This window comes from Carcharodon carcharias, chromosome 17 (genome assembly GCF_017639515.1).
Source record: "Carcharodon carcharias isolate sCarCar2 chromosome 17, sCarCar2.pri, whole genome shotgun sequence".
Taxonomy (NCBI): domain Eukaryota; kingdom Metazoa; phylum Chordata; class Chondrichthyes; order Lamniformes; family Lamnidae; genus Carcharodon; species Carcharodon carcharias.
In genome coordinates, this window is record NC_054483.1 from 78,197,119 (window position 1) to 78,269,207 (window position 72,089).

The 72,089-nt window shown below is 39.8% G+C and overlaps 2 protein-coding genes across 3 annotated transcripts; both read left to right on the forward strand.

Moving 5' to 3' along the window:
• Positions 1–9,458: 9,458 nt before the first annotated feature.
• On the forward strand, positions 9,459–11,581 carry LOC121290041 (homeobox protein HMX2-like). The gene is made up of 2 exons (XM_041210187.1): positions 9,459–9,818; positions 10,948–11,581. The coding sequence occupies exons 1-2, from the start codon at positions 9,554–9,556 to the stop codon at positions 11,487–11,489; spliced, it is 807 nt and encodes a 268-aa protein (XP_041066121.1). The 5' UTR covers positions 9,459–9,553; the 3' UTR covers positions 11,490–11,581.
• Positions 11,582–14,755: 3,174 nt separating this feature from the next.
• On the forward strand, positions 14,756–50,814 carry bub3 (BUB3 mitotic checkpoint protein). 2 transcript variants are annotated; one of them, XM_041210557.1, is made up of 7 exons: positions 14,756–14,967; positions 18,702–18,896; positions 21,441–21,510; positions 23,193–23,344; positions 36,945–37,103; positions 39,211–39,388; positions 49,870–50,814. In XM_041210557.1, the coding sequence occupies exons 2-7, from the start codon at positions 18,702–18,704 to the stop codon at positions 50,088–50,090; spliced, it is 975 nt and encodes a 324-aa protein (XP_041066491.1). In that variant the 5' UTR covers positions 14,756–14,967; the 3' UTR covers positions 50,091–50,814. The 2 variants fall into 2 exon arrangements, with proteins under 2 accessions (XP_041066491.1, XP_041066490.1); XM_041210556.1 differs by lacking the exon at positions 14,756–14,967 and adding an exon at positions 15,456–15,744.
• The last annotated feature ends 21,275 nt before the right edge of the window (positions 50,815–72,089 follow it).

Consider the following 72,089-nt stretch of genomic DNA (forward strand, 5'->3'; position numbering starts at 1 on the left):
GGCCAAAAACGACACGTAATTTGCTGATACCGAACCACCATCAGTTGAGAGGCCTAAAATTTCATGGTGTCCATGCTTGAAGGCATAATCATTTCACGGGAAACTAGCTGGATTGGTATTTTATACAATGCATCCGTGTATCTAATCTGGAGGAATACGTTATTCTACTTAGCAAAGAAAATGTCACTTCAGCTTTTCCATAATTATTCTGAAGCATTCTTAGCCAACTATTATCTGCTACATGGTGTATTATGTTTCATGTTCCTTGTAGTGAGGTTAGTGTTTATTTTGTGAGTCACATTTTGCAATACGATCATATCTGATGTCTCCCTTCACGTTAGCTTTGAAACCTCAGACAGTGGTTAATTAAACTAACTAATACAAGTTAGGAAACAGTTATGAAACCAATGGTTGATCTGCATATTGATTCTTTTTCAATCAAAGCTTTATTTTTCAAAAGTCCTTTCAATTTATAGTGAAGGATATTGGGAGGACTGACTGATTCTCCAAGGGAATTGAAACTACTTACAGTTAAAGGTATAACCTGTAGACGTATTTCGCAATGGCTGGAGGGCTCAGTTACAGTGCACAGCACCATGCAAATGGTTGTACACACAGGGTAGGAACATATTTAATTACGAATTAAATAATTACCTTTATGTTAAGTGACAGTTCTTCTTATTTTAAAATAGAGCTCCAGCAAGTTTCTATTCTGAGAGCAGTGTGATATTTAAATAGTGGCCGCAAACCAGTCAGATGCCGTTGCTGGATCAAGTACAGACCAACCGAGTTTAGTAAGCCCTTGAACGCACAGATATGTGCCAGTGCTTGTATACTGAAAATATATTTTAATCATTCCTATTTTTGCAGAAGGTCACGGTTAAAGTCCTTTACAGGTGAACAAATCTAGGTTATTCAGTATGTATTTTTATGGTTGACATCCTAGAAACCAGCAGCGCCGTGTTCTGATTTTCAGATAGCATTGCTGTTAGTTTATCGCGTGAAAGCTGTCAAAGTGTTGTCAGATGATTCACAAGTGACAAGGCGCTAACTAGGTGGCTCTGTGCCTTTGATTGTGTTTTAATTTGTTATGCGTCATTGCTGAAAATAAACACAACACAGAAGCCAAAACATGTTGCCCCTTGTGTGAAGTAACAACAAAATTGTGCCTTGTATTGTTGGCGGTACTAACTTTATGACAACAGTGTCAGCATGAACTTTTAAGACGTTTATATAGTAAACACACAACAGTTTAACCAACAGAAAACAACGACTACAAATATGTAAAAATACTTTTATTTTGTATTGAGTGCCCTAAAAGTACCTTGCCTGACCTAATCTACACTATCAAGAGCTGACCGATAAAAACAAGGTTATGCTTAATATTTTGCACTTTGATTGCATTTTAAAATTGATCAAGTTGTAAAGCGTCGTCTAACCATAAGATACTCTTGTACGAAGAAGGCGTGGTGCTCTACTACTGACACAGCTTCGCTGATACAGTAATTGTGTTGTATCTGATTCATTAGCAGCCTGTAGAAATTTACCTCACCTCAATAATCAATTCAACTTTGCATCAATTTTTTTTTTAACATTGCTTCCTGTCAGTTTTTGGATCTTTTGGCTTTGTGTGACCCACATGATTCTACATTTGCAAATCAAATGTATATTCATTAAAATTATAAGATTCAGAATTACAATTAGTTTGTTAACTCCGAAAATATGATGAAATATAGTCACGCCTTTGAACATGGGAGTCATTCCAAATATATGTAAACGATTTAAGTATAATTCCACTTTGAAGACTTAAGATTGCAGTAATCCTCCCACTTCAAAAGTGTTTTTTTTTGTCAATTTGCAGGCTTCACTGTTACTTAGTTTTTCCATTCGATTGCATCACAGTTTTCCAGGTTTTATTCACAACAACAGACTGGTGTTTCTTTAAACTTTCTACACAACTTAAGTAACAACAATTTGTTTACACCCGATGTCCTTATGCCAATGGTACTAGAATGGTTACTGACGCAATTAAAATACTTGACAAAAATGGAGGCTGATCTCTTGTTCCCGACTTTGGCTTCACGTTATTTTTCCTCCTCAACCTAGCTATCTCAACCACCAATTTTACTGTCACTCTTTTCCTCACGTAAATAATTTTCTCGCTCGGTGTCTGAATTAATGGTCAGACAACACGAACTGCTGAGGGAAAATTGCAATGTAAAATAGTTTCTCAAAGTCACTTTCACAATCCTGCATAAATGAAATGATTCCTGCTCAGGACATGTGGCTAAGCCTTTACACCATTACCACCATATTCACCAATTTTGTATGAACTGTTTCTCTCTTCCGTTATTCGGCAAACAATTATTGTGTAAAATATAATTTAACGATGCTTGTTTCAATTCTATTAAGCATGTGAATAATTACTTTATCATCCATGGTCTAATTGAATGGCGGAGCAGGCTCGACGGGCTGAATGGCCTACTCCTGTTCCTCTATTCCTATGTTCATCTGTATTTACACGATCGTCATTATAATGGGAAAGTATACATACAATTACATACATTTCTTTTTATAGACTAACAACATTTACGTTAATTGCAAAGCACTGGTTTGCGTCTAGAGAAAGGATTGCCTTTGTTACACAGAGTGGCGTCTCAGAAATAAGAGGCGCTATATGTACAAAATGTGAACAGCTCCAGCTTAGCACTTAAAGCGTTCCGGTTTCCAAAGCCCTGCTATTGTTTGATACATCGTCATTTCTGTAAATATGGCTGCACATACACCACTGGCATGTTTGCACCTCACACACACATGTATTTCTTTTATTTGATGCAAAACACAGGGAACTTTTGTATAGCAAACATTACAATAATTCCAAACAGATATAACCTTTCCATCACTCTCCGGAACAGTCTTCAGAACCACCATGCAGATCATTTGTAGTGAGCTCAGTTCAGCTTCAGCGGCCTGCGGGTATTTTGCAGTTTAACAACTGCACTAATTTGCGTCGAACTCTCCAAAATATCTGTTTAACTCTGGCGTTAATCTCTGCCTATCTCTCAGAAACACTTAGCGACTTTCCGGGGGGAAACGGTGGCATTTGATAGGTCAGTATGTTTGTTTACAAACTTTATTTCTGCATAAAATGTGTTTACTGTATTAAAAGAGACGAGATACAAAGCATCTTCGAGGTAATCACGTTCCTGTATCGACTTGTGCGATGCAAACTCTGCGAGGGGCCATTAAAGAGCATTAATAGATTGGCATAGCATTATGCTTTAGTTGGTATTGATCGCAAAATGTCTGTAAAATATTGTTTCAATGAGTTGCACTGCTCATCGTACGCTCTTGGAACGTTGTGACCTTGATTTGTTGGCACAGAGGGGAAAAGGGGGAGTCAAAATGAGCACAGGATACACAGGGTGTCTTCAAACTTAATCTCCAAACTTTAAATATATTGTGATGCTCGTCATATGTGGTAAAAAGGAAAATCCGAACGCATTTTAACTGCTACTGCTGCTAACATGTCTTCATTCGCTGTATGCATTTCGAACCTTGCCTCTTGTAAAGGCACCTCTCAAATAGGTTTACTTAGTAATTAACCGTGATTCGAGCATCGTGGCCGTGCCCGGTTTATTATTCTGCAGAACAACATCATCAGAGATACAAAGATAAACAGCAGGTTTGAAGTATCTACTGTTCGGTTGGGAACTAGCACCTTGCTCTACCAGGTGTTAAGTGTGAGCCCTACCGAGCATCACCCAGGTCCATTATTATTTTTTTTAGATCCGCAGTTTAAAGAATCCTTTGCACCTCCGAGTCCCATTCGCCTCAGTGATGGAGTGTAACCATCAGATTTTCATCAAAGTTCTATTAAGTGAAACATAGGTTGCAGGGCACCTCTGATTGAAACAGTTTAAATTTTAATTGTGTTTTTAATTTGACATATAGTTGCTGAAAAGAATGACACTACACGCTACGGGGCGGTCGATTTTCTTAATTCATCCCCGAGGAATTGATGAGTCTATCAGTCCAGTAGATTGGAAACCCATTAACGCTCTATGGTTTACGCGTCTTAGGTTGTTAATTGGAACTTGATGGATTGTAGCCCTTTGATAGGCTATGCTGATCTAATCTCGACGACTTCTGTTTTCCAATAAATTACACAATTCATTTTCCAGCCCCGATTACATAAATTGTACACCTCCAGGCTCCCGTGGAATAGGGAGCCTTTTTGCAGCCCGTTGTGAGATGTCATTTGTACCAGGAACAGCAAGCTTTTGAATGAAAATCGAAACATAATCAACGTTTATACTTAGAAAATTTATTGATATCATTTTCTTCGGTAATTTCCTTATTTTAAAGTTCGACGCGCCATACATCATAATACACACGTGTAAAGGACTGTGTTTAATATTTATCGAAGCTTGATTCGCAGATCAAACTTGTTTATGACTTCATCTGTCACTGCAGGTGGAACCTTTGCAATATTATAGGCGGTCAGGAGGCTATTTCCAGCAGCATAAACCTACTAAAGATCAATTTTCATTAGTGACAATGCGTGCCTGACATCCTCTATACTTTTTTGGGGATGGGGAGGGAGGAGGGAGGATTCCATTTTCTGTGCTTTTGCAATCTGTGCTTAAAGCTTAACAGGCGTGATACAGTAGCAGTGATTACAGAGCAGATTTATTCTAGGTCCGCTTCCTCCAGCATACAAAAGAAAACACCGGGAAAGAAAAACACCTCACAAAGCTACAGACACAAGCTATACAGCTAAGGACAGCAGAGACGAACCCTTTTTTCAAAATAAAATAAGTGATTTTGAGCGCTCTCTTTAAGCAGATGTGCGCATTTAACGGGATTTTAAATAGCAAAGGTTCACAAAATGTGCCTATTTAATATGTCAATGCAGATTTCACGCCTTTTCTTTATTACCGCCAAACTCCATTCAAACACGGCTCCCTGCTTTGCTGTAGGCAATATATCACATGGTAAAATGTTTGCTCATGAGCGCATATGGCTACCGAATTTGGATTTTAGTTGAGTAACTTAAAGAGAAACTTAATTATTAAGAGTTATACACGGTGTACGTACATTTTTAAAAATATAATTTAATACAGTACTATGGCAACTCAATTATGAGTAATGGTAACTTTGCTCCCAAAATAACGTTTGCAGTAAATGAAGCTTTGTTATGCTCTGGAAAATATGGAAACCTTTTTTTTGGCGGTGTGTTTTGTATTACAAATCACACTGTTCGAAATTTCCAGATGAATTCAGATCAATTGCAGTGGCGCGTGTGATGTCCCAACGAGTTGTATGATATTCATGTTTAGTGTCTACATAAGGAACCCGGTGGATAAGTAGGCTCGGTTTGTAACTTTCTGGAGCTGCTACAGTTTCTATTTGTAGTTTAAATACCGGCTGCAGCCCCAAAGCCTGACTGAGAGCGGAATGAAGACTGATCATCCAGCGCTGTTTGCAAGGGCGCGCCACGTTAACGAGCTGACACAATGATTAAAGCTGACCATTTGTAATGTGTCGCGACCCCGTGAAAGCATGAAAAGGTTAATGTGGTAGAACGGTGCAGGGCTCTCACACCTGCCGCCCAGAGCAGGGCAAGAGCGCAGCCCCTGTCAATCAATCAATGAACCAAGCCCTTTCCGCAGTCAGCTTTCAGGAGCCAGCGCAATAATCAAGTAAACAAAGTCGAACTCCAATAAGATCGATTCAGATTTGTCACAGAAAGCTTCAATTTTAGAAACGAAGTATCAGCAGTGCTGATGTTTAACTGGTGATATGCAAAGAAGAGATGGCCTCAAATAGCACTGCAGTGGAACTAATATAATGTAAAACACTCGCTTTTGGAACAAGGCTCTTTCTTTATATATGTCGATCGAACTGTATTTATTAATCGAGAGGCTTTTTTGCAACTACTAAGATACAGGACAATCAACTAAAGTAGAGTCGCAGAGATCTGTTATTTATGAGGGAAGTGAATGTAAATAGGATGGAAGCCTTAGTGGCAAAGTTCTGCTTATCATTAAAATAAATCAGTGAAATTTTAAGTATTTAATCATTACCACCCTCTCAAAAGTTAGTTTCAATTAATCTTATGCTTACAATGCTCAACTATGTAATGAGATAATCAATAGGAGATCATGCCAATCTTTCGACAATCTACTAACTTTATGGGGAAGCTAGAACCGTCAGTCAAATCAGTACTGCAATACTTTGAGGAGTTAATGTACCTAGAAAGCGATTTAAATCTAATCAGCAAATTTCTAGCTTTGTGTTTATTAACCGGCCATCACCATCATTTATCAAAATCACGTCATCCTACAAACTCTGCCTGGTCAACACGGTTAGTGCGTTATTTTAATGGTTCACATATCTGTGCATCATGAAATACTCAGATTATGGGATAGGAGTATCTTATTCGATCAACCGGCTAACCAGCTAGTTGCTTAATTAAACCTAGGATTCAATTAGAGAGTCATAAATTAATGCATTTCTTAATGGTACATCTACCTCAGCTAATTTAGCTGCGGTGTTAGAAATTTTGTCATCGATCAAGGAACTGATTAATTTATTCACTAATCAACGGACTGTCCATTTAGCACTAAATACATCGTGTGTTACTCACACTTGCACATCTGTTGCTGATAGTAAATAAATTGTGGAGGTTTTCCATGTCCTGACAACTGCCCATGTTGCGTGACTTCGCTGTTCCATCAGATCCATACAACATTTATAGCGCGGTGTGAATGAACATAAACAGAAAATGCTGGAAAAACTCAGCAGGTCTAGCAGCATCTGTGAAGACAGAAACAGAGTTAACGTTTCGAGTCCATATGACCCTTCTTCGGCCCCTTTTTGTTCCAGATTTCCAGTATCCGCAGTATTTAGCTTTTATCTTAGTGATTGAACATACATTTTGTTTAAGACTGTTATTCTATGTGGATAATTAACAATTGTATTTTCTATGCTTGATACACTTTGTCTTGAATACTTCATTCCATATTCCTTAATAAATTGTTAAATACACATTGGATGCAACACCAGAAATATTTAGCTTCACCCCTCCATTTATTTGGTTCAAAGTCTTGAATTTTATTTCTACAACTAGACATATCTTCAAATGCTTTTATGGAACTCAAGTTCCGGAAACTTAATTCCAACCAGTTTACTTCTATCCCTGATCTCAAGAATAGAACGATGAAGTGGCCAAAACACTATGAAGTCCGTGGCGAATTAATGATCGATCCATGCATAAAAGAGGGTTCATTTAACATAAATTATTCAATATTGTCCATTCCAATAGGAAAGTCAAGTAACTGTATCTGGATATTGGTAATCTCAGTCCAATTGAATACTAGTTTTAAAATACTGACATCAATTCCGTTTACCAAGTTGTTTATCTTATTTTCCCTCCTGTCATATCAATAATTTGTTGAATGTCTGTTGCGATCTCCTATTGCATCTTCCCAGCGTCGCCATGATGCCTGACGCCAAGAAATGTGCATCCAATGTAATTGCTGATACTGGTACATGACCCTTTCACCGCACTTAACCTTAGTTTTTAGTCAGTTTACAAGTACAAAATCAAAAGCTCATAAATCAGTCGTGTGCTAACACAATTGTACTGCCAAACCCACCCAAAAGAAAGAGGAGCACCCTTTAATTGCTCAAATTAATATCAGTTGCGTCTTGTGACCAGCTCCAATCATAGCACAGATTGGTGACCAAGTTTTTACACCAACTCACAGCACCCACCCTTCTTCCCGTCAACAGTCAAATTTTGGTAAAGATTAAATAATCCAACCTCAACCAGATTCGCTCACCGTGTTGAGTTTCCAATCAATATGGCACCCAACATTTTCTCTAGTTATGTACTAAACTTGATCGTAGTTAACTAACCAAATTTATTCAGTCTTTGGTTAAGAAAACAAGCACCATCTAAGGTGTAAGTATTTATTGGCGCCATTAGCAGCCAAATGTAACTCTTTTGAGTACAAACCAGTTTCTATCTGTTTCAGATGAAGTTACATTGTTTCATAGTTTGCCATTGTGAGATTTGAACTCTTGATACTCTTTTGAGTAAACCTGTTTCCCTCTGTTTCAGATGAAGTTACATTGTTTCATAGTTTGCCATTGTGAGATTTGAACTCTTGATCTCAGGGTTACAAACCCAGTACCATAACCACTTGGCTATTTAGGCCAAGTTAGCAGCCAAATGTAGCTTCAGCAACCAGAAACCATCATTATCAAAATTCATTCAAGGTTTGTTACTAGGTTAAGCCTGTTCGCAACCCAAATTTAACCGTTTAATCTCCCACAAACAAGTAACCGGATTTAATCCAAAATCCCAATCAGTGTCGAAGTCGATATGCAGCCACTGTACATTAGGGGCTTCAGACACCAAACCCAAACTAATTCCAAATCTCGAATGCCTTTTGTTATCTGCTGAATCTATTACCAGCTTCCACTACGGTGTTACAAGGCTCCGGGCGAGATCATGATTCCCACCCCCCGCCAATCCCATCTAAACAAAATAAAAAAACTCAACTGCAGTGCCATTTGCATTTTGCAGAAATGAATGTTTCATGAATCAGTTCCACTACTGAAAGAGAATCCAACATTTTGCTGGTATCACTGTATCGCTAGCTGCTCCAGTCACAGCCCAGTGACTGCTCACGCCACCAATCTTCACAACTACATTGTAACAACAGAGAAAACCTTGCACCAAATTGGATCAAATTAATCAGAATGGACTGAAGAATTATTCTCCATTTTCAACATCTCCCAACAAGGCGAACAAAAAGAATTTTGCTATTTAATTTTCAATTCGATTTGTGTTCTTTCAAATTCTCGCATAACATTTTATAATAGTGAACATTCAGATTCAGGGCTATTCCACCCCCTCCCCATACTCCGCCCGAGAAAAGCAACATCGCGACAGAACCCAAGTACAAAGCCGTTACCAATTTAATCTATTTTTATAAGCCTGTCACTACGAGGAGCCCCGTTCTTGATTTTCGATGAGCAACATCCAGCCTCCTCTGAGCCCTATATCTAGTCAGACGGTCACACTGTCAAGTGACCTGTACCACAGCCTATCGTTCATTAAAACTTAACACAACCAAACAAGCCAGAGTCACCACGTGCGCGAATTGGGGCAGCATCTATTGTCACACAGTATTGCACCATCTTCCTCCAAAACGAGAATATGTTTTAACATCACAAACATCAACAATCAATCAAATTCTTGGGTTAACCTAATCATCCTTCAGCTTGTGTAAAGTTCAAAATTTCCGGGACTGAAAGCTGTTTTTGATTGGCTGCAGCAACTCAAACCTACATGCAAATCAGCCAACGCCACTGACTAGGCAGCAGATCAATACAGGTTTACGGGACGCAGAGAATGCATTCAGCCCGTGCATGCTCAGGGAAAGCGACTGCAGAACAAAGCCACAACAATATACGGCGTCTAACACTTCTGCAAACGATTGTAAGTAAGTTCATTTTCTTTTTTTATGAACACAGAATGAGTAACAAAGACGACATCACAAAGTGTTCTCCAGCTCCGATCTCCAGCTTTACGATACAGTCCATACTTGGGACCTCGTCGGAGGAAGAACGCACAGGTTGCAAAGATAATGCAAAAGTAAATGCCAGGAAGCGCTGTTTATCCGACTCCTCGGACGAAGAGTTAACCGAGGAAGGATACAAAGACCTAGCCTGCTTCTGTTCTGACTCTGGCCCCACACAGCCCTGTCGCAGACACCAGACTATCAGCTACACTTGTGTGAGTAAGTAAAGAAAAATCCTTTCTATTTATCGTGCACCATTATCCTCAACTCCTTCTTTGTGTATAGTTTGGAGAAACGATTTTATTTGAGAAACACAATGCGCTTGCCCTTAATAACACGTTTAACTTTAAATTAAATTTAAATGTTTTTATCTATATAGCTCTCTATACATTGTTCGGTACTATCGTATAGAAATGTCTCTCACTCGATTGTCGCTAACACCCAAATGCCAACATTTATAATCCATTTTAAGTCAACAATGACTCTTATATGAAAACCGAAACTGCTAAAAACTCTCGGCAGATCAGATAACATCTGTGGACTCTAATACTTTGGGTGGGTTTAGTCGGTGAAGCTGCTTTGTACAAACATAAAGGAATTCCGTATTTTACTGCGGACAGAAAGCACTCGCACTATTTTCCTTTGACACCAGCAGCTTGGCATTTCATAAAATAACACAGCCATTTAGTAAATAGAATTCGAGGAATTAAGTTTAACAGTTACGTTATGACTAGAACCCCAGGTAAGAGACTACGACAGCTATCCTGCTCCTGCCATCATTCGCAGCACATTGCTTCTGGATTATAATCCACTCACATGACTACTTATTTTGATCAAATTTAATATCGCGAATTATGATACAAATTAGGCAATGCGCTTCCTGCTCATCTTTAACTCGGCGTTTACAAAGCCTGAATAATCGAGGCAAACAGCGGCATTTAGCAAAATTATGACAGTAAATGCAGAAAATACAGGTGAGGCGTATTAAAGGTTGTTTGCTAATTCGTATAGATGCTGCAGAGTTGGAAATACGTTTCCTTATCACCCAACCTTAAATATCTTAATTTTTCCTGCTGCCCATTGACACTTTATAATATAGTTTTCATTATATTTAAAAGTAGTTTCTCACATCAAGTTTTCATGCAATGATGCATGTTATGCACTCCAGACGGAATAAAAAATACCAAAATAAATGTGCACTATATGTGTCAGTCCCTTATTCTTGCCGTATAGATATCGCAAGTGAGGTTTTGTTTAATATATAAAGGGAGAGGGATAGTGAAAAGATGAGGACTACAAAGAATAGCAAAAATATATCTGAGAAATGCCTTATTTTTCTGATTTTTAGGTAATACTAAAGGAGTTGGCACCGCTGGGGAGGAAAGTACGGAGAGAAGGCAGCAGCAATACCTCTCGCAAGATGGTCAGGTTTACAAAGAGGAAAAAGAAAAAAACTGCATGCAGACATCAACAGATAGACAGAGAGAGGGAGACAGACAAGGGAATCCGACCAAGAAGAAGACTCGTACAGTTTTCTCTCGCAGCCAAGTCTACCAGCTAGAATCCACCTTCGACATGAAACGTTACCTGAGCAGCTCGGAAAGAGCCTGCCTCGCCACCAGCCTCCAGCTCACAGAGACCCAGGTCAAAACCTGGTTCCAGAACCGCAGGAACAAGTGGAAGCGACAGCTCTCAGCAGAACTCGAGGCGGCCAACATGGCCCACGCGTCAGCGCAGACTCTAGTAGGAATGCCTGTAGTTTTCAGAGACAATTCTCTTTTGAGGGTTCCAGTCCCCAGATCAATTGCGTTCCCTGCTCCTTTGTACTACCCAGGCAACAACCTTACAGCTCTTCCCTTCTACAATCTCTACAACAAAATCGAATACTGACATTTTCTGCTCCACGTTTCTTTATAATTGTTTAACAATTAAATTGTATATTTATATAATATCCGTATCTGTTTAAAATATATCTTTCTTATATGCAGCCACTTGCATAATTATAAAGACAATGTGCTTCTCTATAAATTGTATTAAATCTACAGTGTATATATGGATTATTTTGCAGTTTCTTATTTGATAATAAGGCTTATTTAATTCCTAGAATTGAAGATGGGTGCATTATGCTAAAAATGTTCACATCAAAATAGATATTTCAGAATATGCAAAACACACATGAAGAAAATTAAGTACTGTACTGATTTAAAGAATATTTCTTAATGGCCAACAAGGAACCACGAGGTATACATCTGATCTGCGGATGTTGCTCGACTTGTGATAGGAATTCATTGTTGATATGGCAGCAAATTTTTGACAAGGGAAATGAATAGTCAACAATGACTATTCATTGGAATAATACACAGGCTTACTATGCACACGGTTCATTTTTTTTTACATCGAGAGTTATTTCACTCGCCATCGAAAGCAACATTGACATAATGACATTTGTAGCAGGAAATGCAGACAGATGTGTATTATATGTCAAACATAATTTAAGGATACCTTGTTCATATGATAAATTAAATTGAAAATCTGAAACTGAAAAAAACAGTATAAGTAGAACGTTGTGAGTAATGTTGCCCGAAGGTTGTACGTCCAAAGCAATTTGAATGGGTTGCTATTAGCTAAACCTGAAATTTCCTTTGCAAAAGATTATAGTTCGCAATTCTGATAAGTAGTACTTCCGAGTCTTACAAGTTGTCACAAAGAATTGACACACAAACCTTAACGAAAAGTTAATAATGTAATTACAAGGTACAATAATGGATACTTCAAATATTTTGCTTATTCTTAAATTTAGTGCCTTTGATATGAGGAATAAATTTAGGTTGGCATTTTCAGGGTAATGCATTGGGCAAAGGTAAGGTTAATTCAGAGTATTTAATTAAAATCTTGGGAGACAGTATTTTTAATTTAAATAATCTGTAAAGGCACCCTTTCGAGCTATTCAACACAGTTGCAAAAATGTTAAAACGCATGTCATTATTCACTCCTACAGAATGACAATCTTAAATAATAGAAAAGGGCAAAGTCTGCATTTTTGAACTATGTAGACTGAAACCAGTAGTCGAAACTTACATTTATCAGAGACAAAATAGCGTAGTATGTCTCTTAAAATTTAACTTCAAGGGTATACGTTATAACAAGTATAGGTGCATTAATAAATTTTTGATGTAAAATAATAAAGAATAGGAAAAGTTGGAAGAGTAACACACATGGTTTGGTTGTTTTTATTTTTATTACGGCCATGCAGCACTTTACAAAGCGTACATTGCCATTTCTCCCAAGTTAACAGACATATTACTTTACCTAAACGTATATAAAATGAACGACCAATACCTTCAACTGTTGTTGAAATTAACTGACGATCAACATACACGATTGTTTAATCGTGTGATGCTTAGCCCATATTTCCAGTTTGAAACTCCACATTTTCTGCACGCCCTTCAGTTGAACATAGAAATATGTGTTATCTGTCAGCATAAACCAAATTACGATAACAGCTATTGCCTAAAATAAATGTAACATAGTCTAATCAGTAGTTCAGAAGAATGAACTGCAACGCAGGGGTTTGTTGTGATATGAATATTTGTATTTCTATAACCTTTTATCAAAGTGCGGAGAGTAACATATTTCTTCTAAATTCTTACCTTTATTATGAAATACTGCATCTACGTTCTATTTCTACTCCATTGAACGTTAACTGATGTAACAAGAGAAATAGGTCTTGTATTTGAAAGATGCATGTGGATTTTTTAATGACACTGCTATAAATATGGACTGTGAACATCTATCCACATGTTGCATAACGACGCAGTTCAAAGCAACAAGACCTAACTTGATCTGATTTGAATTTAAACTTTTTGGTAGAATTTTAGAGCGTATTTGCGAACTTTACTCACGGTTTCTAAAAACATTGGGTAAAAAGGCATTCACTAGATCTGTCACAAAAAGGTTAAAAGCGGTAATACGTGAAATCTGTTATTTTTGTTAAATAAATTGTTTAAACATGGTAACATTTACGCAATATGATGCATGAGAGAAGGAATATTATGATATTTTCATTTTCCGTTATATACTATTGGTCAAATATAACGTACTTTCTACCTGCATATATGCGAATTACTAAACACCGAAAGTGGGCTCCGCATTAGAATCAAACTCCAATTGAATGCAATTTATTAAGATATCTTTATATAACATTTTATTGCATTTAAACAAGAATGTTCATCAGAACTGATGCTATCCTGAAAGGTGGCTTACGTAAATAATGCTTTGAAATTATGGGACGGGTATTTTGGAACAAGCAAACCATTATTACGAACTGAGAACAATTCGAACATCTACATTAGCATTAATTCATTGGAACATTTTGGAGAAATACACATTTTTAAACAAAAATAACAGAAGGTCCTACAGGTACATTGGTTTCTTCAATATAAAATAAAAATCACAAATTGAATTACAGAAAAAATGATGTAGATTAAATGTCAACAGCAGCAATGCAAACATATATGTCTATTTATGAATAGCGTCAATCGTATTAATAATAGTAACAGTTTGAATAACATGCATGGTTAGTAACATTAACTCATGGTATTGAATGTCCGGAAAGCACTAGATAACAACCCACCAAAGTAACATTCATCCATTATGTATACATGTTATATTTTAATTACTTTAACAGTACTGATACCCTCAATATATTCTCCACGCATACACGTTCCTGTATTGCATTGTCATTAAAACTGTAAGAGTTACTTCTTCCGTGGTCGAAAATCGAAACCATAGTGGTTCAGTTTAATGTAGCGGTTCACAATATTTTATCATTTACTTTAATATTATGTCTACAAAGTAGTTGAACTGTGTAGGTCTCCAAAGTTGCAAAACATTACACAGTAGCATTCTCGCCCTACAGGCAAACCTCCAATATAAATTGTTAATTAATCTTCAATTTACAGGGTTTTCCTTTTGTTAAAAAAATAAACTTGGGTTTCATTGCAATCATTCTCCTAATTTGCAGTTTCCCATTTAAAAGGGGCCCACGTTCATTCAAGTTGAAGTTTTCCAGCTTTAAGGAATGAACCTGGGCAAAGCGGAGCGTCACGTGACTTATTCCAGCCAGCAAACCCCCCCCCCCCCCCCCCCCCCCCCCCCGGGGGGCCGCAGTGATGTCACATCGTCAACCCAAACAGGCGCGAAAGCTGCCCGGGTTCAAACTGACCAATCAGGAGAAAGGATTGTGAACAGGGACGGCGGCAGCAGCGCGAGTGAAGCAGCGGCGCCTTCTGGAACAATCGGAGCGGAATCAGTGTCGGTTTGAATTCGGTTATTGGTTCAAAGTAGAGAGAAAACAGCGGAGGAGGAGGTAGGCAATGGAGAGGGCTGGTATCTCATTCAGTGCGGGTGTGGGAGTATAGGCCGCATGGCCAACGGTTACCCTCTTGGTTAGCACTGGTATTGTCTCTCTCACCCAGCCCAGTGTGTTTGTGCTGGAGGCCGGGGCGATGCCGCTATACAGGCCGGCAAGTGAATCGCACCACCCCCTCCGCCACCCCCCACCGAACCTCCGGCTGTGGGCAGGCCACAGGCCTGAGCTGGCGCATGCGGCTCAGTTCCAGTGCGCGTCCGCTCGGACTCTCCGGCTTGATGGGGAGAGTATGCGGTGATTTACCGCGATGAGATTCCCTTTTAACGCTTCCGTCAAATAAATGGCCGAAGAAATGAAAGGATGTGCTTCGGGTTTGGGGATTCAGTCCGGAATTCAGCGCCAACGTGCAAATCAATTTGGCATGGCGGCCATTTTATTTGTCAGGCGCTGTTCAAATTCAATTTCCAGATATTGATGCCTTTCTTCAAGCAGCAATCCCTTCTATAGTTTTATACTATAATATTTAAAGTTGCCATATCAATCAGCAGCTTTTACTGGTGATCATATGGCTAATTCGGTCATCGATAATCTGGCAATCATTCCATAAATCTAATAAAAGGGAAGCGTACAACTTAGTGTAATAATATTTCTTTTTTTCCACTGACACCATTTTGTTTATGGGCAGACAGCATCCCTGCCTGTTCCCCAGGCAGAGTGGAACACTGGGACATTTTAACCTGACTAATATCCCTGCCCTATTTGACCTGGAGTGAGGTGAGCCCAGATAACTAAGCAAATAGCTTCGACAGCTCGCATTAGTTTAACGTAGAAAATAATTCTCAGCTGCTTCAAAAGGATGCAAGGACATCAAGTTAAAGGGGAGTGATATTTGAAGAGGTGACCAGAAATTAGCAAAAGAAGTGGGTTTTAAAGGTGGAGAAGAAGCTGAAGAGTTGCAAGAATGATTTGAGCAGCTGAAAAGGTGGCTGCCAACGGATGGAGTGTAAGATAAGGGGTCAAAGTCATAGGTGAATTTAAAGCAGTTTATTTAAAACAGTTTAGAGATATGAGGCATAAGCTAGATAGGTAGAAACAGCATGTAACAGGTGAGAATTTTTGCTGGTCTCTGATCAGATGAATCAAGGGGGGAAGCAGGGGAATAATGACCTCTGTGGTTGGTGGTAGCATCTCTTCGGCTTTGTCTCTTCTCTGGGTTTCTTCCATCTGAAGAAGACTGTTGACTTCCTTTCTGAGCACATTTTCATATACCATATTTCGGAAGGCTGTTGGATATGCTGTTTCAATCATTTTTTCGATCCCATTTATCCAATCACTGAGCGATGGATACTTGGAAACCCCACTCTGCCCGAAGCCATCTTGTGGCATGGTTTATCACTTGCTAGGATACTGTTTAACCTTTACTCATTTGGTTTGCATATGGGTCATGAAATCCAACCTTATCAGGTTTAGGAATGCCTTGTTCTGGAATCATGTCCTTTCCAAATATAACAGGCCTACTCTGTCCTAGGTTTGTCAACCTGGCTGCCTGCTATAGAATATTTCTTAGTAAGAGGGAGAACCATCTTTAATGTTTTTAAAAAATTATAAGGTTATTGGAAAGCTGTGAAGTGAAATAGAGACTGGAGGGGTTATAGATCTGGAGAAAGTTGGAGATATGGAGGGATGAGGCCATGGAATGATCTGAACGGAGGTATGAGGATTTTAAATTGGGCTTTGGGAGAAGGGGCGTTTGAAGATTATGTAAGGATGGGGATGGTGGGCAAGTGGGTTCGATGAGGGATTTGATACAAGAGCCAAATTTTGGATGAGCTGTGGCTTGTGGTTGGGGGGTAGGGGAAAGCGGATCGAGAGTGCATTGGTAAAAGTTATGAATTAGTGTTTCAACAGCAGATTGTCTGTCTGATGTTGGGATGGAGGTTGGTGATATTACAGTGTGTGGTCCTTATGATAGGTTATGGGGTTTAGATGCTTGGCTCAGTGTTGTATAGGATATTGTGGTTATTAAACATCCCCGGTACTGCTCCGGCTCGTACTTGAATAGTAGACTATGGGATATGACAAGCTCAATAATGTAACTGTGATTTATGGGTAGGGGATCTCATATAGAGGGAGTGCTCTGCTGCCATTAACATCCCAAAAATGGATGTGATTGCTTTCCAGTGAACAGCTTTTAAGCAAAATTTGTCTGAAACCAGGCTGGAAATTATATCCAGGGAAAAATCTGTGATAGGGTGAGGGACAGTAGTAATTAAATGACAAAAGGGTCCCAGGCAAAGGGGGATAATAATGGGACAAATATAGAAACAAAAGATGAATCCAGAATAGGTATAAATTATAACAATAGAGGGGCAGAGAAACCTGGGAAGTCTGTCAATGTGGAGAGATGCTTGCTTGGCCGAGGAAAGGCAGGGTAGGCCTCAGAAGTGCACACCACCGCACTGCTGTGTACCAATAGGAGGGCCCCACTCCACGCACTAACCTACTCTTAGACCTTTGGTGCAATCCTTTATTAGTAACATCTGTGTGAGAGAAAATGGGAACGGTGGTTAAAATCTAATATTAAGGCATTGTAAAGTGCCTAGTAGAAAGATGAGGTGATGTTCCTTGTTTGTGTTGAACTTCATTGAAATAGCTCAGGAAACCGAGCATGGAGAGCTGAGTGAGATGGAGACTTAAATGGCAAGCAAATGGAAGTTCAGGGTCACGTTTGCTAATGTAACACAGCCTTTCGTTTTTTAAATAAGTATATAGTTCTTGAAAACAATTTGTGCATTTAGTCAGGAAAATGGTTTCATGTTTCTGGAGCTACACATAGTTACTACTATTTGGCACCTACATGCTTGATTTATGAACTGTTGCTTTTATTGTCAGTCATGATACCAGGTTAAATGTTGTGGATGTGTGACAAAGCACAGGACATGAGCATTATTGTACCCATCTTTGATGAGAAAGCTTCCAGTTATTTTAGATGAGATTTTTTGAATTACATAGTTTGAAGAACAAAATGAGTTGCATTTTATTCACTTCTATATGTTTAAGCAAATTGCCTTAATTTGCCTGTATAGCTTGTTACAGACAGGATTAATTATAAAGTATTTACAGTACAGAAATAGTCCAACAGGTCCATACTGGTGTTGATGCTCCATGCAAGCCAATTGATGTTGCTGTACCTTGCGCGACTCAGGTCTAAAGTTAAAGGTATTTGATCGTAAGACTTTGCTACTAACAATGTAACTGCATTGACAGGTATGGGTGGTGTCCCTATGGTTGTGCATTTTCACAACATATTGGTAATTTCACCTTTCATTGGAATTGACATTTATTAAGTATGATTCAGCTTTAATTTCACTTGTGCTCTGGCAGTTGGCTGGTTGTATGTGAGGGAGCCATTTTCAGTAGGTCATCACTGGATTTTATTATTTTTGGAAGAAAGAAGGCCAATAGACTCTTCATGTTTAAGGGAAACATATAGTGGTAATTGTAGTTGATACTGCAACTGGAGAAAACACAAAGCTGGTGTGCTTGGCTGAACTTATTGCACACCGTGTCCTTGCTCTCCCCCCCGCCCCCCCAGTCTATTTACATTAGACCAGTAGGAATTGTTATTGATGGGCATAACAAATCAATCCTGTTTCCTAGTTCTCTGATCAATGTTTTAAGTTTGTTAATGATTAGAACAGATTTTACTGAAATATATTGCTTATTTTCAGATGACTGGCTCAAACGAATTCAAACTAAACCAGTGCCCTGAAGATGGGATCTCTGCCATTAAGTTCAGTCCAAACACCTCTCAGTTCCTGTTGGTGTCATCCTGGGACTGTACCGTCCGTTTATATGACATCACATCAAATAACATGCGCCTTAAGTACCAGCATTCAGCAGCTGTCCTGGACTGCGCTTTTCATGTAAGTAGGAATTTATTTTGTTGCTCATTTATGATTTCCAGAGTCTGAAAACGTTTTACCTAGTAGCGACATGAACATTTGTTTTAAGTAGCTGAATAATATTGCCATTTAGACTTCACTCCCAAACATCTCCGAAATCAGCCCTACCCTAAGTCGTATCTGTTTGTATACAGTATCACATATAGGAATTTATGCCTATAGATTTGCAATACTTTGTGCATGTATATAAATTAAACTGATAAGAAATTTAGTTTGAGGATCCTATTTTCATTCTGCTTTTTAATTTATTCTTATTTTCCTCATTCCTTCTGTTTTCCTTTCTAATTTGTGCGCTTTCCCTTCTCCTGCCACATTCATTTAGCTTCTCCCCAGAGCACTGGTTACTCTTCCAGTATGAGCAATTGGTCTCAGCTTTGTGTTTCTCCAGTCTAGGCTGTCGCAATGTCAATGTCCTAGGAACCTAAATCCTTTCTTCCTCCAATTTGTCTAGCCAAAAATGTAACTTTTTTTCTTATTTTTCCTATATAGATAATCATGTGCATCAGGAATAATCGAGATTTATTCCCCTTGAGATCTTACTCTTTAATGTATCTCATCAAAGATTTGAGCACAAAAATCTGGCTGACACTTCAGTGCAGTACTGAGGGAATATGCTGTCTTTTTGGATGAGACTTTAATTCGAGGCTCTGTATGCTCTTTCAGGTGGGCATAAAATGTCCCATGACATGGTGTTCTTATCAATATTTATTCCTTAATCACTAAAAGCAAATCATTTGGTTATTATCACACTGCTGTATTTGGGGGCAGCAGTGACTACACTTCTTTAAAAAAGTTACTTTATTGGCTGAAAAGTACTTTGGGTTCTGAGGTTATGAAAAGCATTATATAAATGCAATTCTTCCTTTTGTAGTTACAGAAGTTTCCTCTCCGGGGTCTCGGTTCTATTTCTTTTGTGTTATGGGTTCCAATATGAATCAAAACTTGCTCCATTACCTTCTCAAATCTTTTGCACTCCATTCTATTTTTTTAACCCTTGAACCCGAATGACAATGTACCATTCATGACTCTTGAGTGCAGCTACAAAACATGTGTTTGCTCACCTAACAGGAATCTGCACAATCTCCAATACATGTACGTGTTCATGAAGTTGCTAGGATAGCATACGATATATTTATGGGGTCTGACTAATGCACCGAAAAGTCATAGTATAAATTAGGGATTTGTTTTGTACTGTTCTTGTGTCCTGCTAATATTAAAGTGCTTAGATGCATTGCCTGAACATTGTAAGTAGTCAGCTATTATCCTGTTTAACACACAGCCATCATGCTAATACATTTTCATTCAGTACACATTTATGGTGTGTAACTTAACTGCTGTGCAAAAGATTTACATTTATCAATATTGAATGTGATTTGCTGTTTATTTCCCAGTTGAAAAGCTACTGCAATTCTTTTACTACATCGCCTGTCTCGTGATCTCCCCATTTTCATTAACAAATTGACAAACATATGTTGGTTTTGGTGGTCATATGGGTTATGCATGTAGTTATTATAAGGTAGAATACAAACATGGCCAATTTAAGAGAACATAAGAAATAGGAGCCTGTTCTGCTCTTCAATAAGACCATGGCCAATCTTCTATCTCAACTCTACCTTCCTGCACTGTGCCCATATCCCTTGGTTTCCTTACCACCCAAAAATCTATCAACCTGTCTTGAATATACTTAACAGCTGAGCTTCCACCACTCTCTGGGGTACAGAATTCCAAAGATTCATAGCACTTTGAGTAAAAAAAAATACTCCTCATTCCCTTATTCTGAGACTGTGACCTTGTATCCTAGATCTTAGCATCTATCTTAGGCATGGAATAGGTTAGTTAAACTCCTGTAGGCACAGAGATACCATGGGTTCATTCCTAATTTTCTTTTTCCCTCGCCCCATTGTGTATCAGATCTTTTTCTGCTGTGCTGCAAAGTCTATTTTGGAACATTTATTTTCATTAGGAATTAAATTAATCTCTGGGCTGCTCCAGTACACCTCCAGCTGACTACGTTGTGACCCTAAAATGGTCTTGTAACAAGTCATACAGCTTTTAGTAATATATGAAGCAAACTGAAACACCATTGTACTTGACATCTGATTTCAAGAAGTTATAGAGGCCGTTGTATTTCTTGGTCAGTTATTTTTCAACATTTGGAGCAGTAATTTGATATTGTTAATTTTTTTTGGATCCTTAAATTCATGAGTTAGGAATGAGCTACGCAAAGTTTTCATTTTGAAGGATAAAGTGCGGAGTTTAAATGAATTCTTTACAGAATATGATAGTTTATAGTTATTCTGCAATATTGTACTTTTTTGGTAGAGTCAAGAAGGATTTTTTCTTTTGAGATAGACTTTTAAAAGTGCAGGAGAGCTACAAGGGTATAGAAGCCCAGATGTTGCTACTTCACTGTAAATATTGGACCAATATTTGTTTTTATCAAAGTACCAAAGTAAGCTATATAGTAACCGTGTTTAATTCTCCTCCACCTGACCCCCAAAATAGGATCCAACACATTCATGGAGTGGCGGATTGGACCTTTCTCTGAAAATGCGTGATTTAAACACAGACCAGGGTGAGGAAATGCTTGTATTAAACATGCTGTGTAAGGAGTTGCATGATGTTCTTGAAAATATTTTTATATAAATTATGCTCCTAAGCTTGTGAAGGTGTCTTTAGCTCAAAGAAAGTATTTCATCTGTTGTTTGAACTCTGACTGTTTTAGTGATCTAGCGAGCCTGACAGCAGAATATATATAACTAGCATAAATAAAGCCTATCTCCTGTTGTTTCTTTTTAACATATCTTAATATTGTGCTCTAATTTCTATTTGTCTCAAACAGTCTGTGCTGTTGTTTATCCTGTGTGTGTGAATCCTAATCTCGTGCCCATTCAGTTCCAGTATCCCTTTATTTCTCTTTCATTCAATCAGTGTTGCCATTGTCTCTGCTTTAATAACTAACTTTGATTGTGCTGCATAGCCTCACAACTCTCTATGTAAAAGTTTTATGTTCTCTTTGTCTTCAATAACTTGCATTTACTCATCCATGTCCCATTGATGTAGACTTCTTAAACATCGTGAACAGTCTGTTTCTATCTACTCGTTGCAATTCCTTCATAATTTTAAACACCTCTGACGTTTCCTCTTGTCTTTTGATTTAGAATTTGATTGGTAGCCCCTGCTTCCAGTTGCAGTTTAGAAGTGCATCTCATTTGTCTAGGAATCTTTGATGAGCTTGTAATGGAAGATTTTTGTATTGAAAGATCAAGGAGTAATGATGGCACACAAATATACCTAATTTCACTCATTAAAAATTATCTTGTGTATTATTTAAAGTTAGGATTAAAAGCCCTATGTTTTCTTAATCTAATGGGAAAATTTCCTGATTGAAGAATTGCTGAGGAGTGATTAAGTGGGGTCATATTCAGTTTATGCTGGAGGAGAAGTAAGTTGAAGGGTGAACCAATCAAGCCTGAACCACTTTAAAGAGAAAACCCTGGTATGTTGAAGATAGGTTGCATTGCAAATACTTGGGGGTGAGGGGGTGGTGGGGTGACATGTCATGACTTAATTCTGGCCTGAGAGTTTTGCTTTGGAGGAGGTAATCCTAGAGTTTGAACCTCATTCCAACTCCTGCCCCTGGTTTACCCTTGACGCTTCCTATTATTGATGCTACTGAAATGGCCTAGGGCAACAAAGTTCATTGTTTTTAAATAAGTTCAGTAATTAAAAATCACATCACATTATTCTCTAAGTTAAATAAAAAGGGAGGAGTCTTTAATCAAGAAGCATTTAGACTAGAGGGGTTTTTATTTACAACATGGGCCACTTGGTAACTTCGAAGCCTAAGTGATTTCATTCTATTTACCATGGTAATTCTTACCTGCTGCTTTGTTCTATTTGATGATGTGAGCTTTGAGCCTTGGGAAGGGTTTTTGTTAGCTCAGTTAAGTTGCTGCATAAATTATGAATGAGCATTTGAACATTTTGATATCCAGCAAGACAGATGAAAATATATAACAATTTAGACCTTTTCTGACATTTGAGACTCCATGGTATGCGTCTGTGTGGCCTAAGGGTTGGAAAACATGGGCACCCCACCTTAGACTCACCCATACTTTGAAGAATGTATCCCAAGAAGCTTCCCACTGATAGTTATACTACAATAAAGAAGCCGCACTTTATTTCTATAAGGAGCAAACAATCAGCTTTTTCTAGATGTAAGGCACAATTCAGTTAATTTTATCTTTTTTATAGAATCTATTGTGGGTTCGCACGATGCTTCAATTCGTTGTGTTGAATACTGTCCGGAAGTGAATGTAATGGTCACAGGAAGTTGGGATCAAACAGTCAAGCTATGGGACCCTAGAACACCTTGCAATGCTGGAACATTCGCGCAGCCAGAAAGGGTACGCATTACCACTGTTTATAAAACAATGCTCAAATTAACTAAATAAATTTACAGAAATATATTGTAACTGTACAAGCTACTGGCATTGTTCACAATGTTAGCTGTTATCTCACAAGGCCTACCTTTCAAAGTGTAAGGTAGGATTGGATAATTATTAACTATTTTATATGAACTATGTTGTGATCGCTAGTAATTGGGAGATGAAGGGTGATCTAATTGAGATGTTTAGTTGATTAAATGATGCCAGGAAGCACTTCTTCACACAAAGGATGGTAGAAATCCTGGAACTCATTTTCCCCCAGAAATTTGTTGAGGCTGGGTCAATGGAAAATTTCAAAACCAAGATTAATACATAAGGCAAGGGTGTGAGGGTTATGGAGCCAAGGCAGGTAGATGCAGTTACGAACTAGGAGTAGGAGGAGGCTATTTGACCTCTCAAGCCTACTCTGCCATTTGATAAGATATATCAGCTTATCTGATTGTGGCCTCCACTACTTTCCCATCTGTCTCCTATAACCTTTGTCTCCTTTGCAAAACAAATCATCCATAATCTAATTGAATGGTGAAACTGGCTAGAGAGACAGATTTGTCCATCTCTTGTTCCTACGTAAAGTGATGTTGACATTCGTTTTGTTTTGCTACGTTGGCAAGCATCCATATGCCTATATCAAATAAAGAACACTAGTTTAATTAAATGTACTCACATATAAGTCTAGATAAAGACAAACTTTTTCCAGAGCTACTTACCTAATTCCATTTCGGAATAAGAAAGTCCTGTCTCCTTGGGCTGAATAATTTTGTAAATGAGGGAAAATGCTAGGTATTTGAAATACAGACAGCCCCTGGCTTTATGACATTCGAGTTACGACAAATGGCACTTAACGACTTTTATGAATTTTGACTTTCCCATGTCGGTTTTGACTCTACGATGCCAGGCCTGTGAACCTCGACGTTCTATGCCGCCTATCTCCATGACCCAAGACCCTCAGTTGTCATTCTGACACCATTTTTACTTGGTGAATCTTTGTTTCCAAACATTTTCTTAACATTAAGCGTTTCTTTGCCATAATAATGGCAGAAAGTGTAAATCTCATGCAAGTGGCATTGCTTCTTCTAAGAAACGTAGAACAATTACTATGGAAATAGAAACTGAAATAAGTAAGAGGTCCGAGAAAGGTGAGATGCACACTGAAATTGGTAGAACTTTGGATAATCCGAATGATTATCGTGACCATCCTGAAAGACCAGCTAAGAATTCAAGAATATGTTAAGGGCTAGGCTCTTGTGATAACTCAGTGTGTTGGACTTATTGCTCCGGCTGAGAAACTTAATCATTTGTCTGGGGGACCAAATTCAGTGCTGTGCTCCTGTGAGTTTAGGTGTAAGTCAAGAAAATGCTAAGAGTCTTTATGATGATCTAAAGAAATAATGGGAAGAGTTCTAATGCGAGTAGGGAGTGCTTTCTGCATCTTAAAGTCAGGGCCAGTTTGCATAACATCAGGATCTCCGATGAAGCTGCCAATGCTGATGAAGCTTTTCCTGAGACATTGGCTGAATTAATTGAAGAGAGTGAGTATTGTGCTCAGCTTATTTTTAATGTTGGTGAAACTGAGCTCTGGTGGGGATGGGGGGGGGAAAGAAGGGGAAGAAATGCTGCCAAGAACCTATATTGCTAAAGAGGAGAAATCCATGCCAGGGCACAAAGCTGAATAAAGATTGGCACTGAGCAAAATTGTGAAATTATGCTGCAGATGACATTAAACTTAAAACTTTGCTTGTGTACGATTTGGAAAACCCCAGGGTATTCGAAGGATATTCCAAGTGATATGGAGATCCAATCATAAGGCGTAGGCCAATAGAATCATTTTTGAGAGTTGATTTAATCATCGTTTTGTGTCACGTGTCAAGGATTATTGCAGCAAAAACAATTTTACAGCTAAAGCATTGTTAACCCTCGACAATGCTCCTGGTCATCCACCTACCCTTGATGAAATGGATCCTGAAATCAAAGTGGTGTTTCTGCCCCCCAACACCACCTCATAGTTGCAACCCATGGACCATTCTTCAAGGCCTTCTATCTTAGGTGCACGTTTGTCCAGGCCATCAGGGCAACTGAGAAGGAAGGTGGACCAACTCTGAAGGAATTCAGGAAGGGCTTCAACATTTACCCTGCAGAACATTGGCAAGGCATGAAATAAAGTCAAACAATCAAATTTGAAAGGCGTTTGGAGAAAATTGTGTCCTAAGTTTGTGTCTGACTTCCAGAGTTTTACAGACACTGTTGAAGAGGTGACCAAAAATGTTGTTGAAATGAGCAAAGAACTCAACTTGGCTGTTGCACCAGAGGATGTTGATGAGTTGCTGGCATCACATCCTGAAGATGTGACCTCATTGAATTGGAACAGCAAAAAGTGGCAGAGGAAGAAGATGCACCCACTATTGATGAGGCTCCTCCTCCTCATAAAGTCTTGACAATACAAGCATTGACTGAGGCATTTCAATATTTGGAAGCTGCCATGTCCCTGTTTGAGGAACATGACCCCAACATTGAATGCAGTGCATCAGTGAATCGCAGCATATACAACATGTACAGCTGCCACTGAGAAATTTACAAGGAAAAGAGGAGAACATCTGGTCCAAGCATCCATGGATACTTTCTTTAAGAAAGCAGACAAGACTCCAGAAAAGCCTGTGGCTAAAAACCCTGAAGACTCCAGCCAAGAACCTTTTCAAAATGTTCAACCAAGAGCCCTTCAAAAAGTCCAGCAAAGCCACCTCAAAGAAGTCCTTCCAAAACACCTCAAAAACCCCTGGAAACCTCACCTAGTCAGACCCACCAATGCTGAAGACAAGCTATGTTTTAAAAAAAATTAAGGCTTTAAAATTTGTCCATGCATTTTAGATCATTTGTAGGTAGGGATAATGTATAGTACTGTACTATATTGCTTTATGTATTCAGCTTATTTTTATATCAATATGATTGTTATTTTACGTAAATACATTAATGTTGCTATATTACTTGTCCGTAATTGATCTGAATACAAAATTGTATTATTTTGGTGAAAATAGGGTTTTGGGCCTTGGTTCAAGGACCAATCCCCCCATTTATAACATCGCTCTTAAGGGAAAAACAGTTCTGAGTTATGATGTTTCGACTTAAGGCATGGTTTTTAGGAATCAATTGTGTCATAAGTCCAAGGACTACCTGTAAAAACAGAAAATACATAGTCATTCAGCATCTTAAGAGTGAATGCTTTTGGTGTAAGACACAATGCTGAAGAAGGCGATTGTATCTAAAAGATTAAAGTGTTTTTCTCTATGCATTTTTGCTTTAATAGCCATTTTAACGAGTTGAGGAAAATCTATGTCTTTGCTTTGGAGGGTAAGGGGGATGCTCAACTTCATCTCTCTTGTCATTTTAAGTAGATTATGTACTTCTAGGCAGCTGAGCATGCAGGTATGTTGCTACATTATTTTCCAAGCCTGGATAGGAACTTTTTAAACGGGGTCTGATATTGTGAAAAATAGAAAGGCATTTTCACTGTGGAACAAAAAACATTACCAACATAGAGTTGCATTTTCATGGTCTTTGATTTTGACCAAGTAATTTTAACATTTGATTTGCCAAGTTGTATATAGGTGAGGTTCAAATCTTGTAGATATAAGGCTTATATGGTAATGTAGGTATATCTTGGATAATTCTCACCTTAAGCACCCTATTATTACTGTATTATCTACTGCATTATCTACTAAGTGGCCGTGAAGCCACCCCATCACTCTTGCTTAATTTTTAGTAAGATCTTAGTTTAAAGAAAATAGGTTGTGGTGAATGAGAGTATGATTTATAGCATGTTAGCAGGCAAGAGCTAGTGATGAATCTGTGACAGAATGGAGTGGAACAGACAGGCATTGTCGATGGAGCTGTTTATTGGTTCACTGGGGTTCATTATGGCATCAGGTTTTTTATCTGAGTGAGTAATACTTCTCCTGATGAATGTGTGCACAAGAGTAGACTGGCAGAATCTGCATGACCCATCAGCTCTGCTGTTTGATTTATGAGTGCTTAGGAGTTGGGAAGATCACACTTGCAGTGCAAAAAGTACCTGACAACCAGTATTTCTAAAGAACAGCAATTTGACCCTGAAAAGATAATTTTATATTTGTAGAATGCATTTAATATTTCCATTATGATTCATTAATAGATTTTTAAAATAAAAATTCAGTTTTGTTCATGATGATGTTTCAGGCTTAGCCTGTGTGAATGTCTCAATCTTTATTTTTGCTATTTTAAAAATGATTTGCTGGCTAGTGCTTTTCATTTCCTGGTTGGCTGTCTGAGAATTCTTAAATGTGATTTGCTGCTCATATAATTTTATAACATCACTGCAGCCCCAGCACTGGGGATTCCCATTAAACAATATTGCAATCAATTGTACGTCAAGAGGTAAAAGTTCTTGCCACTGAGATCAGGTCTCTGTGAGGCTTTCTTTGCAGGGAGCGCCCTTACTTTGTTGTTCACCACAAATTCTGGGTTATTATCTTTAGCAATGCTTCCATCTAATATCTCAGCTTGCTGAATAACTATTTTTACATTTTTCTGCATAATGGCACCAAAAAGGAAATATCATTTTTGGCAGTTAACAAATATGCAAATTCCAAAAGACATTCAGTACTTTTTTATTCGTTCACGGGATGTGGGCATTGCTGGCTATGCTACCATTTGTTGCCCATCCCAAATTTCCCTTGAGAAGGTGCTGGTCAGCTGCCTTCTTGAACCGCTGCAGTCTGTGGTGTAATTACACCCACAGTGCTGTATGAAAGGGGGTTTCAGGATTTTGATCCAGTGATAGTGAAGGAACCACGATATAGTTCCAAGTCAGAATGGTATGTATCTTGGAGGGAAACTTGCAGGTGGGGTTCCCAACTTAAAAGGATTTATCTGCGCTGTTTCATTTAATTGATGTGCGCCATTGGGTAAAATCATGTTTTATGTGCTTTTAATTATACTTCAGCGCTGTTGTGTCTAGTTTACTTTTAACATTCTCCCTTTTTATGAATCTAGCTACCTGTAGTTGATGGTAAAAGTAATGCTGCAGAGAATGCAAAAGTCAGTGCAGCTTAGACTTCCATTGGGCTGGTGAATTTTGTTTCTGGGATCTTACTTTTTAGACAATAATGCTTACAAAAGCGATATGTTGTTATGAGACATTAGTTCAGAAAGAGCTTAATTTAAATTTGTACATGCTTCATGCCTTTATCTAGTATGCAATGTTTTACATCTCTATGGCTTTGAGAATAATGTGTTTCTCAAATGGTCATTTTTTCACATAATATTGATGGGTTTGATTTATGAATTGTGTTAATGCATTTGGCTGGAGGTGGTGTGAAACACCCTTATTGTGTGCAGTCTTATGGACCACATATAACCCTTGGGATATGTCAATTGACTCTTAAGCCTGGACAGTTCGGTCTTATTTGCATGGTATTTATTATTCACTAGCATGTCCAGGTTTTGTGGATGTGAAAGTTTGGAAGGGGTTGTTTTATAATGTTTTTGCCTCACATTTGGACAAATTTTAATCTGAATAAATCAGGATTTGCTGCTCTCAGCAATTTGCCCAAGATTTTTGTCTGCAACCACAGTTTACCTTGTTCTTATTCATTTTCTTGTCACAAATTGTTGGAACTGGATGGCACTAAGTGATTTAGGATTTATCCACTAATTAGAGAATTTCACAAAAACTGATCCTTTCCAAATTCCAGGTAGCACAATTTACACAAAAACAAGCAATGACTAAGTATTGAGTGCAAGTTGAAAGCAGTTGACTGAGCTGTAAGACCAAATTACCAAGGCTGAATGACTACGCATCATGGTGTAGATAATTTATGGGGATCAATACACTCTTGGTACTTGATGTACTGGAGGGAGATAGAACTGAAGGTAGATAAAGGGGCTGGTGTCCTCCGGTTTGTATGCTTGTAGACAATGAGAATCACTTTGCTAAATGTGCTCAGTCAATAGTTTCAGTGTACTGCTTTCTTGGATGCCAGGATATGACCGAGCTTAGATGAAAGACTGTGCAGAGGGAACCTCCTCCACAATTGGCGATAATAAATTTCAGGTTTAATTTATTGAAAGTTATGAATGTTTGAGCAAAGCCTTTCACCTTCAGTAGAGGATATCTTGATTAGGTCAATTGGGTTGTGCATTAAAGTATTAAAAATGAGAAATATTTGTTACAATGTCAGTTCCTTCTCAGAGATGCCATTCACATTGCAGGGTAACTCTAATACTTAATTTTGAAATTGTTTTAACACCCAGTTTTAAATGGGTGCAGGTAGACTTTCATTGGTTCCCATGTGGGAGCTTCATTTAGTTTAAACAGAAGTTTAAAATATCTATCCTTTTTTATTTCTTTCAATCTGTAATCTAAAGATTCTTATCTGGAAGTTTACACTGTTAACATTAGTTTTGACTTGCAGGCCTATAGAAATAAAAGCACTTTAGATCAGAACATTTGATCTGGCATGCTGACATGTGGCCATTGAGAATCATCTGGAGCTCTTACCAAAACCTGCTTCCCAGCTTATTTTGGGCAAAGTAATTGTTCCACTAATTTGTCCACCACCATATCAGTCAGGATGGAAGTATACTTTTTATTGTGTAGGTATCTTGGGAATCCCAAGTTACTGTGGCTTGGAATTTTCTCGGGCAGTTTTGCTGGAGAGTGTCTGTCTGGGCGTCCACCCTGCTGCAATCCTAACTCTTCTTTCTGTGTCGGTGCTTTTTCAGTATTGAGGGCAGACTCAGAGTGGCATTATTGCCTGCTAGTTGGATTCTGATGCTGACAAGTTAATGGGGCACCAGCTGCAGGCAGCACCAAAAGGAGGAGCAGGAGCTGTTCATAGACAAACTCAGCTCTGAAGACTTCAGCTGCCTGCAGCTGTTTAAAAAAAATTTAAAAAGGCTATTTATGACCTGAGTAAATCTTTAATGTTGGGTCTCAAGGTGTACAGAAGCCCATTAAAAGGTTCTTCCTCTCCATTGTTTGAGGGGACTGGTTTGATAGCAGTGTCATAATGTCTGCTGTCACCTTTGTCCTGTTGATTCTTGGGGTTGATAGCATTAGTGGCGGGAAATGTGCTTATCAGCCAATTTCTTGGGCAACCAGCTAACTTTCCTACAATGGGGCAGAGAAAGAAATGTTAGATTTTCAATGGCTGAGTTGGAGATTTCTGCTCTGTGCCATTTCCATTGATTTTCCAGCTGTTACATTGGTTGATTTTTATCTTTCAAGTAAAGAGTAATTTCAGAAATCTTCAGAGGTTTGTTTGCTATGGTTCAAAGGCACGAGTTAAGCTAGTGGCCAACCAGGAGTAGCTAAATGGATGGCTTAGTTCAGTTCTTTGTCCAGTCGGGTTTTATTGCTTCAAAATGAAATGGACCAGCAACACAAGTGCTGTGTGTTTAGGACATAGGAATAAAAGGTGATTTGTGTGACATCTTATCTACTTTGTAGTGCTCTGCTTCCAAATTCCATTTGAATCCTTTCAGTATGGCTTCCATCCTCAAATAGACCCACCCTTCCCTTGGCAAGGTCACCTGTGATTGTCCCTTAATTGCAGCCAAGGTAAACTAGTCACTTAGGGTGCAGAAGGTACCTATTCGGCCCATCAAGTCCATTATTTATTTATTCTTTGTGCTTTTAAACCTTTGCTGACACACTGCGAATCTGTGCCCTCATAATTCCATCTTTTTTGCAGCATAACTAGCACAATTCCTGCCACAGTTCTTGTCCTGAAGCCAAAGGGATGCACCTGAGGTTTTCATGCTTGCCCCTACTCTAATTTATAGGTTGCATGCTGTCCTCGCTAGCATCCACAAGCTTGGAGTCCTGCATTCCACTGCTGTGTTCTGTCATCTGAATGTTCAATCTCTGTGTTTGATTCTGACATGAGTTTCACAGCCTATATCCTCTGCTATTTCCACATCAAACCTGCCCTTTGGATGAGGTGATGAACCACCGTCTGTCCCTTCAGGTGGATGCGAAAGATCTCATGCCACTGTCACAAAGGAGTTATCCCTGGTATCCTGGCCAATATTTAACCATCAATCTATGTCACAAAAAACATATTATCTATCAGTTACCACTACTCTTTGTGGGAGTTTGCTGCGTGCAAATTAACCATTGTGGTTCCTATATTGCAACATTGATTGTACTCAGAAGTACTTGGAGTTATAAAGCACTTTGGAGCCAAGTCTGTTTGTCTCTCTATCTGTATCTTGCCCTCACTGTTGCTGAAACAGTCAGTCATGTCTTTGTCAGCTCTAAAATCGAGTTTTCTAATAGATTCCTTGCCCAGCTCCAAGCCTTGCTGCCGAGCTTCATTTTACACCAGCTTCAATTTGTTTAAAATTCAGCTCTTTACTTCCTATACAAAATCCCTGTCGATCAGATAATTCATTTCAAAATTCACAACCTTGTAAATATGGAGGGATTTATACACAATATTTTTAAAAATTCCTTCACTGGATGTGGACTTCGCTGCCTGGGCCAGCATTGATTGCCCATCCCTAGTTGGCCTTGAAAAGGTGGTGGTGAGCTCCCTTCTTGAACCCCTGCAGTCCTTGTGGTGTAGGTACACCCACAGTGTTAGGGAGTGAGTTCCAGGCTTTTGACCCAGCGACAGTGAAGGAATGGTGAGGTATTGCCAAGTCAGGATGGTGAGTGACTTGGAGGGGAACTTCCAGGCGGTGGTGTTCCCATCTTTTTTCTGCCCTTGTCCTTCTAGGTGGTAGTGGTCATGGGTTTGGAAGGTGCTGTTGAGGGAGCCTTGGTGAATTCCTACAGTGCATCTTGTAGGTGGTACACACTGCTGCTACTGTGCATTGGTGGTGGAGGGAGTGAATGTTTGTGGATATGATACCAATCAAGCGGGCTGCTTTGGCCTGGACGCTGTCAAGCTTCTTGAGTATCATCCAACTCTCTCTCAAGTCACATTACGTTCTTGCCATAAATTTATTCCTCTTCTTGGTCACTCTCTTTCAGCAGAAGGTACACTTTACTCACTGACAGAGCCTTCAGATTTCATCACTTTGCATTCTAGATGTATTTCTTATTTTTCGAAAGTATACTTTATTCATAAAATTTGTAAAAGTATAATGCAAAACAGTTCCAATTTGATATTACATAAAGCAGAATACAGATCAATTTATTTCAATATAGTTCTTGAGCTTCACTATACTTTCCATTATGCATTATATTTACAAAAGATCATTTCATATCAAACATTCTCTCCGATACGTACAGCCCGAGGGGTTTTATAACAGTTTCAAGTCACTTCGTATGGTATGTGGGCCTTTCGTCATTGAAACCTTTGGCTGCCCCAAGCTTCAGTGTATCCCTCAGCACGTAACCCTGGAATGTGCCAGTCTGCAAGACCAGGCCTTTGACAACCCTTTGCACTACACGAGTTTCAGGCTGAGCAGAGAGCGTCTTACCAAATTGATCGCCCTCCAGCAGCAGTTTATGTTTATCTCCAGTGTGCACCAATGGGAACAGCCCATAGAGCTGCTTGGCATGAACCTTGACAAAGACCAATGCAACACTTTCCAGGCCTGATTTTCACAATGTAGCTGCCTTGAAGACATTGTGAAGAGGCATTGAGACTGTGGGTGTGCAGAATCTGATCAGAAGCCCCCCCCACCCCAGCAGCCAAGCTACGTCTTAGCGCTTGCTTGAAAGTTCTGAAGAAGCATTCTGCCAAGTGACTTCGACAGCAGCTGAGGGGACCATCTGACAGGATCCATCACCTCCTATTCACACACAACCTTGAGGATGTTAACGTGGACCGCTGCCTGATAGATGTGTGGTCAAAGGTGTTTTTCTTTTCACACACTTTTCCATGAGGAGCAGGCGATTCAGCACAGTGTACCTGAATGGAGTGTTCTGTGGCAATGTGGCAAGGCCCATCCTTCACAACAATCCCTCAAACTAGCTGCATCTCTGTTTAACAATCATGTCTTTACCCACTCTTACACTCACCTCCCACAACTTGTTCCTCTTGCCACATTATTACTGAACGCCTGACACCATTTCATGAAGTACCTTTGAAACCTCCTTTCGTTAGAGTTGTTTTAAAAATGAAAAGGTAAGTGGTTCCCAGGACAAATCAAGTCAAGCTTTGCTCCAGTGCTGCATAAGGCACACATATCATTAAGAGGTTAGAGAAGGAAGGAAGATATGCAACCTGTCTTCAGTAGTAATTGGTTTTGCTTGAGATATTGCGTTGGAGCAGGGGATGCTAAACATGGGAACATAGGACTTGAGACCAGGAATAGGCCATTTAGCCCTTGAAGCCTGCTCTGCCATCCAATAAGATCATGGCTGATCTGGTTATGGTCTCAACTCCATTTTGCCATCTGCCCCCCATAACCCTTGGCTCCCTTGTCTATCAAAAATCTGTCTAACTCCACCATGAATAAATTCAACGACCCAGCCTCAACTGCTTTTTGGGGAGAATTCCACATACTGATGACCCATTTTGAAATGAAGTTTCTCCTCATATAAGTCTTAAACCATAGATCTCTTATTCTTAAACTGTACCCCCTGGTTCTAGTCTCTTTCACAAATGGAAATATCCTCCCGGTATTTACCTTTTCAAATCCCCTCAGGATTTTGTATATCTCAATAAGATCATCTCTTGTTCTTCTAAACTCCAATGGGTATAGGCCCAACCTGCTCGATCTTGCTTCATAAGGTAAGCCCCTTATCCCACGAATGAGTCGAGTAAACCTTCTCTGAACTGCTAATGCAACTATATATTTTTTTCAAATAATGAGACCAAAACTGTACACAGTCCTCCAGGTGTGGTTTCACCAATGTCCTGTACAGCTGCAGTAAAACTATCCTATTTTTATATTCCATTCCCTTTGCAATAAATGCTAACCTTCCACTTGCCTTCCCAAGCACTTGCTGTACCTGCATACTAACTTTTTGTGATTCATGTACCAGTACATGAAGATCCCGCTGTACTATCAATTTCTCCTATCACTCTCCATTTAAATAGTATGCTTCTTTTCTATTCTTTTTACCAAAATAGGCAAGTTCACATTTTTCCATATTATGCTCCATCTGCCAGTTTTATGCCCACTCACTTAGCCTGTCTATATCACTTTGCAAACATACTCTCGCACACCTGCCCTCTCGACAACTTAAATCTTATCTTGGTGGTTTCAGGAAATCTAGCTTACATACATTCAGCCCCTTTATACAAATCATGGATGTAGATTGAAATTAGCTGAGGCCTCATCACTGTTGCCTGTGGCACTCCACTTGTTAAAGCTTGCCCATCTGAATAAGAGCCCTTTATCCCTATTCTGTTTCCTGTTAGCTAACCAATACTTGATCCATGCTTTTATGTTACCCCTGACATCATGTAATCTTATCTTGTGTAGTAACATTTGATGTGGCACCTTATCAAATGCCTTCTGGAAATCCAAGTGCACCACATCTACAGGTTCTCCTTTATACACCTTGCTTATTACTTCCTCAAAAACCCTAATAAATTAAACACGATCTCCCTTTCACAAACCCCTGTTGACTCTGCCAGATCAAGGTGCAATTTTCTAAGTATCCTACTGTAACCTCCTTGATAATGGATTCTAGCAATTTCCCTATGATAGATGTTAGGCTGACATAGGCTAACATTGCTTTTTTTCCCCGCAAGATAGGGTTGGCACTGACTTGTGTTTGGAGCTTTGATGATAGGGATTGCTGAAGGTGCTGTAGAGGGAGGGAAGAGGCTTGGGTGGGATGTTCCCAGTTCTAATTTGGGAGATGAATGCACGCTGATCTTTGGTTCAGCATTTGAGCATTACAGGCTGGAAACATGGAGCCTGCAGATTCCAAACAGGCAGCTTAGCTGTTTTTCATTGTTGAATTTGCTGACAGAATTCCATTGAAATGCATGTTTGAATTGATGCCACATGTAATTCTTTGAAATTAAATGGATACATTTGATGTACTATGTGAAGGATGGTTTGAGAAAGTTAGGGTTCATGGTGTAGAAGGTTGAATGGGAGTTATGTCCCTAATGGCATCTAGTAATAAATAGGGTTCCCCAAATTCCTTAATGATCTGGAGCTCAGCACATTATTAATTTTGCTGATGACACCAAATTGTATGACACAGTCAGGAATATAAGTGGGACTGTTTAGAATTTTTTTTTGAGTACTTTATCATAACTAAGACATACTGACCAGCAAGATCCCAGATTTAGTCCTAGCTGGCTTCAGCCTCAACCCAGGTTTATGAGGGATCAATTGGATGTTGCACCCAATAGATAATCCTAATTATTTCTACTGGAAATATAGAGAAAGTTGGGTGAGAATGGGTTTGATTGTGATTTCATAGAGTGTCAGCACACTATTTGACTATCCTAAAGTTCACAGCTGTGCATTATGGAAAGTGTGTTCAAAAGAGTGAAAGGAAAGTGCCAAAAGGGATGGGGTGGTGGGTGCAGTCGGAATACTATCTTGTGAACTGTGCTATTCCTGCTTAATGGGCAGGGGAACAAAAGTTAAGTTGGTAGTGTTTGGTTCATATGTGGCCTGATGCCCTCAACCATCCATTTCCCATGAATTTATGGGCCCTTCTGATTTGCAGACAAGTATACATAACTGATGGGCAGCAAAAGACCTACTGGTCTATGAAGCTTGTCACACGTCTCATGATGGCTGGGACATCCTGACTAAACACTTGACGTTCTACCCACCACCACCCCCAAGCAATCGCGTAATCTCCTGGGAGAGGCAGAAAATACAGGATCAATAAAGGAAAGAATATTCTGGAAAATTACTCTCTCAACCCCCTCAGGTGTTTGAAACCAGTCCAGGGCCAGTGTTATTTATAAAGCTAGTTAACAGTTATGTAATGTGAATTCTGCCCTAGTCAAAGAATGGTCCAGTTCCCACTTGAAGGCGTAAAATTAAACCTGTAAAATAAACCAAATGATGCAAAATCCTATAGGAAAAGAAACATCAATTTTGTCTGAGAAATTAATACAGAGTATAAACTATCACTGCTTTCATTTGAAAATATTGAACTGTTTTCTAGTGAGTTTAATGCACAAAGCAAAAGCCGAAAGTATTTTGAGCACTTATAAACTGGTAATAAATTTTGCTTTGATCAGAACTTCATCAATCAACTTTAGGTTCTTTAAAGGCTTGCTTACATTGCAGTGTGTAACTTAAAATGTCGGTTGAATGTGCCCTGAAATGTACCTGTTTTTGTCTGAACATAATTTTCAAGTGGCTTTTCAAACTCCAAAATACATTATACTAACTAATTGTTTAATAGAGAGTATAAAGTATAGTTTACTTATGGACTGAGTGTTTTTTACTATATGACATGCTAATTTACTTAAGATGGTTGCCACCATTATCAAGTTTAAAAACAGACTTTTCCACTTTTCTTGGTGCTAGTATTTTCCAAGATAAATCAGGATTTGGAAAGTTGCATAGGTATTTGCAAGCTTGCTCTTGCATGTATGCAATTTTAAGATAAAATATTAGAGTTGTTTATTTTCCTTTTCAGGTGTACACTCTTTCTGTGTCTGGAGATCGTCTAATTGTGGGAACTGCTAGCCGTCGTGTGCTGGTGTGGGACCTGAGGAACATGGGATATGTACAGCAAAGGAGAGAGTCCAGTCTGAAATATCAGACCCGCTGCATTAGAGCATTTCCAAATAAACAGGTATTTAACATATTCATATTTGACAATATTTGTACTACTTGTTTGTGCACTGCATTCAATTTGTTTATAATTAGTTCAATTATATATTTCAGTGGTTGATTGTACACACTACAATAATGTATAGTGAAAAACATCTAGTACCTTGGAAAAGGGTTAGAAAAGATCACTTGGTCCATTAAGATTATTGCATCCAATTGTACGTACCATTCTAACTTCCCCAATAATTCTTTTTTCTGAGAAGCACAAAAATGAGCTCAAAATGAACTTTATGAAGGAAATCAAGGAAGCTTCAAGCGACTTGTTGTCCATCTCACATTGCTGTTTGAGCTAACTAATTACCATCTGACAATGTTTTCTTCTCTTAGGAACTTGGCAAGTTCACCTTAAATGATTGTAGCAACCCCATACTTAATGAATTATAGAAATTGGTTCCAGACATCTATGATTCTAAAATAAATACATGTTGGTATCTACTTTAATGTTGTCTATCTATTTCACATGCTTGCCTTTGGTTTTAGATCATTGAAATGTATTTGGATACTATCTAACCAAACTTTTTTAAACTAAAGGGATCAGACAAAAGTATTCTGCTTAAGTCTACATTCCTAAAGTAATAACTTCAGCATTTTGAACTTGTACTTTTCAAAAGATCTAAGACTTGGTCTCATCCTGGTGACTATCTTTTATATCTTTTCCAAAGTCTCACTATTCTTCACCAGCTGTGGGAACCAAACCAAAATAAAACTCAGTCATTTCAGCTGCAAATTACAAAAATCTTTCTCTCCCCACAGATGCCCACTGACCAGCTGAGTATTTCCAACATTTTCTGCTTTTATTTCATATTTTTAGAATCTGCAGTATTTTGCTTTTGTACAAAAACTTTGTATAGTCCAGTGTTATATGCAGTAGCTCTAATAGTACCAGCCAAAACTGGCCCAGATTTTGTGGTCAGCGGTGTTTGCTGCTGAATGCACAAGATAAATGAAGTTACCTGGTTAATTGGCTGCAGCGCGAATTCCCTTTTCTCACTGCAGCAGGGCCTATCATCAGGAGAAACGGCAAGTTCGTTCAGCACTGGCACATTGCTGGTAAAACCACACCCCCTTGTGATGTCACAAGCTGAAGACATACCCCTTGAGGCCAGTCTTTAGCTCAATGGCAGATGAGTTGATTTTAAAAGAGATTTGACACTTTTTAAAAATGTATAACTTATAGTCGTTTGGTAGTGCAGAACTTGAGTATTGCTGAAAAAAAAAGGCATGTCTAAGCTTTTCGTCTTGCACTCATCAAGATACAAGAATACCAATAAAAGGGGGAAAACAACAATTTATACTGTATGTGAAGAGAGTGCTGATTGGTTGGCAAGTGATGTTGCCCTGGAGAAGCATCAGTGATGGTGACTGACAGTTAACTGCTAAGCATTGTTTGAAATTTTAAATTGGGCAGTTTGACCCTGGTCAAGGCATTGCCCTGAGGGATGTCGGCAAATGGCTGTCATTTCTTTTGTTTAGCTGAAACAGACACAGTGTATGTACATGTTATTTCTGTCTTCAAGGTTCTTTGCACTGAAGCCAGGCAAGGAAAGAGAGGGAAAATCTAGAGTTGGTATTAAATCATGACTTCAGCTTGGCACCGGTGTAATAGAGTTCCAGCATGGTGAAAAGCAATGTTTAAAAAGTGCCCAGGTGATTCATTGGACTGGTATCTTTTTAAACATGGTTTAAAATATTTTGTTTTGAGAGAAAGCAGCACTTCACAGGGTTGTGAAGGTCTGTAGGTGCATGCAAAATTGCATGTAAAGAATGCTTTCTTTTTGCCAAATGTAAGACAAAGCTGATGATACTTTGGCCTATTAGTTAAATATCTGTGTGTGTGCTCTCGTCAATTCTACTAGACAATTTATAGGTGTCAGTCTATGTTCACAATAGGTTATGAACAGTGGCAAATGAGAGCTAAATTATGAATTGATTCTCCTGTCTTGCATCTAATGAAGAATTATTCGGACATTGTGAGGATCAACAGCTGTTGATTTATGGGAAAGGGGTTTTTAATTTAGTTTGTGTAATTTCTGGATGATTTCATGTGATCAGAATTTTACACTTTTTAGGGATATGTTCTGAGTTCCATTGAAGGACGTGTTGCAGTGGAGTACCTTGATCCGAACCCAGAAGTGCAGAAGAAAAAATATGCTTTTAAATGTCATCGATTAAAAGAAAACAATCTTGAACAAATCTATCCAGTCAATGCCATTTCCTTCCACAGTGTTCACAACACGTTTGCTACAGGTAAGGTATAACTTTAAAAAAAAATTCAGAATGAATTAACTTTCCAGAAAGAATCTTATTTTGGTCTAGTTATATTTTCATTTATTTCCGGTTGAAATATATGCCAAGGGTGGAAAAATTGTTCTCTTTGGCGGTGCTGGTGTCGGTAAGACCATACTTATCATGAAACTTATTAACAATGTTACCAAGGCCCATGGTGGCTACTCTGTGTTTGCTGGAATAGGATCACAATGAGGATTGATGAGGGCAGTGGTTTACATCATGAAATGATTGAAGCTGGTGTCATCAAACTGAAAGATGACATTGTTAGCTACCTCTAAGGTAGCGCTGATATATATGGTCAGATCAATGAGCTTACTGGTGCCCATACTAGATGACTGAATTTTCAACCAGAAGTGCAGAGTGGATGATCCATCTTGGCCTCCTCCTGAGGTCCTCAGCATCACAGAAGCCAATCTTCAGCCAATTTGATTCACTCCACGTGATATCAAGAAATGCTGAAGGCACTGAATACTGTAAAGGCTGTGGTCCCTGACAACACTCCAGCAGTTGTACTGAAGGCTTGTGCTCCAGAACTAGCTGTGCCCTTAGCCAAGCTGTTCCAATACAGCAGCAAAACTAGCATTTACCTGACAACTTGGAAAATTGCCCAGGTATGTCCTGTCCACAATAAGCAGGAAAAGCCAATCTGTCCCATCAGCCTTCTCGCAATCATTGGCAAAGTGATGGAAAGTTGGGGGCAGGGGAACTCAGCACTGGTTGGAATCATACTTAACTTAAAGTTAGATGGCTGCCATTGTTGGAGGCCAGTCATCTCAGTCCAAGAATACTGCTGCAGGAGTCTTTCAGGATAGCTTCCTGGTCCCGGCTATCTTCAGCTGCTTCATCAATGACCATCCTTCTATCATAAGGTCAGTAGTGGAAATGTTCACTGATTGATCAATGTTTAGTACCATCTGCGATAACTCAGATACTGAAGTAGTCTGTGCCAAATGCTGCAAGACATTAACAACTTTCAGGACTGGGCTTATAAATGGCAAATAACATTCGTGCCACACAAGTACCAGGCAATGACCAACAAGAAAGAATTTAACCATCACCCATGACATTCAATGGCATTACCATTGCAGAATCCCCCATTTACAACATCCTGGGGCCTACCATTGACCAGAAACTGAACTGGATCAGCCATATAAATACTGTGGCTACAGAAGCTGGGAATTCTGAGGTGAGTAACTCACCACCTGACTCCCAAAAGCCTGCCCGCCATCTACAAATTACAAGTCCGGAGTGTGATGGAATACTCTCCAGTTGACTGGATGAGTGTGGCTTCAGCAACATGAGCTTAGTACCACCCAGAAAAAAGCAGCCTGCTTGGTTGGAACCTCATCCACCAACTTAAACATTTGTTCCCTCCACCGCCAACACGGTGTACCTTATACAAGATGCACTGTCTCAACTCACTGAGGCTCCTTTTGACAGCACTTTCCAAACCCATGATCTCAACTGTTTAGAAGGAAAAGGGCAACAGATGCACGGGAACATCACCTGCAAGTTCCCCTCCAAGCCACACACTATCCTGACTTGCAATTATAATACCATTGCTTCACTGTCGTGTGATCAAAATCCTGGAACTCTCTTCCCAGCAGCACTTGTGTGTGTACCTGCACCAGATGGATAGCAGCAGTCCAAGAAGGTTGCTCACCACCACTTCATCCTATTAGGGATGATGATGACCTTGCACGCATTACAAGGAATAAAAAAAAAGCCTGTTTCTGCAGAAGCAGATAATAAACCAAGGACCATTTAAAAAGATATGAGCTTTAAAATTGGGGTGAATTTAAAATTAATAGAGCAAATTAATGAATTGATCTTATGTGAGTATGAAACGGATGCAAGATTTTGGTTAATGGATTGCCATTGGAGCACTACAATGGCATTTTTTTCTGCGGCTTGGAAGATTCAAATTTACACTAAAAATTTGAGATGGAAAGAGCATTTTAGGTAAAATAATCTCCTGATTATGATTGATCAGTGCATCTCCTGAAGCTATGCTCTCTGACTCTTTTATATGCTTTACAAAAAAAAAACATAAATTGCCTCATTTTCTCTCCTGGGTGCAAGAATATTCAGCTAGAGTACATTGTGACGTTTGGTAAAAACAGCTAGTTTTTAACATGGACGAAGCTTGAATAATGTTTATAGGATTAAGCTTCCCATGTAAAAAAAACGTAAAATTTTGTCTGCTGCACACTAAGAAAATAGTCTTGTAAACAGCAGCTAAGAGAAGAAATACAACTTGGGTCAAGCTCTATGACTGCACTGAGAAAGGGCTAATTAATGATTTCGTTGTAAAGGAGCTTCGAGGGAGGAGTGAATATAGTACGGCAGAATTTTACATTTAAGTTTGAAAGTGATATACTTCCATTGAAACTAAATCTAACATTAAATCTAAACACAGGAAAATATGATGGTAAGAGGGGTAAATTTTTTAAAATTCATTCGTGGGCTGTGGCCAGGCCAGCATTTATTGTCCATCCCTAACTGCCCTTGAGAAGGTGGTGGTGAGCTGCCTTCTTGAATCGCTGTGGTCCACGTGGTGTAGGTACACCCATAGTGCTGTTAAGGAGGGAGTTCCAGGATCTTGACCCAGCGTCAGTGAAGGAACGGTAGTCTATTTCCAAGCCAGGATGGTAAGCGGTTTGGTTGTGGTAATTGGGAAACTACATTAAAAGGTTTGACTGTAGACAGGCAATGCTTTTAAAGAATTAATGCATGTTTTACAACAAATTTACATTTCTTTGAGGTATAGAAACCCAGCAGGAAAGCTGATCCAACCATAACTAACGAGAAGTTAAAGATTGTGAGAGATCAAAGGAAGGGTCTTATAAAGTTGTCAAGAAATGTAGTAAGCCTGAGGATTGGGAGTATTTCAGATTTCAGCAAAAGAGGACCAAGAAATTGAAAAAGAAAGAAAATGGAATACAAATGCAAACCAGTGAGAAATCTAAAAACAGACTGCAAATGTTCTAAAGGCTCGTAAAAAGGGAAAGATTAGCAAAGATAAATGTGGGCTCACTATAGGAAAAGAGAGGAGAATTGATAATGGGTAATAAGGAAATGGCAGAAAAACTGAATGAATACTTTGTGCAGAGTTTTCCTGCTGTTGGCGGGAGCACTTAATTTGGCAGGAGGTACAAAATAAACTGTTGGCATTTTGTTCCCCTGACTTTCAAGGCAGATTAAACTTCTTGGTGAACAATGTTAGGAACCCCATTTGAGTGCATTAGTATCTCATGATGTTCATTAAAATGTCACCTCACTGGAATTAAGCTCTGCCTCCAAATTAAGTTCCCTGCCAGTGCGAATTTAGAACGTTCAGTTTTACGACTGTACCTATGTGGCATACACCTGGTGAGCTTCACATCTTCCACGACCTTGAGATCTGTAGATGTTGCTTTTTTTTCTTGGAGATCTCACATAACTTCACTTGACTGCCGTCAGCAAACACAACACCAAGGCTGAATAAGGGAGGCACGCAAAGACTGCAAGGTGCGGCGGTAGGGTGGAGTGAAGGCTACACAGAGGAGGAGGGTGGGGAGGTTTGAGTGGCGGTGGGGGAGGGGGTTGTTAAGTGCCCAGGGGAGGGTGAGTGTGCCTTAGAGGGGCATGGTCAATGGCATAGGTGGTGGGGTCCTGGGTGGAGAACTTGGGTACGAGTGATAGGAGGGAACACAATTAGAGTGGGGAGTGGAATTCAGTAGTGTGGCAGGTCCAGGGTGGGAGTCAGGTAGGTTAAGATCTCATTAGGTGGGGCATGGAGAGGGACAAGACAGGTGGCTTGGATAATGGGAGGGGTCAGGGTGGGCATGGGGCGACAATGGGTGTCAGCTCCAAGAGAAGGAAAGGGATGTGGAGTGGATCATGATAAGGTCCAGGGTAATGGGTGGAGGGGTGGGGGCGGGGAGGAGCTTCACGGGTGACAGAAGGGAGAGGAAAGGTGATATTGGGTTGGGTGGCAATGAGGGGGTCAAGTTGGAGGGTGAGAGGGAAGGGTAGAAGATTGTGGAGCGAATTTGAAAAGTCTCACACACCATTTTTCCAAAGTGACTTGACCAGGCAGTTAGTCCGTGAGATCCCTCGAGGTGGGAGGAGGGTCTTTTCAGGTGGGTGGAGTTCAAGGTCAGCACATGTGGCCAACTAAAGGAGCACCCTTATAATTATGAGGCAACTGGATGTCAGAGATGCTCACTTGTGTTCTCCTATCTATGGTTAAACCCGCATTGCAACGTGTTTGTTCCCAACTCTTGGGCCTCATAACATTGAGATCCAGCAGCAAAGTATGGAACTGACATTCATTCTGTGCCATTTGCCATCGGTAGCAGTCAGAGGGAGGGAGGTGGGGTTGGTGGGCAGTCAACTCATGACTCCAAACCTCTGTCTTCTCAGGTGAATGGTTCATCCAGTTGGCCTTTCTATGATGCCACGGCAGTGGTCTCAAGAGTTTCAAGGGTAATGGAGATGAGAGGATAAGTATCCGCTTGAGGCTTCTTGCATATGGCTCTCATTACCTTGGTCAAAGAGCAATGTCTCCATATGTATTTACTTATGAATGGGAGGAACACCTATCCCTGGTCCTCAGGATGTCCTTTACCTGCAAGGGGTGGTATGGGGATGCATGTCTATACAGAGGCCAGGTGAAAGGTTGCCTGTTGGCTTTGAGATGGAGGTAAACTGGTAAAGGGGATGTTCACTAAATGTATCACTTCAATTCATTCGCACATCCACTGAGGCGTCAATGCTGCAGTCAACCCTGCCTTGGTAATGGCTCTCATCCAGATGAGGAGAAGGAGGACCCATTGCAGCTTGGCACAGGGCCAGGAACAGCAAGGGCCTGAGCAGCAGGAGACAAGGGGGCCTCTAGAATGTCAAAATGCTGGTAAATGTGGAACACTGCAATAGCAAGCATTGGCCTGACCATGGATGTGTCGCAGCTGGTGCTTTTATCTAGAGATGAGCGAAAGGCAATACTGGAGGTGCCCGCCATGTCCCGGATATGATTGCTTACACATCTGCGAGCTTCTGCAGTATGAGCTGCTGCCACAAGGACTCTGAGTGATTAGTGTGGAGCTCCTGCCCTGCATTGAGTGAGTATCCGTCCGGGTGTCCTTTAAATATGGTGCCAGGGCCTTGACCTCATGAGGTAATGGCATGGGGGGGTGACTTTCTGTCCACACCCACCATGAAATTCACTGAGCTGCTTGCAGATGCATAATTAATGAGCTGAAAATGGAAGATCACGTACGTTCACCACTGACTTTCCTGCCCACCATAGACTTAGTCTCCAGAATGAGAAATTTTGCCCTTTGTGTCTGCCTTCACAGGAGAAGATGCACAAAAACCCCCACTAATACCAGAGGACCAAGGGACTAGTGAGAATGAGGAACTGAAAGAAATTAATATCAGTGAAAATGTAGAATTGAGAAATTAATGGAACTGAAAGTTGATAAATTCCCTAGACCTGATGGTCTATATCCCAGAGTGTTGAAAGAGGTGCCTGTAGAAATATTGAATGTGTTGGTGGTCATCTTCCAAAATTCTATAGATTTTGGAATGGTGCCTGCAGATTGGAAGGTAGTAAGTGTAAGCCCACTATTTAAGAAAGGGAGAGAGAAACGGGGACCTAGAGACATGTTAGCCTGACATCAGTAGTAGGGAAATGTTAGAATCTATTATAAAGGATGTGATAACTGGACACTTGGAAAATGCTGGTAGGATTAGGCCAATTTATGAAATGGAAATAGTGTTTGACAAACCTGTTGGAATTATTTTGAGGATGTTACTAGCAGAATAGATAAGGGGGAACCAATGGATGTGGCGTATTTGGATTTTCATAAGGCTTTCTATAAGGTTCCACACAAGAGGTTAGAAAGCAAAATTAGAGCACATGGTAATATACTGGCATGGATTGTGAATTAATTAACGGACGGAAAGTGGAGTAGGAATAAACCTGTTATTTTCAGGTTGGCAGGCCATGACAAGTGGGATACCACAAGGATCAGTGCTTGGGCTACAGCTGTTCACAATCTGTGTCAGTAATTTGGATGAGGGGACCAATTTCCAATTTTGCTGATGATGAAACTAGGTGGGAATGTGAGGAAGATGCAGAGAGGCTTCAAAGGAATTTTAGGCTAAGTGAGTGGGCAAGAACATGGCAGATGGAATATAATGTGAAAAATGTGAGGTCTGCTTTGGTAGGAAAAACATAAATGCAGTGTATTTCTTAAATGGTGAGAGATTGGGAAGTGTTGATGACCTTGTTCGTATGTCACTGAAAGCTGACCATGCAGGTGCAGCAAGCAATTAGGAAGGCAAATGGTATGTTGGCATTTATTGCAAGAGGATTTGCTGGAGTAAAGTCTTGCTGCAATTGTATGGAACCTTGGTGAGACTGCACCTATAGTATTGTGTACAATTTTGGTCTCCTTACCTATGGAAGGATAAACTTGCCATAGAGGGAGTCCAAAGAAGGTTCACCAGACTGATCTCCGGGGTGGTGGGAATATTAACTGAGGAGACTGGGCCTATGTTCTTCTAGAGTTTAGAAGAATGAGAGGTGATCTAATTTAAGCGTACAAAACTCTTACAGGATTCGACAGGATAGATGTTGGACAGATATTTCTGCTGGCTTGGGGGGCGGGGGGTGGAATCTAGAACCAGGAGACAGTCTCAGAAGAGGTATGCCATTTAGGGCTGAGATAAGGAGGTATTTTTTCATTCAGAGGGTGGTGAATCTTTTGGAAATCTCTATCCCAGAGGGTTGTGGAGGCTCAGTCATTGAGTACGTTCAAAACAGAGATGGATAGATTTCTAGTTATTTAAAGATACCAAGGGAAAAGAGAGTGCAGGAAAATGGCATTGAGGTAGAAGATTAGTTATGATTCAGTTGAATGGTGGAGCAGGCTCAATGGACTCGATGGCCTCTTCCTGCTATTTCTAATGTTCCTATGCTTCAAAACCTGTGGACATAATTAACCCAGCAGCTGCTAATTTGAGGGAAAGTCAGGATATAAGTGTTGCTGGCATTAAACTGGAAGAAATCTTGGCTCAGCCCAGTGTAGCAACATCCTTTGGATCAGTGCAGAGGCAAACCTGGTAAGGCGGCCAAAATGCAGCAACCCAGATTCTATCCTAACAAAGTCATAATCATCAATTACGCAAATCCATTTACTTCCATTGACTCCTTGTCCCCCAGCCCATTTTAGAATCTCCCTCTAAATCTCTCCACTACCTCCCATTTCTGCAAACTCATTCTATGTTCTTGGGCCCTTTGAATCTGTTCCCCCTTCTTTTGCCCCACCATTAGTTGTAGAACCTTTAGCTTCCTTGGTGCCACTCTTTCAGCACTTTCCCAAGTGCCTCTTCTCTGCTAGTGACCATCTGTTAAGTGAAGTCATTTTTAGTTTTACCCTAATTTCTGCTATAGTTTGGTGTCCTTTCACCTATTTATCTCCTTTTATAAAGCATCTGAATGGTATATATTTGAGCATGTTGTTTTGTTGATTTGCATATGGGAGTTGATCTTGTTGTTTGAATGATAAACTTGAGAGGATGACGTATATAGAAGAGGTGGAGCTATGAAATATGCCAGAGGTGTGGATGTGGTAATGGGAGAAGAAACTATTAGAGGTGATATTACATTGCACCAAATATGTATAGATACAAGAATGCATCATGGAAGCAGACTGCTGAGAAACCTTAAAGAAGGAGAATGAGGAAACTGAGCCATTGTTAGTCACAAAGTGCCATTTTTGACTCCATCCAGTGCTATTTGAGGGCTCAATAGAAGCTAGATTGGAGGACGTCCGACAGGATATCAGGATAAAACAATGTTACAGGATTTTGGAGAGAAAGGAAAAGTAGTGAGAGATAATGGGGCTTGGGTTTGAGGATCTTTTTTGAAGAATGGGTTGTATCATTGATCTTGGAGGTGCTGAAGACTGAAGATAACACGGGCTCTGAAGTAGTTGGGTTGCTAGGACTTGGGGTAGATGCAAACTTGTCAGTTGGAGGGGGGATTGGGTGTTAAAGGGGCTGGGTGGGAGCTGGCAAAGGCAAATGTACAGCTGGTTTTATTTTGGGCATAAATTGAATTGCTCGCAATTGGACATTTGGTGCCTTAAGATGAAGCTGATGACTGTCATGTTGGAGCAAACATTTTGGTGAAGAAAAGAAGCTTAGACTTGTTTCTGCTTTCCAGAATGGTATACAGAAAAAGAGCAACTAATATATGTATAGAATTGTAGATGGGTGCTGGAATCAAGTAAGTGCCAGGAAACAATTGGTGAGAAACAGAATAGTAGCTTGAAGCCGGGGCGGAGGGGGGGAGATTTGGAAACGCAACAATTGGAGTTGAGCTGGGAGTCTTCAAAATATACCTGAAGGTAACTCCAATTTCTGCAAGGGATTAAATTTGAAAGGAGAATTTAGCCCTATTTAAGTCAGTCAGGCTCTTCAACTAGACTGCTTTGGAGCAGAGTAATAAACAGCACTGGGTTATTTAACTCATTGATCCATTACACAAATCTAGTAAAAACCAAATTGCTGTAATGACACCTTTTTTTAAAAAAAAAATGTTGTAATAGTGATCTGGTTTTTATGAAAAGTATATTTTGTTACAATAAGTTTCTGTACTATAGAATTTTAGTTCTGACAACAATGTAGCAGTAAATACACTTGTTCACAATCTTGACCATGTTTGATATATTTTTTGTGGCAGGAATGGGGATCCTGCCAGATCGACTGTGCAAGTCTTTTACATTAGTTTTCTGGCAGATCAAAATCCCATTAATCATTTGGAACAAAGGATTGTGGAATTTCAAACCCAAATTACTTCCAGTGCAAATTGAGTTTCCAGATTCTTATGTGCTGTGCAAGCATATGAATTAAGAGTAGGGGTAGGTCATTTGGCCCCTTAAGTCTGCTGTGCCATTTGATAAGTTTGTGGCCGATCTGATTGTGGCCTTAACTCCCCTTTCCTGATTACCCCCATACCCTTTGATTCCCTTGTCAATCAAGAATCTATTTGAAAATGCAAATTAGGAGCAGGAGTAAGCCATTCAGCCCCTCGAGCTTACTCCGCCATTTGATAAGATCACGGCTGATCTGATTATAAAAAGATTGTGGTATAAACTGGTCATGCCCACAAAACTAACTAATTATCTTTTCAATTTTCCACCAGTTGTGTCCATTTGTACACCTTTGAGAAGGCTCTTAAATTTCAGTGGGTTCTTCTGGGTGCAGGGACGCTAATGGGCACAGTTTAAAAGCTTTTGAATGCAATTTTTAAAGTCCTATTTTCCACAAATGGATTAGACATTATGATTAAAAATGCCGTTTTTTGTGATAAACCCATTTTCAGCTGTGTTAATAAAACTGCACTAAATTACCATTCTCTCTAACTTATCAGGGAATATTTTTAAAGCAAAATTTAAGAAAATCATATTACAAAAACACTGCCTGATCATGCTGGTACTTGGCAAATTTTTCACTGGCAATAATGCATATGAGTTTTTGCGATGAAACTTGAGTGAAAAGCACATCTGAAAACCAGAGTGATTTGTGCCTGGCTTGCCAATTAGGCCATAGTGGAAACTCAGCCCCTATTTTATTTCTTAAGCTGAAAACTTGCCTGTCTGAACAGGTAGACAAAAATGTTTCTGCTACTGTGAGGATTGACCACCTGAAATGTATACAGAAGACCCTTGACTTGGAAAGCAGTATTTTGTGTTTAAATTTTAAGGACAGTGACTCCTGATGCTAATCTCCTGGTAAGAAGTAGATTTGGGGGAGATGGTGGTTAGGGAGGAGGGAAGGGTTAGAAGCACTTCCCAAATGGCTTCATAGCAGACAATATTGCCACTATTTAATTTATTTAAATTCTCAGGATGTGGATGTCGTTGAAATGCTTGCTCACCCCTAGCTACCCTTGAGGAAGTCATGTTGGGCTGCTTTCTTGGTTTATAAGTGATGGTTTTGCTGTACGCTTTGTGCTCATCCTTTTGACATAGAATTGTATTACTTCTGTAATGTAGTAGTTAGTCAGAAATGAAAAGAAGCAAGATTGTTATTGTATAGAAAGCAGTAAGTATTTTGTTTACTTTGAAACGTACTAAACTGAAGGGTTGATTTGAAAATTTTAAATCTATGCAAAGTGTCGTCCTTCACTTGCATGTTGATCTGTTACCATTTTAAAAACTCCATTTGTCTGAAGCACATGCATGTAAATGAAGATTTGTATGGACTTCAAATGCATAACTTGAGTTTATTTGACTTTTTGATAAATGTTTTAAAATGTTATTTTTTAGTGAATTTCACATGAAACCAACAGATTTATTGGCAAAAATATAGAAATTATTTTATCCTTAAAGACAAATATAGCCGGCAAGTTACAGTAAACTCATTCTGGTATTTAAACTTAGGTGGCTCTGATGGATTTGTGAATATCTGGGACCCCTTCAACAAGAAAAGATTGTGCCAGTTCCACCGGTACCCAACCAGTATTGCATCGCTTGCCTTCAGCAATGATGGCTCTGCAATTGCTATAGCATCATCATACATGTATGAGAAAGGTGAAATTGAACACCCTGAAGACAGTATCTATATTCGACAAGTGACAGATGCGGAAACAAAGCCCAAGTGAGTTTCTCAGCAGCAGGGTTTTATCCTTTATCATTTGTCCAAACATTTATTAATTTTCCTAATTTCATGAAAGAAATTATTGATGTTGAGTAGATAACACAGTTCCCAGCAGAGCCAGTATTGATTTTATCTTGTTCTCCCAAGCTTTCAATATCCGTTGGATGATAGACGTCACATTGATAAAAATGTGCCTACTTGTTTTCTGAGGCAGCATGTCAAATAGTGTTACTCTTTTTTCTATACAATGGAGTTTGGATCAGTGATTGATCCTTTATATTAAAACTATTTTCACCAAATAGAATTTTTTTATTTCTTCTGTGTAACAATATTTGATTATGAAAATATGTAAATACATTTTGCGAATAACTGTGTAAACTGCAAACAGCCATGATCTTGCTTCCTTTCTTATAAGTTGCCACTAATATGATAGCTGTTCTGTGAACTATTTAATTGGCTTAGATATACTGATTCTTAGCGTAATTGACTGGTTCAGTTAACTTCCCATCTGAAATGGCATTGGCAGAGGATTGAAAAGATAGTATATGGCCATCTGCCATCAGCAAAGGATTTTTAACCACAATTTGTAAATAACCAGTTTCTAGTTATTTGATAGGTATATTTTGTTTTCCATTGAAGCTCATTGTAATCATTGTCAAATACATTTACGTGTTCTGAAACTTCATTACAGGTTTTTGATTTAAATTCAATAAAGGTATTAATAAAAATTTTGATCTTGTTTTTTTGTTAATATTAAATAGCTACAGCTCCTGTAATGGGTCATATGGTGAGTTTTGAGTTTCCAGGTTTGATTTCTAGTTTGTGCAGATTTCAGCTGGGACAAAGGATGATGGAAATTGGGCAGGGATCTTGCTCAGCTGCTCTATGCTGCTGGAAAGTGCACAAGTGGAGGTCAGTAGTCACTTGTGATACTAACTGTCTGGATTCTTGTGAAGAATGGCCAGTTGGGCCAGTATTAGTGGCATCCATGGAACTCCTCCATTAAGAGTTGGTATCTTGAGGAGCAGAGGGTAGGGAAAAAAATGGCAGACAAAGGAGGGGGAAATGACAAAATTGCAGTGTTGGAATTTCCAAATTTATTTATTGGTGGGCCGATACCTGAAGTTGCTCATGAGCAGGATGCTTAACCACTTAGCTAACAAAATGTGCAAATATATTGCCCCTGTCTTCCGTACCCACTGAATGGCGGATCCACTATTTGGAGATGATTAGCTTCAGAAGCAACTGCATATGTTTCCGCAATCCAATCATGTGTGTCGTTTTGCCTGTAAGTAACAACTTCAGTAACTGCCATGGCCAGCCTGAGCACTCTCATCAAAAGGTAGAAGGACGTGCATAGGACAATTTTCAATATCCCAGTCCATCTTGATGCTCTTGGTCAGGGGTTTCCAAAGCTTTTGATTGAGGCTCTCATCCCATATTATAAAAATTATACAGACTCCCTGTAACCCAAGTTTTCTTTTCTGTGTAAAGATTAGCTATACAATTAAACATATATTTATTATTTTGTTCCATTTAATGTGAAATTTGTTGCTGTACTGAGCAACAATTCTGTCAAGACATGTACCTTTGGCAAGCATGTGCGTGTCATGGTTAATGAGCATCTTGGCTTGCCACTTTGTTCTCATTGTTCTTGAAAATCTAGCTTCACATTAGGTTTTTCCTAATGAGACCATCACTTTCAGTGCTGCAGAAAAAGCAACACTGTACTCATCCAAGTGTTCACATCAAAATCTCTCCAATGGTATTTCAATGAACTTGGTCTGAGGGAGCTGTCTTGATGAAATGTCAATGAGCTTTGGGAGCCATGTGCAAATTGGCATAGGGAAGTGAGAATAAGGGAAGTAAACACGTGGCTGAAGGAGTGGTGTGGGAAAAAGGGGTTCCATTTCATGGGGTACTGGCATCAGTATTGGAACAGGAGGGATCTGTACTGTTAGGACGGTCTCCACCTGAACCGATCTGGGACCAATGTTCTAGTGGAAAGGGTAAATAGGGTGGTCAACAGGACTTTAACCTAGAAAGTCGGGGGGGGGGGGGGAAGGAAGGGTAAAACTCCAAGAAGTATGACTAATGGGAAACAAAGCAGCAGGTGTGTATGTATTCAACTTCATGGAAAATTATGAAAAAACTGAAAAGAAGGAGCCCAGTTGGCAGAGGGGGTAGGGTTGCTTTGTTAGTAAGAAATGAAATTAAATCGATAGCAAGAAATAAGGTAGGATTAAGTGACGTAGAATCTGTGTGGGTAGAGTTGAGAAACCACAAATCAAAGGTAAAAAAGCCATAATGGGAGTTATGTACAGGCCTCCGAACAGTAGTGAGGATGTGGGGCACAAGATACACCAGGGGATAGAAAAGGCATGTAAGAAAGGCAAGGTTACAGTGCTCAAGGGGGATATCAATATGCAGGTAAACTGGGAAAATCAGTCTGGCAGTGGATCCCAAGAAAAGGAATTTGTGTAACGTCTACGAGATGGCTTTTTGGAGTAGCTTGTGGTGGAGCCCACTAGGGAATAGACAATTCTAGATTTAGTGATGTGTAATGAGGCAGATTTGATAAGGGAGCTGAAGGTGAAGGGACCCTTAGGAGGAAGTGACCATAATATGATAGAATTTACCCTGCAATTTGAGAGGAAAAAGCTGGAATCAGATGTAATGGTATTACAGTTGAATAAAGGCAACTACAGAGGCATGAGGGAGGAACTGGCCAGAATTGACTGGGAGATGAGCCTAGCAGGAAAGACAGTGGAACAGCAATGGCAGGAGTTTCTGGAAGTAATTTGGGAGACACAGCAAAAATTCATCCCTAGGAAGAAGAAGCATACTAAAGGGAGGACGCGGCAACCATGGCTGACAAGGGAAGTCAGGGACAGCATAAAAGCTAAAGAGAAAGTATACAATGCGGCGAAGAACAGTTGGAAACCAGGGGATTGGGAAGCCTACAGAGGACAACTAAAAAAGAAATAAGGAGAGAGAAGATTAAGTTTGAGGGTAAACTAGCCAGTAATATAAAAGAAGATTGCAAGAGTTTCTTTTAGATATATAAAGGGTAAAAGAGAGGCAAAAGTGGACATTGGGCTGCTGGAAAATGATGCTGGAGAAGTAGTAGTGGGGAACAAAGAAATGGCGGAGGAACTGAATAGGTATTTTGTGTCAGTCTTCATGGTGGGAGACACGGGTAACATTCCCAAAGTTCAAGAGAGTCGTGGGGGGGGGGGGGGGGTGGGTTGGTGGGGGGGTGGGGTTTGGGGGGGGGTGGGGGGGGGTGGGGGTGGGGGGGGGGGTTGGTGTGGGGGGGGTGGGTGGGTTGGGTTGGGGTGGGTGGGTTGGGTTGGGGGGGGGTGGGTGGGTGGGGGGGGGTTTGGGGGTGGGCAGAGGTGAGTATGGTGGCCATTACCAAGGAGAAGGTGCTAGGAAAACTGAAAGGTCTGAAGATGGATAAATCACCTGGACCAGATGGATTAGACCCTAGAGTTCTGAAGGAGATAGCTGAAGAGATAGTAGAGGCATTAGTGGTGTTCTTTCAGGAATCACTCGAGTCAGGGAGGGTCCCAGAGGATTGAAAAATCGCAAATGTAACCCCCCGTGTTTAAGAAGGGAGTGAGTCAAAAGACAGGAAATTACAGGCAGATTGGCCTGACCTTGGTCGTTGGTAAGATTTTAGAGTCCACTATTAAGGATGAGATTTCAGAATACTTGGAAGTGCATGGTAAAATAGGGTAAAGTCAGCATGGTTTCATCAAGGGGAAGTCATGACTGACAAATCTCTTAGAATTCTTTGAGGAGGTAACAAGTAGGTTAGACAAAGGAGAGCCAATGGATGTTATCTACTTGGACTTCCAGAAGGCCTTTGACAAGGTGCCGCACAGGCGGCTGCTCAGTAAGATAAGAGCCCATGGTGTTAGAGGCAAGGTACTAGCATGGATAGAAGAATGGCTGTCTGGCAGGAGGCAGAGTGGGGATAAGGGGGTCCTTCTCAGGATGGCGGCCGGTGACTAGTGGAGTTCCGCAGGGGTCAGTGTTGGGACCGCAACTTTTCACTTTATACATTAATGATCTAGATGAAGGAACTGAGGGCATCCTGGCTAAGTTTGCAGATGATACAAAGATAGGTGGAAGGACAAGTAGTATTGAGGAGGTGGGGAGGCTGCAGAAGGATTTGGCCAGGTTAGGAGAATGGGCAAAGAAGTGGCAGATAGAATACAACGTGGGGAAGTGTGAGGTCACGTACTTTGTTAGGAAGAATAGAGGCATAGACTATTTTCTAAATGGGGAGAGAATTCAGAAATCTAGAGTGCAAAGGGAATTGGGAGTCCTAGTCCTGGATTCTCTTAAGGTTAACTTGCAGATTGAGTCAGTAGTTAGGAAGGCAAATGCAATGTTGGCATTTATTTTGAGAGGACTAGAATATAAAAGCAGGGATGTGCTGCTGAGGCTTTATAAGGCTCTGGTCAGACCACGTTTAGAATATTGTGAACAATTTTGGGTCCCGTATCTCAGGAAGGATGTGCTGACCCTGAAGAGGGTCCAGAGGAGGTTTCAGCGGGCAGTTAAGAGTCAACCAGTGAGTCTGGAGTCACATGTAGGCCAGACCAGGCAAGGATGGCAGATTTTCTTCCTCAAAGGGCATTAGTGAATCAGATGGGCTTTTATGACAATCAATAGTTTCATGGTCACCATTAATGAGACTAGCTTTCAATTCTGTCCTTTATCATTAATTAAATTCAACTTCCACCGGCTGCTGTGGTGAAATTTGAACCCATGTCCCTAGAGCACATTAGCCTGGGTCTCTGGACTACTGGCCCAGCGTCATTACCATTACCCTGCTGTCTTCCCCCAAGGTGTGAGTTACCAGATCAGGCTGGCTACATTAATCAGCTTTGGGCATAACTAATATGCCAAATCAATACACTGATTTTCACACCCCCACCTTCCCCTCCCCCATCCCCCTTCAGACCTGGATTGAATTGTTCCCTGCCTCAGAGGAGTGGGTTTGCAAATGAGGCATGAAATTGTAATTAACATTCCCCTTAATTTCATTAAAACTCAACCAACCAAAAAAATAATTAGAAACTGGCACTTTTCATGGCTACTGGACATCTGAAAATGCCATACACTCAATGAAGTAATTTTGAAGTGTACTCTCTGTTGTAATATAGAAGATGTGGTAGACCATATGCATACAGCAACTCCCACAGAGCAATGTGATAATGACCAGATAATCTGTTTTTGTGATGTTAATTGAGGGATAAATATTGGCCAGGACACTGGGGAATACTACCCTGCTCTTCAAGAAAAATTGCCATGGATGTTTTACATTATGTCCTGAATTTAAAGCCTCATTGGAAAGACAGCATCTCTATAGCTCCACAGCACTGCACTGGAGTGTCTGCGTAGATTTTTGTGCTCAAGCTTTGAGTGGGACTTGTCCCAAGAACCTTGTAGCTGGGAGGCAACTGAACCTTGGCTGCCACTCAACAAACTGAGATTGGACTGCGATGGCAATAGAACTCTTCCCAAAAAAAACCCTGCTGGTTGAGTTCAGTTGATGAAACTGATGAGAATTCCCTTTGTAAAAGAGTTTTAAAGAAGCTCTACATGCATGAGCTTGATTGGGTGTCAGTGCTGCATCTATCCCTCCTTGCTTTGCTGCTCAAAGCTGGGCAACTCATGGATTTGATGCACTGCAGCCCTACCTGCTAAAAGCTGGTTTCTCACCTATCCAGAACAATCAATTCTGAAACTTTTCACCGATTTGTTTCTTTCAAAGTTCAAACGTGTGAATAATTGCCATTTCCATCTGTACCCTACTTTCTTTTTCAAATTTTTGCTAAATCGTAACTTTTTTTGTTTTTCCTGCTTCCAACTCCAGTTTCTCAGTTTTGTGTTTGTTATTATTTGTAAGTAGGGACCGGTTAGCTCAGTTGGCTAGGTGGCTAGCATGTGGTTCAGAATAATGCCAACAGCACTGGATAGCTTCTCATTCCAGCTGAGGTAGTCTTGGGACCTGCCTCCTTGCCCTGCTCATGACAGTGGAAGGCAATTGCAAATCACTACTGACAAACTACCAAGGGAAAGGCTCAGGGTGAAGTATCAGCAGACGATGAGTCAAGGACCTACCTTCGGGCAGAGCACACATATGCTTATGAATTTCTCCGCTTCCACCCCACTGGGGAAAACATTACTTCCTGCCTGTTTTGGGCAGACCCCTTGAAACTTTCATGTTGACTCCTGCTTGAGGACTCCTTGGCCAAGATCTGTCAAAGACCAACTATTGACTTTGTTGGGGAGGAAGGGAAGGTGAAGAGGGAGGTAAGTGGAGTCTCACTGAATTTTGATCAACTCCAATTTGATATACCTGGAAAAACTCAGGTCTGGCAGCATCGGCAGAGAAGAAAAGAGTTGACGTTTTGAGTCCTCATGACCCTTCGACAGAACTTGAGTTCGAGTCCAAGAAAGAGTTGAAATATAAGCTGGTTTAAGGTGTGTGTGTGTGGGGGGCGGAGAGATAGAGAGAGAGGTGGGGGGGGTGTGGTTGTAGGGACAAACAAGCAGTGATAGAAGCAGATCATCAAAAGACGTCAACGACAATAGTACAATGGAACACATAGGTGTTAAAGTTGGTGATATTATCTAAACGAATGATATCGAAAGATAATATCACCAAATTTAACTTTAACACCTATGTGTTCTATTGTACTATTGTCGTTGACATCTTTTGATGATCTGCTTCTATCACTGCTTGTTTGTCCCTACAACCACACCGCCCCCCCCCCACCTCTCTCTCTCTCTATCTCTCCGCCCCCCACACACACACCTTAAACCAGCTTATATTTCAACTCTTTCTTGGACTCGAACTCAAGTTCTGTCGAAGGGTCATGAGGACTCGAAACGTCAACTCTTTTCTTCTCCGCCGATGCTGCCAGACCTGCTGAGTTTTTCCAGGTAATTCTGTTTTTGTTTTGGATTTCCAGCATCCGCAGTTTTTTTGTTTTTATCCAATATGATATGCCTATTGCTGGAAGATTGGAACCAAGTCATTCCTCTGGCAGACTTAATCTAACACAAGCCAGGTAGGTTGCCTGGTGCTTAGTGCACTGTTGAAGATTATGTACCTGGCTGCCCAGCTCTTTAATGGAACCCAGAGGAGTAGTCTTTCCCTGGGCATAGGATACTTCCCACTTAGCTCCAACTGATCCTTTAAGAAAGGTAGTCTTAGTTGGATACAATAAGTTTACCTGTGGTCTCTGCTGGTAAACTACAGTTTTAATTGGAAAACACCACAGACTTAGGAATTCTGAGTCATTGCTGTTGCCAGTTCGCAGCTCGATTTTCTGCACTTGGATAACTGGGCTGTCTACTTGTTTGAAGGAGTATGGTGTGATGGGGGGGAAGTGAACTTATCATTTGAGCAGGAAATGCATCTGTAAACTTTCCATTTGCTTGATTTGCAGATTAAACATAATGGATTGCTACATGTGTTGCTACATCTGTTATGTTCATGGCTGAGCATTCAGACAACTAAAATTTTGGAAAAACAAGTGTCATACTTATAAATGTTTTTTTTGAAACCTTGGTTTGCATCTGGACAGAGCATTCTGAGTTACACAAAAGAATGTGGATACAAGTCTGTTACTAAATAACATAGGAGTAGCTTCAATAGTTAAGGAGGGGGGAAGGGAGAAGAGGAGGGGAGAGAACGCAAGTAAAGATACAAATAAAGGAAAATGCCAGTCTCAATAGATACGAGTAACAATATTGCAGCTTTATAATGATCTCTACTGATGGATAAATCTGGTCAGCTGCAATTTTGAGACACCATATAAACTAAGATACTAGGTTACTATATTTAATTGTCTATAGGTTGCTTTTATGAATCAATTTTCTATTTAAAAAGCAGCTGGTGCCAGTTTTAGTCATATTGTAATTTCCATTTGAGGACCAACATCCAGAAAGAAAATGTAAATAGGGATTGGCATGCATTCAAGATGAAAAAACATGCTTCATGTTGAGCTTCATTTAAAAAATAATAATCCTGGGTTGGTTAGAGGAGCAAGCCATGGAGACATTGCACTTTCTTGTAGTTTCATTAGAGCACAGAAACATCCCTAGGGAACAAAATCTGGCGAGCGCTGAGTGGGAACTTCACAATATACATTTTTTTGGATCAGCTTGTGTAAGTAAGAATCGTGTGCTGTCTTGGAACTTGGTCTTATTGTGCTACAGAAGGGTGATAAATTCACCCATAAATAGAAAGCTTCTGTAATCTTGAATGTACCTCAATGTGGCCTACCTGACTTCATTGAATTGTATTGTTTAAAACTGTACAGAGCTATGGATGCATGACCAGCAACCAAAGTATGGTACTGTAGTGGGACTATGGTTGCATAAGCTGCGAAGAGCCCCCGAGGCTAGATGGCTAGTGTGAGGTTCAAAATAATACCAAAAGTGTGGGATTGATACGTCAGACAGAACGGAAAGACTTGGGATCTGCCTCCTTGCCCTGCCTGTGAGAGTGGAAAACAATGGCAAACCATCACTAACAAAAACGGTCAAGAAAGAGGCTTGGAATGAAGCATCAGCAGACAATGAGTCAAGGGCATGAATTAATAAATGAATTGACATGAAAAGTTGGGGCATACATTTATTGGCACATCGTCCAGATATTTGTAGGGTAATATTATGCAGGTATTGGTGGGCATATTCTCCATGCTTCTATTAAAGGAACTTTATGATGCTTTGCTGCAGCAGTGTGCAGATGTTGATATGCTGTGTTTGTTTGGTTTTCTGTAGAATTCCAGTTAGTGGCGTATGGCAATATACTTTGATGAAAAATGCTCCTTGTTCTGCTTGGCTGGTCACGCTCACTTGAGTCAGAAGGTTCCAGAAACTTGAGTGCATAATCTGGGATAGCTTTGGTGCAATACTGAGAGAGTAATGCATTTTCAGAGGTGCCTTCTTTTGGATGAGATGTTAAACTGAAGCAATGGCTGCCCTTTCAGGTCGATGCAAAGGATTTCATGGCACTATTATAAGAGTGGTGCTGTTCACCCTGGTGTTTTGGCCAATATTTATCCCCCAAGCGACATAACTTAAAAACAAAAATTGTTGGAAAAACTCAGCTGGTCTGACAGCATCTGTGGAGTGGAAGACAGTCTTCTGATTCTGATAAATAAAATATTATGCAGCTGTTGGGCACCTTTTTGCCATCCTCTGTGAAACAGTAAGTTTTCAAACAATGCATGAAACCTAGATGAGATACTGATTAGAACTATTTAGTGTCACATATTGTTTTGCCTCCATAAGCAATTGAGACCTTGTTTTTGCCATGCATAAAATTTTCATTTTAATATCTGAACATAAGCGCAATTGCAACCCATAGATTTTGACCTGAATTAGGTCGAGGTGCTAAACTGCAATGTACTTTAATTTCCAAATTGAATGTTAGTCACTTTCAGCAGATTTGACACAGTCTTTATTTCCTAGCTGGAGTCTTCGGGTAAAGAACACAGGGATGATTTGGAATTAGCTGTAAAAAATGATCATATATTTGCTGTTGGTAATTGGCTAGTGAAAGCAAAATACCATCTTGAGAAGGTTAGTCTACAGATGCACGGTCATATTTTGCAAGTGGCTACTTTCCTATGTAGCAGATGGCTTGCAATTTCCTGGGTTGTTCCAGAGCAGTATGGTTAAGGTTGGTCTCCTGGGAATTGCTGAGATTTTAATTTGATTAGGTAACAAAAATAAAGCCATTAATAGTAATTGTGGCATCATTTCGTGACTGGAAGCAATTGGCTATTGGCAAACAATTGGTCCCAGTGGAAAGTCTGCAACTGCGTAATGCTCAGCCAAAAAGCAGAGTTAAACCACTTATTTATAATTTTTTTTAATGTTAATTGCATTGCATTAGAGCAAATGTCGACTTGGACAATTTTTACTTAACTGAATCTAATGAACAAACTAAAAATTAATTTTATGGGTTAGGAGTTTCCAGCAACTAACTTAAATACCCTAAACCCAAGAATTGAATGTAATTGCTCAATAATTAATGATAAGTCCTTTTTGTTGCATCATGGCTTGGGTGACAAAATACATGTATTTAAGGAAGGTTATACAGAGAACCAGATCCAACCCATTTTCAAAATTGGACTTATGAAAAGTAGCCTTCTGTCAAGTGTCCTAATTGCATTTGCAAATATACTTAGGCTGGTATTTTTATTTAAAGTATAACTGAAGAATTCAAACTTGCTTCTAATATTCCAGATCTCAAGAAAAAACTTAAATGTTGCATGTTTTTGGATATTAGCCAATCATTTTGAATCGGGTTAGCAGCCCAAGTTTGACTAATATTTTAAGTCAGAGAGGGATTCACTAGTTAGCATTGTAGTTGTTCATGCAAGAGTCCATTATGAGAACACTGAAGCAACCACAATGAAACTTTGTGCAAGTAGGCAGAAAACATCAGGCAATTAAGATATCTTAGCAGCCTTTATCCAGTTTATGATCTAAAGTCTTGTCTTGGAAGACATTGAGCAGGCTCTGTTGCCATTGAGCAAGAGCATAAATGCTATCTGAGACCTGCTTTAAAGTTATTCTGCCCAGCACCTTGGTGCAAAGGCTATCAGCCAAATCAAGACCCTCTGACATTAGGGTTTATGTTGCCCACTGAGGTTCATGAAACTTAAATTGCAAATATTTATAAATGTGATCTTACTGCTATGAAGTCTTATAGAATAATTTGTTTCAATGTTAGGTATTTCTAAGAATTTGCTGCACCACATTGCTCTTTTGATCCAACCTGCACATCTCTTAAGACCAGCATTGACAAATGCCCTGATTCAGCTTTCCTCAATAATGTAGGAGTAGGCCACTTGGCCCCTTGAGCCTGCTCAAACATTCAATAAGATCATGGCTGATTTGATTGTAACCGCAACTCCACATTCCTGCCGACCCCCAATAACCATTCACCAATAACCATTCACCCCCTTGCTTATCAAGTCTATCTGCCTCTGCCTTAAAAATATTCAAAGACTCTGCTTCCACATCCTTTTCAGGAAGATAATTCCAAAGATTCACGATCAGGTGAGAGAAAAGAATTCTCCTAATCTCTGCCTTAAATTGGCGACCCCTTATTTTTAAATAGTCACCCCCTAGTTCTAGATTCTCCCACAAGAGGAAATGTCCTTTCCACATCCACCTTGTCAAGACTTCCCAGGGTCTTATATGTTTCAATCAAGTCGTCTCTCACTCTTCTAAACACCAGGGGATACAAGCCTAGCCTGTCCAATCATTCCTTGTCAGTTGATGTCATCTTCAGTCACTGATAGACAGCCCTTAGGAATATAGGAACAGGAGTAGGCCATTCAGTCTCTCAAACCTATTCTGCCATTCAATTAGGTCATGGCTGATCTGTACCCTAACTCCATCTGAACTCCATTTACCCTTACCTAGCAAAAGGAGGCTTTAGATAAGCCATTGCCTTCTAATTTAGAGAATAGCAATTGATAAGGAATTACCATTAGCTGTCTGGCATTTACCCCACACAATCTTAGAACATAGATCAGCTAACTCAGCAAAATACGGGACACTGAACCTGGGATCTTCTAGACTGAATGGCTCAGTGTGTCAGCAAGCTGCACATATACTCATCAAGCCACAGGCATGCTATTTTTTGTAAAAATTATAATTTGTAATTTATATGACTTGTCACTGGAGACGGTAGTATTGAGCAATTAGTTTGCCACACAGATACTATTGATGCAGCTGTAGTTCTTTCTTTCAGAGTGGGATTTTCTGCAAGGTGGTAAGTGAGCATTAATAATATAAGCTTAACCCCCACTTTGGCTTTTTCTGCCAGCATAATTCTCGACAAATGTGCAGAAAGATATTTATTGCTGCTCTTCTTGTGTGTATTTTCTGATGGAGACTGTAAATGTGAAACAAAAAAAATGCTAAAATATAATGTGTATATCTAAAAGAAAATCTTCTATGAAATCTTTTTTGCTTCTCCTTGCAAGGGTAGGGTAAATAGTCTCTAGAAAATTATTTTCCCAATATCAACAACACTACATGCAGTATTCCTACACTTGGAGATTGTACGTCTTTGAATTTCAGATAGCACTTTGCAGAATTCTGAAACAGGAAATTGCCTATGCTGTTCTTGTTAACTCAGTTTATTTCAGTTTGGGTTTTTTTTTTGCAGATTCAAATCATTGTTGCAGTACAGCAATTTATTTTGCATAAAAAAACACCTGAAGTTAACATCTGCTTCTTTCTGAGACGATCATAAAATATGATCATATTGATTGTCTAAGATGATATATTTTAAGGATCAAAATATAAAGTTGATGAGATTTGCTGTTTATGAATATTGTTTGATCCTGGGTATCAGTTGCTACTTAATGTATGTTGACATATGTATCTCTGCTACAAGTAAATTTAATATCAGAGTAAATGATGAATGCATTATTTAGAATAATTTATGTTTGTAGTACTTTAAGGTCTTGTATCATACTGCAGACCAATTGGCGTGTGATTAACTGCCTTGAAATAGCTGGATCTCAAGAGACATGAAAACACTGACAATATAAATGGATTCTTCCTCTCAGTTCATGTTGTCTCCACGCAAATGCTATCTGTACAGACTTTATGAAACTTGATACCCTTTAGTCTCACAACAAGTGTATCCTCATTCAACAGTTTCAGTATATCCATAAGAATCTAGTGAAGCTTGGACTGGACAGTTGTAGATAGCAATAGTTTAGGCCAGGGTTTTAAACTAGAAGCCACCACCATCTTTGTAATTCCCAGATGTTACGCTGCCATGAAACCATTGTAACCGAATGTCTTGCAGTAATAATCACTCAAGGCTAAATTTAGAAGGATTTGCCAAGCTTATTAATACAAGCATAACTGTGGAACAACCTCCCGCCTGAAGATTTTATAATACAATATAATTTTTTAATTTTCTAATATCAGAACAGGAAAAATAGCTCTATGTGGCAAAACAAAGTAACATGCTATTTTCAGCAGCTGTCAGAGCAGACTTCTAGCCCCTTATCTATCAGAGCACATATTCTCCATTTATAGGTCATAAGGAGCTAATTTTTCTGAGGGACACAAAATCTCTACTACCTATCAAATGAATGCCTCCATGTAAAGACTTCAGCCTTCCATTGTCTAAACTTTTCTATCCACTTTCTGAATCTGCGGCCACTCTGGACATAGATAAGTGATGTACTTATGATATTACCTTAAAGAGTATGTGAGCTGCTGACTGATCATAGACCACCCATACCTTATATTGCGCAGAGAAAACAATTGCTTTCATCACTATTCCAATTTCTTAGCTCAAGTACAATTTTGGGTTCCAACTAATCTAGGAGATTACTGAATTCTAATTTTGTTTGGTTCATACAAACCTGAAGGTGGTGGTTTTATTATGCAGCTTATAAGGAATGTTTTCTGCAACTGTACAGAATGATGAGTCTAAAGATTTTCTGCTTTCCTCACTGTCCTTTGATAAAGAAATACTTAATTAAGTAAGGATTAGTTCATTGGTAAATAAATACACAACTATTCTATATTGCACCTGTTGAAAGGAAAAGATCTTCTTGACCATATGAAAGACCATTTCACAGGAGTGGTGACAACCATTTGGGATACTGACTAGCCTGTAAGACTGGGTGATCTATGTAAAGCAGCAGCATGTAGTCATTCTTGCAAATTTCTGAAGTAGGACCACATATGTTTCTGATGGGTGTTGTCTGATTTACAGTTTAGGGGAGATATCCAGCAGAGGTTGTTGAAAGGACAATAGCCACTTCATTGATTGGCTTCTTTGTAGCTTTGGACATTTATAAAGCAGCAGTTTTCACTTATTAATCATGATTGGTTTCATTCACCTTACAGAGATCCAGTGTGTGGTGGCCAGTTTTTTCTTTAGTTAATTATCCCCCCACTATGTTAAATAGCCCATAAATTGTAGAGGATCTAAAAATTTAAACAAGAAATTATTGTAGTAGAATAATCCATATTCTATGAATTAACCTCCTCATACTGAGGTTTTTATTCATTCATAGGATATGGGTGTCAAAGGCAAGGCCAATATTTGTTGCCTGCCCCTAATTGCCCTTGAGAAAGTGAACCACTGCAGTTTATATGGTGAAGGTCTCGTACTGTGCTGTAAAGTAAGGAATTCCAGGATTTTGACTCAGCAGCAATAAAGGAATGATGATATATTTCCAAGTTAAGATGGTGCACAACTTGGAGTGCAACTCGACGGTAGTGGTTTCCCATGTGCCTGTTCTCTTATTCCTCTACCTAGGTGGTAGAGGTTGCAAGTTTTGGAGCTTCTGTCAAAGAAACCTTTTGAGTTGCTGCAGTGCATCTTGTAGATGGTTCACACTGCTGCCACTGTGCACAATGGTGGAACAAATAAATGTTTAAGGTAATGGATGGGTGCCAATCAAGAGGGCTTCTTTATTCTGAATGGTGTCAAACTTCTTGAGTGATATTGGAGCAGCATTCATCCAGGCAGGTGAATAGGATTCCACCACACTCATGAGTTGTGCCTTTTAAATGGTAGAAAAGGCTTTGAAGAATCAAATGAGTCACTTGCTGCAGAATACCCAACTTTTGACCTGCTCTTACAGTTAGGTTTTTGGTCAATGGTGACCCCCAAGGATGTTGATGTTGAGGATTTTAGTGACTGTAATGCCATTGACTGTCAAAGGAAGGTTAGACTCTGAAACAAAAACAAAAATTGGTGGAATAACTCAGCTGGTCTGACAGCATCTGAGGAGAGGAAGACAGAGTTAATGTTTCGACTCTGTATGATACTTCATCAGAACTAAAGAGAAATAAAAATGTGAAGTATAAGCTGTTTGGGGGGGGGGGAGGGGGGGGACAGGTGGAGCTGGATAGAGGGCCAGTGATAGGTGGAGGCAAAGGTGAGATTGCTAAAGATGTCATAAACAAAAGGTCAAAGGGGTGTTGACGGTGGTGATATTAGCTAAAGGATGTGCTAATTGTGACATTAAGGGTAGAAAGCAGGATGAGCAAGTGACAGTTGGCGCTAGTGTGGCTGGGGTAGGGGGAAGGAATTGAAATAGGCTAAAAGGTGGAGATAAAACAATGAATGGAAAGAAATTTAAAAAATAATAATAGAAATAGGTGGGAAAAGAAAAAAAAATATATATATAAAAAAATTATTAGAAAAAAGGGGGTGAGGATGGAGGAGCGAGCTCATGAACTGACATTGCTGAACTCAATATTAAGTCCAGAAGGCTGTAAAGTGCCTAATTGGAAGATGAGGTGCTGTTCCTCTAGTTTGCGTTGAGCTTCACTGCAACATTGCAGCAGGCCAAGGACGGATATGTGGACATGAGAGCAGGGTGGTGTGTTGATATGGCAAGCAACAGGAAGGTCTGGGTCATGCTTGCAGACAGACTGAAGGTGTTCCATAAAGCGGTCACCCAGTCTGCGTTTGGTCTCTCCAATGTAAAGGAGACCGCATTGGGAGCAGCGAAGGCAGTATGTTAAATTGCGGGAAATGCAAGTGAAATGCTGCTTCACTTGAAAGGAGTGTTTGGGCCCTTGGATGTTGAGGAGGGGAGAAGTAAAGGGGCAGGTGTTGCACCTTCTGCGGTTGCATGGGAAGGTGCCGTGGGAGGGGGTTGAGGTGTAGGGGGTGATGGAGGAGTGGACCAGGATGTCCTGGAGGGAATGGTCCCTACGGAATGCTGACAGGGGGGTGAAGGGAAGATATGTTTGGTGGTGGCATGATGCCACCACCAAAGGTTAGACTCTGTCGTTGGAGGTTGTCATTATGTGGCACTTGGGTGGTGGAAATGTTACTTATCAGTCCAAACCTGAAAGTTATCCAGGTTTTGTTGCACCTGGGTATGGACTGCTTTAGTATCTGAGGAGTTGCGAATGGAACTGAACAGTGTGACATCCCCACTTCTGACCTTATTGTTGGTGAAGCAGCTGAAGATGGTTATGCCTAGGACACTGCCCTGACGAACACCTGTAGTGATATCCTGGGGCTGTGATGATTGGCCTCCAATGACCACAACCGTTTTCCTTTGTGCTAGATAAGACTTCAGCCAGTGGAGAATTTTCCCCTTGATTTCCATTGACTTCAATTTTTCTAGGACACTCTGATACTACACTCCATCAAATGCTGCCTTGATGTCAAGGACAATCACTCTCTCTTGACATCTGTAGTTCAGCTCTTTTGTTCATGTTTGGACCAAGGTTGTAATGAGGTCTGTCACCAAGTGGTCCTGACAGAACCCAAACTGAGAATCAGAGAACAGTTACTGGTGAATATGTGCCACTTGGTAGCACTATCACCATTTTACTGATGATGGGGTGGCGACTGAAGGGGCAGTAATTGGTCGGATTTGTACTTGTTACCTTTCTACTGAGGCCTCTTGGACTGGTGAATTTATAGAGTGGCTAGCAATGGGATTATCTAATTTAATTAATGTAGGATCTGTCCATCTCTTTCATTTCACAGCAGCATAAAAAAAAATTAAAGAGAAGTGAATCTTAGTGAAATCATTGTATTATACCTAAATATCAAAAAGGAAAAGTACCTTTCAATTTTCTGTTGTCCTAGTATTCTAAAAAAGCTATCTAGAGCCAACCTGGAAATAAATGTTTTGTGTAGAACTTTGCTAATGAATGCAAATGAAAAGCTGTGGGCAGCTTTCCTAATTTTTGATGTCACCGATGGAGAGCTTCATGAAACCACTTTTGAAAGAACTTGCTTTTATATTACACATTTCACAATCTCAGGATGAGCCAAATTGTTTCATAGCCAATGAACTGTTCTTGCACTTCAATATAGATATTGTTAAAAAGTAGGAAAACATGGCAGCAAGTTTACTTACACCTGAAATGTAGAAAACAAATTGAGAGAGCAGTTAGGTTGGGACAGAGGTATTCGTTGGGTGTCCCAGGACTCGGTGTAAGGTCCACTACTGTTTCTAATTTATATCAATTACTTGAATTTAGAAACTTAATACAAAATAGTCAAGAGATCACAAAACCTATTCAGCATCTTTAACAATATAAAACATCCCAAGGCACTTAACAGGAGCATTATAAAATTAAGTATGACATTGAGCCACATAAGGAGATATTAGTTCAGATGACCAAAAGCTTGGCCAAAGGGGTAGGTTTTAAGAAGTGTCTTAAAGGAGGAATGTGAGGCAGAGAGGTGAAGAGGTGTAGGGAAGGAATTTCAGGGCTTGGGGTTTAGGCAACTGAAAGCACTGCCAGCAATTGTAACCAATTATAACAAACAAGCAGTTCAGAAAATGCAGAATGAGTTGGAAAAATATGTAAGTGGACAAAAGAATAGCAGGTGTAATTTGGTGTATATAGGACGAAAAATTGGGCGACAAATCCACTGCATGTGATGGTGTTGAAGGAACCTGGATGCTGATCATCTACTTTCTAATTGCATCTTGAAAATTTGGGTTGGAAACATTTCACAGGTCTGTCAGCATCTGCAGAGAGAGCAAACAAGCCAATTAAGAAATGCCTGTACCTGAAGCTTTGACTTGTCCTCTCCCCAGATGCTGAATGACCTGCCATGCCACATAAAAATCACATTTTCATTTGTTGACACTTAACAGCTTCAGTCAATGCAGAGCAGCAGTCAACAAAGCTAATAGAATGTTGAAGAGAATCACAGAACGGTTACAACCATTTGGCCTGTCATGTCTGGACTGGCTTTCCAAAGGAGTAATTTACCTAGTGGCATTGTCCGGCCTTCTCCTGTTAAATCCCTTGATTGAACCTGCCTCCACCACATGCTTCCACTTCTGCTTTAGTTGTGTTGGCATCACAGATTAATATCCATATTACGCCAGCATTTGTATGGGCAACACTAGCCAAAGCACCCATGACCTGCTGAAACAGTAGTCCTGATAATGAAAACTTATAACTTGAAATAATCTGAAGATGGGTCTTGAAGATTTCAATTAATGGCGCTGTGACTATTTCCTTCGGCATCTTGTTCCATTATGGAATTGTTCTTGGGAAGAAAGATTGTTGATAAACAGTCTTGGAAACAAACGGTCTTTGTAGTTTGTGTGGATGATGACCTCACGTTTTATCATTGCTGGAGGGCACAAGATACTTATTTCTGTCAATTTCCACCAGTCCATTCTATACTTTACAGAACACGGTCAGTTTATTTTTTTCCCTCCTTTGCTGGAGTGATTCCCATTCCAAATCTTTAATTAAGGAAGTGATACTGGTGCATTTCCAATACTAATTCATACAAAATCATGCAGCACACCTTTGAATCACTTCAATCTTAATGATATCTCTCATCATATAAAGATCCTACACGCAACTTGTATACTCCAGGATTGGAAGAACAAATATTTAGTTAGCTATAACTGATATTTTTGTTGTAATACCAAAGATTCTCAGGCATTCCAGATCCCAACCAGTCACTGCATGAAAAGGTTTCTCCTCATGTCTCCATTGCTTCTTTTATCAATTATCTTTAATCCATGCCCTCTTGTTCTTTATCCTTCCACTAATGGAAACAGATTTTCCCAATCTATTTACTCCAGCCCCCTCATGATTTTGTATGCCTCTATCAAATCTTCTCTCAACCTTCTCCAAGGAAAACAGTCCCAAACACTCCAATCTACCTGCATAACTGAAGTTTCCTATCTCTGGGACCATTCCTGTGAATCTTTTCTGCACTCTCTCTAATGTCTTCACATCTTTCCTAAAGTGCGGTGCCCAGAACTGGACAGAATACTCTAGTTGAGGCCGAACAAGTGTTCTATACAAGTTTAACATAACTTCCTTGCTCTTGTACTCTATGCCCTTATAACTAAAGTCTAGGATGCTGTATGCTTTATTAACAGTTCTCTCAACCTGTCCTGCCACCTTCAATGACTTATAGACGTAGACACCCTAGTCCCCCTGCTCCTGTACCCTCTTTAGAATGGTACCCTTTATTTTATATTGTCTCTTCATGTTCTTCCTACCAAATGAATCACTTCATGCTTCTCTGCATTAAATTATATCGGTCACTTATCTGCCCATTCTACCAACTTGTCTACGTGCTTTTGAAGTTCTACGCTATCCTCCTCAATGTTCACACTGTTTCTAAGGGCATAATTTTGACATCGGTGGCGGGTTCGGCGGAGGCGGGCGGTAGCGGTTGGGGAAGCTGACCGCAGCCCGCGATTGAGACTGGAAGTTGAAAGTCTGGCAAGCCAATTAAGGCCTGCCCAGAGTGAAATGTGAATGGCAGCACTCATCACTGCCTGTGTGGGGGCTGGTGGGGGCTGGGGTTGGGGGGGGGGGGGCGATGGTGGGGAGTGAGAACTTCGCTCATGCTCATGAGTGCGCGCTTGAGAATCTTTGAGGCACGAAGCTGCCTCAGGGATTTGGGGAGTTTTCCAAAAAAAAAGTTATAAACACGTCCCCTCATACGGGCCAGACACCCATTACATTCCACATCCCCCACCCCGCTCCTGCCACTTTCGGAACCAAAATAGCAACATCCGGTGCAGTTTTTCAGGAGTTGGGTTTGCGGAGCTGGGAATTCTTCCAATTCTGTGCTCCCAACCTGGGAGCAAAAATTCAGGCCTTGGAGTTGTGACTGAGCTGAATCCACATGAAGAATAATTTAATTCAGCACATTTTGGTATTTTTTTGAATAAACACTCAGAATAAGCTAATTCATCTGGGAAGTGAGTTGAATGCACTTAGAAAAATACTTAGTTTGTGAATTCTTAGCAATGAAGAGGAAACGATTATTAGGCTAATATGCATAGATGAAAGAACACCTCTCAAATGTTGTAGACCAGAGCTGTTGATGTAGATTTGAAAGTTGAATAATTCATTTTAACTAATAGCTTAATGTGATTTCACAACTAGTTACAATCAATGAGTGCAGTCATATGAAATTTTTTTTTCTGAGATTTAACATCATTCCAACATGCATGCATTTTATTCTTCTAGGTTGAACTAAATTAATGAGAAAAAACAGATTGGTAGTTTTCCCTGAATTTTGAAATTCCCCCTTGCTTTTGTAAATACATCTGTTGGTGTCCTGCACATGGTAGTGGTCCTGATAATAATTGCCCTAAAAATACAATTGACAAGAATGCCAAATCAGAGAACAAAACATTAAAAAAAGAGCTTTCATTTTTTACTGGCTGTATTGACTAAACCCTAGATATAGGTAACAATAACCCCCCTTTTTTTGCTGTAGATCGCTGTTTGACCAAACACAAGAGATTTTATAATGCCCTGTTGCAGTGAAGTGACCCTGTGCTGATTTCTATTCGCAGTCTGTTTCTTTTTGGATACTATCTTATCTGTACAGTAGTCCGAAAAAAAGTAAAGAAGATCCTACTAATGGATAATTCATTTTTAACTGTCTTAGTTTCTGTTGTTGCTTTCATTTGAAATAAATGCCCATTCTTGCACATAGTCTGTTGCTTAGTTATCTCTAGAAATGTGGCTATATAAAGTTGAGCAAAGGGGGATTTGATGGCACTTGTTGCCATTTCTGTGAACATCAATATTATCCTCAGGTATACCTTAAACCTGTTGTGTAGGAGTTTTAGATCCAGACTATAATAAAATGTAATGATGTAAAAATTAGTTCCAAATTCTGTCTGAGTTTATGTATAGAACCAATTTACAATAAAATTCCAACTGATTGTAGTTTTGCAGTTGTATTGTTTATGGTAGGAGGCTCTAAAAATAGACCCCAATCTCAATGTTGTAAATATATATCAAGATGTCATTTATTGCAATTGTCTTCTAAATGTTCGCATTCTGATGTCCTAGTAAAGAAGCATGTTAGTTTGCGAAGTTACTATATATGAAGAGGCAGGAAGCAAGTTTGTGAGTGTGATCTCTCATTCAATGAAATTCCAAACACAAGTGTCCATCTGTAATGTGGGAAATGTAACATGCAGTTGTTGCTCTTGTTCATCTCAGAGGGGCTAGCTAATGAGCAGCATAAACTGAAACTTGGGAGCCGGTTGTTTCCATCCTACAAGGTCTGGAGGGATCAGTGCAGGATTTAATAGAATGCTGTTGGACTCCAGTAGTTTTTGTATGAAAGTTTAATTTCCAGAATGACAGTAGTATGACAATGGAGAAGAGGTATTGGAATGAGGATGGTGTTGACTGTCAAAAGCTGCAGAGATGTTGAGGAGGATTAATGCACCCTGGTCACAGTTACACAGAATGTCATTTTTCACTTTGGCAATGTTTTGGTGCTGTGGGAATGGCAGAAACCTAATGATAGGTATTCAAATAGAGTTATAGATTCAGGATGCAATGACACAAGCAAGGACCTTGCAAAGGAAATGGAGGTTGGAATGAATAAGATGGTTATCTATATGGACAGTTGGGTCACGATTGGCATTTTGAGGATTGATGATGGGTTTAAAAGAGAAGGAAACATTTGCAAAGCAAGGAATCCACTTACATTGGAAACAGGGAGAGAAGCTTGGTAATCAGGATTTCAGTGGAAATAGGGGTGAGGGTTTAGGGAGTATATCTCATGAATGAAATGAGCTTAGAGAGGACAGAGGGAAGATGTGGGAAAAACTGGGGAGAGATGGGGTTTCAGCACTAGTGTGGTATATTGGTAGGTGGTTGGGTTTGGTGAGGAAAAGGAAGGGGAGAAGTGACAGAAGTAGCAGAATGAATAGTCTCTATCTTGCTGAAAAATAAATCCATGAGCTCCTCTCACTTGTTAAAGATGGGGATGGAGTAGGCTTGAGAAAAGTATGAAAGGATTGCAAGAGTCTGTGGTTATCTCTGCCCTCTACTAGCGTTGAGGACAGCAAAGTCCAATAGAGTTTGATGTGGACCAGCCAGATTTAGCAGTGCATGGCTAAGTCAGTTGTGTGCCAGGTACACTCAAGTTTGTATCCCTTGAATTTGGGGATTGAAAATGGTGGGTGTA

Bases quoted from the DNA above. Each gene is read 5' to 3' on its own strand.
- bub3 (XM_041210557.1), top strand. From the start codon at position 18,702: ATGACTGGCTCAAACGAATTCAAACTAAACCAGTGCCCTGAAGATGGG. The intron at 21,511-23,192 runs GTGAGGAAATGC...TCTTTTTTATAG, and splicing joins TGATTTAAACACAGACCAGG to AATCTATTGTGGGTTCGCAC. The intron at 23,345-36,944 runs GTACGCATTACC...TTTCCTTTTCAG, and splicing joins CATTCGCGCAGCCAGAAAGG to GTGTACACTCTTTCTGTGTC.
- LOC121290041 (XM_041210187.1), top strand. From the start codon at position 9,554: ATGAGTAACAAAGACGACATCACAAAGTGTTCTCCAGCTCCGATCTCC. The intron at 9,819-10,947 runs GTAAGTAAAGAA...TCTGATTTTTAG, and splicing joins TATCAGCTACACTTGTGTGA to GTAATACTAAAGGAGTTGGC.